Source organism: Brachypodium distachyon, chromosome 2 (genome assembly GCF_000005505.3).
Source record: "Brachypodium distachyon strain Bd21 chromosome 2, Brachypodium_distachyon_v3.0, whole genome shotgun sequence".
NCBI lineage: Eukaryota > Viridiplantae > Streptophyta > Magnoliopsida > Poales > Poaceae > Brachypodium > Brachypodium distachyon.
This window is the reverse complement of record NC_016132.3, coordinates 10563787-10633099: the sequence shown is the minus strand read 5'-3', so window position 1 is coordinate 10633099 and position 69313 is coordinate 10563787. Positions and strand designations below refer to the sequence as shown.

The window sequence follows — 69313 nt, the reverse complement described above, 5'->3', positions numbered from 1 at the left end:
TAGGATGTCACATTTTTGTACTTCAGGTGAAATCGTATCCTCAAAAGGTATGAATTAACTACCTGAAGTATGGCAACTAGCCTGAAGCAAGCTATTTATCCTCCACTTTGATGATTCAGTCATGTGTACACTGCTGCAATATTAGGTTTGGGATGTAGAATAAATAGCTTATACTCCTAATCCGTCTCCGGGAATAGACAAGTTCGCCGAATCTTATTAACTGATCTCAGTGTTGTTGTCTTCTTGTGATTGTTTGGTTCGGTACATCATTGATCGTAGCTTTGGAACACATGTTTGTTATTCCTAGCAACCCACGAGCATTTGACTAGTGTAGATTGAAATTGCATCTTTACTCTTTTCTCCTGCAAATTGAGAAAGGTGGAAAAGAAGAGCCCATGTTCATGTACGGTGCTCCGCTTTTTGATCGACCCTGTAGCTAGCAGTAAAACCAGGTGCGCCCTATAATAAACGGTTATTTGGCTGAGAACCGTGACACTAAGCAACATCATATGTTTTGAATAAACGTTTCGTCTTGAACATACAGTTCCAGCTCGTGACCATCCTATGTTTTGAGAGAGAAGAAATGTGGAGTGTGTGTTAGAGTAACTAGGTGATGCCCCGCACGTTGTTGCAGGAATTTTCAGTTAGTGTGAGTGAAATTTTGAGCAGCACCGAAAATGTATTCATAATTGAAAACATATGATGAAATTATATGATATATTCATTACCTTACAGACATCAAGAAAGTTAAAGCAATATCTAAGTACAATACCAATTGTTTATCGATTAGTCCGGTTCACTTGATAAGGAAGTTGCGACATCATCCATAAAACCCGAAGGAATCTTGGAAAACACTAACATACAATAATCTTATTTTCAACTAAATAACAAAAAAATGATTTATATCTAAAGTAGGGTGTCAAGTGGGATCCCATCAATATCCCACTTCTACTTCAATTTTTCAATTTTAGTTTAAAATTTGAGACAAAATTTTGAACTAGCAAATCCCAAATGAACTATAAGTGGGATTTCAGTGGGACCCCACTTACATCCCTAATCTAAAGTACTTGGTCTATTTTTACGTAAATAGGTGATACCTTGAGTCTTGCTCCGAAACAATGTTACCCAGGAAAAAAGACATTGTTCAATTGATAAGGTCGCATGACGCAAAAATATAAACAAATACATACATGCCGCGAAAGAAAACATGCATGACTTAATGATGTGGCATGGTTTGCATGACAAAATGACGCATACAAAGAGAAAAACTTCTCCAAAAAAGAAGACATGATTTAATTGATGAGGTGTCATGGTTTGACGAAGGGGGCTCGGGAGGTGAAGGAGGGGGCCGGTGACGCCGGGCACAGGAGCAATGCGTGGGCACGGGAGGAGGAGGGGTGGAGGCAGGGGCCGGCGGTGCCGGGCACGCCTCGGGAGGTGGAGGAGGGGGCCGGCAGCGTCGGGCACGGGAGCAAGGAGCGGCCACGGGAGGAGGAGGGGTGTGGAGGCAGGGGAGCATTGCAAACCCCAAATTTTGCACGAAAGCGCCACTTTTCCGTCCTCAAATTGGCCAGCGCGTTGATTTTTGAAAAAAGGTAGGACCAAAACGCAAAATTGTCACGACGGACGAAACCCAACGATGGAAACGCTACTGCTTTTATTATTAGGTACAAATTGAGTAATAAAGGCCGTCTGTTTCGCTAAAAAACTGATAGTGCGCAGGTAAAAAGTTTTGAACCAAGTGTTTTTCTGTTAACGTTAATCCACATGTGGTGGTTTTTCATAATTTACTCTTTTAATTATTTATTTTATGTAGCAACGCGTGGTAGTCTATTATAAAGGTTCACTAGATCGTGACGGCGCGCGTTGCCGCGCCCATCAGCTGCGACAATACAATGATAGAAAGACGATAAATGTCCAAGGATGCCGCATCCATTTTTGGTAATTTTCGGAGACATCAGACATCGTTGTTATATTTGCACAAATTGAAAACTTGTTTTGAGTATGTTTCTTTTAGTTGGTTAGTACCTCAACTTTTAGGCATCAAATTTTCTCTGTGGTCAGTTGTTCTAAAACCCATGAACAGACGACCAGATTTCTCAACCAATAAACCAAAAATTCTAAGTCCACTTGACATTAGACAACCAAATAGCTATACATAATTGTACTAAGAATGTAGTTTTTCGTGCATATATCATTCATCACATTACTGTGAAACTGAATAATTTCTTCACACACTGATAATGAACATTGATTTTCAAAATAAAAAGGTGTCGATCTCATCGTTGGTACATCACTCGCTTTTTACTAATTTATAAACACAAATAGAAAGGGAATAAAGCATCCAGACTATGGAAACATCTAGATAATTGCAATACTTCGGTTATTTAGGAAGGTCTGAAGGAGTACAGTAATTCAAAGCAAGCAAGATAATTCTTGTCTCTTACAAAGCTCATTGTTATACGAACTGAAATGTCATTGTCAGGCCAAAAGCTCATGATATTTGCCATGTGAGCTTGGCTACAAAACAAAGACCGTCTGCCGCTAGTGCTGCACCACCAGATGTTGCACATGAGCCCCCTATAGTTTTCATCTTTCTGTCCTTGCTTGTCAGTAACTTGAACCATGCCCAGACCTAACTGCAAGGCAAACCAATATATATTGCATGCTCTTCCATGTCCCTAACTTCAGATATTGTATCTCCGGTCAAAAAAAATTAACCATGGAAAAAACTAAATCAACAAAAAATAAATATATAGCATAGTCAGCAGGAACAAGGTTTGAAACATTAGAATAGGCTCCAGATACTTGCAATACGGTGGCCAGAGAGAGAGAGAGAAAACTATTAGGAAATGGATTAATGCCAGGATCTTTTACTCTTTAGTCAGTACACTTAGTTAATTATTAGTCAATGATAACAATATCTATTAGGAAATGGATTAATGTTATAGATCGGAGATTATTTATTCAGTACATTTAGTTAATTTATTTGTCAATGATAACAGTATCTAAAATGTGCAAATCAGGAAATGGATTAATGCCATGATCTTTTACTCTTATGTTTGCAAGCATGGTTTCCTAATACCTACATATTCACTATGATCAATGTGGTAGTCGTAAGGCACGGCATGGAGACAGCAGCTTGTGAGCTCATAAGGTACTTCCAATACTCTCAGTGTCAAAACACTTCCTTATAAATTGTGAAAGACAATCGCAAAACGTCACCACATGGATACAACATCTATTTATCATCACATAGTTGTAGTTGATCCAAAATGGACAACCAGCATTGGACTGACAGTCATAATGTTTCTGAAAAAGTGAAAGCATGCTTTTTACATATTCATTTGTAAATACTTGGCCAAAATTTCCAAAACTGCAATACTTGCAAAACCGTCTCATCTATTCCTTCACATGAGTAATTAGAATCTTGTCCCTGTTATATTAGCAGCGAAGAATAGGACTAATTGATGTCATCAAATGTTAGTGTGCAGCCTGTATTATGGATAGTTATGATGATATTTAGTACTTAGTTACTGGTCATTCGTTAGGGGTGTGTAAATATCATTCTCCTCACTCTTTATGACAATTTCCAAATTATTTATGGCTTTGTTATGGTCTCTAAATTGTCTTGAAAAGATGCATTCGGTCATGCATGCTTGTTTATTTTGCATTGTCATGAAAAGTCTGGATGCTGCTTGCTTTTCTTCTTCAAATATTGGGTGATTACTTTGAATTGGTCAAGAAAAACAATTAATAAGAATTATATGCCTTCACTGTATGCTCTTGACAATTTAAACACGGGCTTAGACCAAATATCTTGAAATTTCACACTTTTCACTATTAAAGAGTATTCACCTCTTAATTTACTTACAATATAAATCTTATTTCATGTAATTTTAAAATTATACAAAATATGCCTTATATATTTGTCAAATTCTATCGTTTGTCCAAACTGACGGGCGCGGCAACGCGCGCCATCATGATCTAGTGAGCAAGTAAGACCACAGGCTTCTCACCGTCACCCTCGAGGACGTCTCCATGGTTAAAAGAAAGCCGGGGCAATTTTATCTGACGCGTAATGCGGCCCAAGCACCAAAACAAGGTACATGCCTTTATGAACAACACAAAACAGAAATGGCGATCCGCGCCTACCTCTTCCGGTTGTCGGAACAGTGGACGAAGGGAGTCGGAAGCAACGGTTTCGCTGGGATCATCAAAAGGGAACCGTGGCCTCTCTCGAACGAGTGGATATATAGCGGTGATCAGTCCCCAACGTGGATGTGTTTTTAGTGAGATGGAGTTATCAGACGACACAATTATGTATCGTAAAGCAGGTTAAATAGTATCTATTACTAACTATTAAATTGGAGTTGGTGGTGATGATTGGGCGCCATAGGTCAACTTTGTTAAATTTACTGTCCGTTATTTTCTTTCACTCCCGTCTTATAACCGATGCCACCACGCCTGCATGCCGACCTCGACGGCGCCATGAGCTGCCTACACACAAAAATAAAATAAAATGGTTTGTGGTTTTGTTAACAGGTAGCACACCTGCTAGTTTGTGTAGTATTTCTTGCGAAAGAAAAGACCTATTACTCTTTTTTTTTACGAAAGAAAGAAAGACCTGTTACTCGGCTACGTGGAAATTACAACCGGTCCGCATCCCTATAGTTCTTGGCACTATTTATAAATACAGGTGTTATTTTTATCAGTGAGGGAGCGATACACATTCTGGTAGCAATACATGCTGAAGCTGCATGCAAGAGACTTACCGCCATCCCGGCCTCAGCCTCATCCCATTGCCGTCCAAGTCCCGCGGGGAGCCACCAGCACGCACGAGCCGTGCAGGCTGCGGTCGGAGCGCGCGACAGAGCCGCGGGTCCGCAACCGCCTTCCGCACACGGACGCCGCCGACACGCACGAGCTGGTGGAGGCGACAAGAGCGGCGGCGGGCGTGGGCGAGATCCGGATCGGGCAGGGGGTGAGATTCGTAGGAGAGGAGGAGGCTCTGTTGGTTTTTTTTGGCGGTACGTGTTTTTTCTGCGTTTGAGAACTGTAGGAGCCGGGACTAAAAGACACATGAAGACATCGATGACAGATTTGTAATTTCGGTGAAGTGACGTACCGCCGCGACCGTACCATCACCACCAACTCTAATCTACCCAAATAATAAAAGGAGGAAAGCTTCCTCCGTCGTCGTCCGTCCGTGCTAAAAACCGTCGGGCAAGTACATCCAACCCCGTGGGGTCGAGCCGTGCGGGTCCACTGAAAAAATCTCTCGATCTGGTTCTGCGCCGCCGCCCCCGCTTCGCCTCCACCCTCCCGATCTGCGCCTTCGCCCCCCTCTAGCGCCCCCACCTTCGCCTCCTTCCCTCCCTTTGCTTTGCCAGGCGAGGCCGATGCATCAGGCATCAGAGGAGGGGGCGCGGCATGGATCACGCGTCAGAGGAGGAGGGAACGACGACGAGGTAGCCCGACGGCCGCGAGCCCCATCATCTCGCTGCGGGCACGGATCCAGACGCTGCAGTATGTTGTTGCGCCCTCGAGCGGCGTCCAGCGTGGGGGGTAACTGGGTCCTGGAGGAGTGGGACGGGAAGAGGGCCACGAGGAGGAAGACCGCAGCAGCGATGGCACACCACGCCACTTCTCTCCTTTTTGCAATAGATTACTTTCAAGCAGAATAGCACGAACTGAAACAGGAACTTCATTTTCTGTTGTTGTTTTCTGCGGGGGTTCATTTTCTGTTGTTAATTCACCAATACCGTGTTTTGCTGAAGAGATTTGCACATAGCCTTCGAATAGACTAACTTTTCCTGTTTTATTTAGTGCCAGTTAGTAGTGGTGCTTCTCATATCAGTTCAGTTAACAGTACGTGGAACATGAATTGGTGGCAGACTGCGGGAGTTAACAGAGGACTACAGGAGTAATAAACGAATCTTGATGTGGCTGTGTGATTTTGCTATGTGTTGATCCAATTTTATCAAAGTACTACATGAGTAATCTTCATGCCGTTGTGTGATTTTTGCGATGTGTTGATCAAATTTTCTCAGAGTAATCACCCTGCTGCTGTTGTGTAGATCAAATTTTATCAGACTGGCCCACTGGAGTTGCAGGATGCGTCAACCGAGGAGGGAGAACCCCCCGCTGGCAGCGAGCAGGGTGAGGTGGCACGACCCCCGCGTGAGACCTCTGACGGCGAGCAAAGCAGATGCGGATGCGGACGCTCGAAGGGAGGTGGAGAGGGAGGGGATGCGGGCGCGGAGCTCGGTGGAGACGACGGAGGAAGAAGACCAAGTTTGAGAAATGTGCCGCGTTGACAAGATTAGAATTAGATGGGTTTTTTTTTGTTAAAACAATACCGTATAAGACAGTGCGACAAATATTTCGAGCCGGGGAGTATCATTAATTTCACAAGAATTCCATTTTTAACGCTAGAGATGACGCTGATTCTATGCAATGCCCAATATCAACGAGTGATAAGTCACAAACAATGTAGTCGTTTGTGAATAATGATTTTTTTATCGGTACTCATATGCTTAATTTTGTTGTCCCGTTACAACGCACGAACATTGCACTATTTAATATATTTAGAGACACGTACAAGTCGTCGTACCACGCAACACTCGTTGATTCGCCAAGCTATATCAACATTTGGGCCGGACCGGACACGATCTCCCCAAAGATTCTAGCCGCGAAATCCAGTCCAAAGGTCGACCGCTACGTGCCTGCATATATAACGTTTGCGCCGGCCGCCTCCTACCTACTTGCACGCACGCATATAGCTCTTGCCTAGTCGCGTCACGCTTCAAAGGCCGACGTGCGCATGTTCGGTTCTTTCGTTCCCTCCTTTCTTTTGCTCTAAGCTTAATTTGCTCTTTGCTGACCAGGCTACTATAGCCAAGCAAATGAATTGGACAGCGTTTTGTTGTTTCCCTTCTGCTTCGATCGGAAAACGAAGCAAACAGCACGCGTACGTGGATATGTGTGTTTGTCGTCCGCGGCGGATGATCGAATATTGATCCTTCCTTAGCCTTCACCACCGACTTTTTGCCAGCCCGTGCTTGCTCATTTGTCAGGCACTGAGGCACACCGGCTTTTACGTGACCGAGAAGCGTGGTTACTGTCACTATGTTCCCCTCGTACAGTTTACTCCACGATACCGGAACTAGTAGTAGTACGATCTACCCAGCCGTACACGTGTCCGCTGGCGCGGCGTTGCCGGAGAGTAAAGCTAAAGCTTAAGCGTGCTTGACCGCAGTCCTGGGCCGGTCGCTGTGTGCACATTAGTGGGCTGCATGTATAGGCCTTTCTGGCAGTGCACGGCCTGGCCAGTGGCAAATCGTATAAGAGACAACAACAAAAAAAAGTTGGAAAGTGTGTACCTTGGGCCGTAGCGTACTTGACCGTGGTTTTGGGTCTATATGGGCTAGATAGCAAGGGAGTAGGCCAGGGAGATTGCAAATCTATAGTTCGCCCATGAAAATTCAGTTCTTTTCTCTCGTGCTACTACAGTTTTTGTTTTCAACTAAAGTTGAGAGAAAAATGGGAACCGCAGCAGGCCATCCAATGAGTGGGATGGTTTTCTCGCTGGAATGGCCTGCTGCAGTTTCAAGACTTTTAAAACTTGAGAGAGACATTTAAACATTTTTAAAAGGATATAACTTAAATTAGAGGGGACATCAATGGTGAAAATCTAAAATTTGTAATGGTATATCAAAATTAAGTGGGGCATTGGCCCCCACTGGCTACATGCTGAAACGAGCCCAAAAGGGTGACTCTGCTCGGGCTTTTCATGTGGCGGGTCGAGCTGGAGCCTGGCCGAGCCCAAGCGTGCCGACCTCGAGCTTGAAAGCACGGCTAGTGTGTCCAGGCTGACGGGCCACAAGAGCTATAAGAGTAAAATGCACCAGCAGTCATTGAACTTGTATTGTCCGTTCAATTTAGTTCTCGTACTCTGAAAACGCTCATATAGGTCACCGACAAAAAAATACGGTGCAATACGATCCTATACGACGAAGAGCTATGTATTTCGCTAACGTGGCATATATCTGACATGTGAGACCCACAAACTGACATGAGGTGAACTACAATTTACCCCCTAAATCATTTCCCTCCTTTCATCTTCACCTCTTCACCTTCTCTCACATCCGACCAAACGGAAATTCCCCATCCTCACCTCTCTCCTGGCAACGGCCGTGGCCGCCAGCTGCCGTCTCGGGATGCATTAGGGGGTAAACCGCAATTCACCTCTTGTCAGTTTGTAGGTCTCATATGTCAGATACATGCCACGTCAGCAAAATACGTAGCTCTCCACCGTAGAGGATCGTATTGCACCGTATTTTTTTGTTCGGTGACCTATATGAGCATTTTGAGATTAAACGGGTAACACAGGTTCAATGACTAGCTGTGTATTTCACTCAGAGCTACAATTCCAGTACTGACAGTCATAATGTTTCTGAAAAAGTGAAAGCTTGCTGGCGATATTTCCTTTCCTTTCATTTCCTTTCTTCATGGAGTTACATGCTTGACCTATTCTGCTTGCTTGCTTGTCTGCTGACGCAGCCAAGCCTATAGCTTAGCTTGTGCCAGCTGGGATCACAAAGGCAGATTAACTAATCCAGACGACCAGCATCTCATAACACAAGTCATCAGGTGTTGCATTGCATCATGTGTCATTATAAAATCACAACCTCTGGTCACCGTCCGATTTGATCTCGAGACCGTGATCGGACGGTTGAGTCGATAGAAGAGAAATAATTAAAGGAGGGGGAAACTCTGGATTATTGGCATACAGCTGCATGCTCATGTATATATGCCCAGTTTAGACTGAATCAGCAGGCAAACGACGACAAGTGGTGTGATACAAGGAAACAAGGCGGCTTTCGTTGAACTGTTCTGGCTAGCTAGTGCTGTTTGAGTAAAGATCAAGCCGTTGTGGATATTGAAATGATAGTACTAAGTAAATCGATTAAATATAACTACAGTAATGAAGCAAGAGCAAAGAAGCTACGGGACAATAGCCAGCTCGAGGCACGAAACCTTGGATATGTACAGCCGCTAGACCACTATGCTCTGTCACTTTGTTTTATATTGCTCTGGTTTCTTAAAAGTAGCACTATTATAGTACGTACGTAAATTTGGGAGTGAGTCCGTAGGATCAATCGCTTCGTCGGTACAAGAGTAATAGCCCGTAGAGACACTATTTTTGATTCGTAGAGATATTATTATTGTCTCTACATAACTTTAGACACACTTGGTACAGTGTCACAATACTGCAACTACGGACAGTATCGTTATGTGTGATGAGACACTAATAAAACGCCTATATTGTTTTAGACATTTCATAAAGACACTATACTGTCTCTACGTTCAATACGACATTTCGTAAAAACATTGCATTGTGTCTTTATACTTTTTAGGCATTTTATAAAGACATTATATTGTCTCTACATTCAATGCGACATTTTCTAAAGGCATTACATTGTGTCCCTATACCCATGTGCTAGAAAATATACATCAAAAAAATCATATTGAAACCAATCCTCGAACTCAAGACTTGAAGGAAAAATACACACTCACCTAACCATCTCAACCTAATACCAATTTGTGCTTATTCTCCAAATGATATTGTTATGAGCAGTCTACTACATGTCTCAAACTTGCTAAAAATGTCTCTACACAACATAAAACGTGTCTCAAATAGTGTCTCTAACCATACCATAAGGTCATTCATAAAGTATCCCAAAACCATGTCTCTACAGATTTTTGTGACAATATATTAAATGCCTCAAAAAATGTCTCTACACCATAACGTCTCAATTAGTGTCTCTATATTTAAGACATTTTCTATAGCACCTCATAGATTGCCTTTACATGAAATTCTGCCTCAAAATTATCTCTAGATAGAGACAAAGAGTATATTGCCTCAACAAAAATGTCTCTACAACACATTTGTGTTGTAGTGCGTCTTAACCTAACCCAGGAGGTTAATCGAGTCCTGCTATGTGTACGGCCATTTTTTTTTAATCGACAACGTTACGATACTCTGAATCTAAATCAGCAGGGTCCGAAGGATTCTCAAAAACAAAAAGCAGGGTCTGAAGGAAATTTACTTTGAAAGAAGGCTAAAATTCCTAGCTTTCCACAGAGTCCAACATATAGCAGCAAAACAATTAGCCAGAAGATTTCTAGTTCTAATGGGGAAACCATAAATACATGAGTTCATCTGTTACATAGAGGAAGGAATCTGACTGATATTAAAAGGACATTGCAAAAACACATCATGACTCCACCTTGGCAAAGAACCTTGCATACATTTCAGCGAGGCCATGACACCCTGTATCCCTCGGGAGTAAAAAGCCCAGTTGTCGTTAACCAGATTTTCGTTGGTCGAATCCCTTGCCCACATATTCTCGTACCTAAATATGTGGCCGCCTCTTCCAGATTCCACTGGTTTTTGTCTTGATATGATAATTAATAAGGCATTATGATCAGATTCAGAAGTCTGAATGTGTGTCACCTTTGTAAAAGGTGAAATTGTTCAGCAAATCCTCGTCAGGGACGGAGGTAGGAAAATAATATAGGTAGGACCAGAATAAAAGGATGATTTATTAGGAAGGGTCAAATCATAAAGATATGAAGCTCATACGCTGAAATGGCAAAGATTATAAAAGGATTTAAATAGAAATACGAAATCATAGGGGGGCCCTGGGCCTGGTCCCTGCCTCCACCATTGATCCTCATAACCTTACATTTATGTCACCCTCATGCTTGTTATCCCACGTGTATGGGAGGCCAACATAGCCCTGAATTCACAAAACTCAACTACTCCCTCCGTCTAACAAAAGATGTGTACTTCTTTAACCCTGCCATCCTCCATTCGCCCCTCTCACTAGTCACGACAGCCTTCTCCTTCGTGTGTACGGGATATGACTTGACGTCGTAAAGCAGCACGCCGGTGCCGACGGTCGACGGACACAATGCGCAGTAGCTCCATGACAGTGAGGTCATCCTCCATGGACTCCCGCCTCACGGTCAATAAACTTTTCAAAGATACTTCAACCATGTAGTAATTTACATTTTGCTAAGAACAAAGTCCATTTTTGCCCCCTAAACAAACCATTTGGCTCACTTTTTCCCTTAAACTTTTAGAAAGCTTATTTAACCCCCAAATCTATTGCTTCTCGTTTGGTTTTGCCCCCTAACATAGGATTAGCCCTTACTTGACCGGGATTGCACTGATGTGGTCGAGATTTGCGACATAACCGCAGAACTGCTCCTTCATATCAGGTGGAGAGGGTCATGTATCACGCCCTCTTTTCAGAATAGAACTGCTCCTTCGTATCTGTATCTCGCGAAGGTGGTTTTGGGCTGTCATGCCCTTGGTCTCCTGCAGTCCCAATGCTGAAGATACATATCGGATACAAGGAACAACACTAGGAACTCAGATTTGCCTACAGCAAAACCCATCTGTCAATCAACTACAGCTGCTCCCCTCCAAGGCACATGGTGACCACTGTCATGTGCCCATGCGTGAGAGCCCAAAACCTATGAGTGAGTAAACACCTCCAGTCCCCCATGCCTCCCGTCCCTCTACCGAACCAACGACGCGAGCGAGACTGCAACTTCAGCACATGGCGAATCGAGGAGGACGACGACCGTAATGACGAATCGGCGAATCGATGAGGGCAACGACCGCCAGGGCCCTGTGTACATCCACGCGGGGCGAGACCGCAGCTGCAGCAGCGCGATGCGCCGGCTGATGTAGGTGCGCGCCACGTCAAGATCAGTGAGCCCCGCTAGTCGCAGGGCCTTGATCCTCTCGACGATGAGGAGGAGCTCCACGTCACGGCCGTAGCGGTCCCGCCAACTATCGTCGCTCACCGGCAACGCGGTGGGCACGTAAATGAACTCATCGGGTTCCTCCACGCAAACCCAGCACCAATCCGCGTGCCACTCCTTCTTGATCTTCTTCTCCGTCCGCACGATGAACTCCGACTTCATCTTGTCGCGGGCACGGAACACCACCCCCGATTGCTCGACGCGCAGGTAAAAGTAGTGGCGGAACAACGCCACTGATGGCATCACCCCAACGAACCCCTCGCAGAGTAATTGGAGGACGGCGAGAAGGAAGAGGGAGGTGGGGTGGAGCTGCGCAACCCGGAGCTGATACGCCGCCATGAGTGCGTGGAGGAAGAGGGAGTATGGAGGCACCAGCCCGGCAAGGATGAAGCGGGCGAACATCTGGAAGTCGTTGTCCTGGTGGTCGGCACCGGCGGGGAAGACGAGCATCTCGCCGTACTCGTTGAACCGGGAGGCGACGGCATGCCGGATCTTGTCAAGCCCCTCGCCGTTGTAGCCAGGCCTGAAGAAGGCCTGCGTGGCCCTCAACTCCCGTTTCTTCTGGTCCTTCTCCAAGAGAGGCTTCTTGGAAGCCTTCTCGCCTTTCTCGGCCGCAGAACTCTTGGAGCCTTTCCCTCTCTTGGGGGCTGTGGGCGCCATGGGGAATGTGGGCGGAGATTAGCAGGATTCAGGGGCGCAAGGGAGAATGGAGATGAGGAAGAAGGGCTGGGGGCTAAGTGTTTGCCCCTCAGCACAACGGTGGGGTTTTATAGCACCCCGGCGCTAAGCAATGGTCGCATCCGCACCCTACGGGTGCGCTAGGGATAACTACGCTTAAAGAGGGGGAATGCGGGACGTGACCTTAACCACCCACGATTAAGGGGAGGTTAGGGCGGAAATCTCGCCCCCACCACTCTGCCCGTAACGGCAGAGTCCTTGGAGTAACGCATAAACGGGCACCTGAAGCGGCTCGGGACCCACGCGTCGGTTAATGGTGTAGCCCAGCAACCGACCAAGGATGAGTTCGCCCGGGAGCAGGCATTGTCGGCCCACGCTCGGGGGCTACTGTCGCAGTAGTGGCACCCGGGGTCCCACCACTGCCTAACGCGTGGGTCGTTCCACGTGCTTCCCGCAAGGACAGCGCCCTGAGTAGCACCGCTCGAGCTGCCCGGGAAGTCACCGGCCCAGCGGGACTAGCCGGGTTGCGGGAGTTACCCCGGAAGGCGGCAAGGGAATCTTGGTCAGAATGTCCCCCAGGAAGGTCACTTGCCGGGAGGGTGTTCCCGGGCGCTGGCGCCTACGACAGGGCTGGTGCCCAGCAGGCAGAGCGTCTGCGCCACGTGGCCGCCCCGGCAGGCTACCTGTGCGCGGGACTCGTCAGGGCGAGGAGTGTGGCACAAGCAAGCATTAAATGCTCCAACAGAAGGGTGGTTCCTTGTCAAGTCAGCCCACAGTGAGTGGCTCTCAGTAATCCAAGGCACATACCGCCTTGGGTACAGTGCTTTGGACCGTGCATGCATGCCAGCGCAGCAAGGACAAGCTGCCTAACGTCTAAGCTCGACACTTGTCACCCATACATCAAGGCCCCTGTGGTATCCCCTTGAGTATAAAAGGAGGACCATCACCAACGGTCAAGGGGTTCGGTTCGGTTCTTACTAGTTTTAGCTCAGAAATAGCAAGTAGCACTTAGCAGGAAAGGAGAGAGCGCCCGGGGACTCCCCCGGCAACTTGTAAACCCTAGTTCATTGGTTAATACAAGCTCAGAAGCAGGACGTAGGGTTTTACACCTCAGAGTGGCCCGAACCTGGGTAAAACGGTCTTGTGCATCTTTACGCTTGACATTGGCCTCACCGGCGATCGCCGGAGCGATCCCCAACGTCCACTGCCGAACCAAAAAGGGAGTGCCTCGCATCCCCGGTGTCTAAGCCCCAGGCTACGACAATTTTTTCTAAATTGGATCTCAGATCTGGCTATCACCAAATAAGAATGCATCCTGAGGATATCCATAAAACAGCTTTCAGAACATATTTTGGTCTTTTGAATATCTGGTAATGCCATTTGGTCTCTCTAATGCACCTGGTACCTTTCAAGCTTTGATGAATCAGATTTTTGGTTCCCATCTTAGGAAATTCCTTCTTGTCTTCTTTGATGACATTTTGGTATATTCTCCTGACATGTCTTCTCACCTGGAACATTTAACCATTGTACTCTCTTTACTGCAACAACACAAATTGGCAGCCAAACTGAGTAAATGTGTGTTTGGAGTTTCACAAGTTGAATATTTGGGCCATATCATCAGTGCAGCTGGTATTTCCACAGATCCTGCTAAGATTGCTGCTGTGGCAGACTGGAAAATCCATGTTAATGTGACTCAACTCAGAATCTTTTTGGGTTTGACAGGCTACTACAGGCGTTTCATCAAAGGATATGGTGTCATTTGCAGACCATTGCATGATCTTCTCAAGAAAGGCAAATTTCTGTGGAATCAGGACCATGATGCAGCTTTTCTTCAGTTAAAAACTGCCCTCACAACTGCTCCTGTATTGGCCCTCCCCTGTTTTCAGTTACCCTTCATTCTAGAAACTGATGCTTCTGGCAATGGATTAGGAACTGTTCTGATGGAGCAGGGTAGACCATTAGCTTATTATAGCACTTCTTTGTGTCCTCGAAATGCAGCTCTATCCACTTATGAAAAGGAAGCTCTTGCTATTATTGAATCTCTCAAAAGATGGCGTCATTATCTCTTGGGCAACAAACTTATTATCGGAACTGATCATCAGAGTCTAAAGTATATGACTGACCAGCGTATTACTGAAGGCATCCAACACAAGCTCATGGTCAAACTGTTAGAATTTGATTTCTCTGTGGAGTATAAGAAGGGACAGGAGAATAGAGCAGCTGATGCTCTTTCCAGGCAAACAGTTGAAGTAAATGCTATTACACAAGTTCAGCCATTGTGGATCCAGGACATTTTGCAGAGCTATGTACAGGATGCTCATTGTACTGCTTTACTGGAAAAACTGAATATTCATCCTTTGCCAGACTCACCTTATACTTTATCTGATGGAGTTTTGAGATATAAGGGCAGACTATTAATTGGTAACTCTCCTGCTCTTAGGGAGCAATTATTCTCTTCACTGCATTCTTCAGCTTTAGGAGGACATTCAGGTGTGAGAGCATCTTATCAAAGAATGAAGAGGTTGTTCTACTGGCCTGGAATGAAAAAAGATATTGAACTATGGGTTTCTCACTGCCCAGTTTGTCAAAGATCCAAACATGAGCACTGTCATTATCCAGGATTGCTAGATCCTTTACCAATACCTGATATGGCTTGGGCACATGTGTCCATGGATTTTATTGAGGGTCTTCCCAATTCTCATGGTAAAGAGGTGATCATGGTGGTTGTGGATAGACTAACAAAATATGCTCACTTCATTCCTTTAGCTCATCCATATTCAGTCAAAACTGTGGCCCAAGCATTTGTTGATCATGTCATTAAACTCCATGGAGTTCCTTTGGCCATTGTGTCTGACCGTGACCGTATCTTCACTAGTAATATGTGGAAGGACATTTTCAATACATTGGGAGTGAAATTGAGGTACAGTTCAGCCTATCATCCACAATCTGATGGTCAGACTGAGAGGGTAAATCAGTGTCTTGAGAACTATCTTCGTTGCATGACATTCCAGCATCCAAAAAAGTGGTTAAATTGGTTGTCCTTGGCAGAGTTTTGGTATAACACCACCTACCACACTGCTCTGAAGATTCCTCCCTTTCAGGCCTTATATGGATTCCCTCCTCCTTTGATCAGTGAAGCTGCTATTTCTGGCCCTACTGATTTGGGTGCTACTGAGTTTCTGCAAGCAAAACAGGAGATGATGCAGCAGTTGAAGCAAAACTTAGCTCAGGCATAGGCCAAGATGAAGAAGTATGCTGACAAGAATCGTGTAGAGCGCACACTGGCAGTGGGTGATCTTGTGTATCTCAAAATGCAACCCTGTCATTTGGCAGCTTTTGGGTTTCGTGGTGCTCTTAAACTTCAGACTAAGTACTATGGTCCTTTTGTCATTTTACATCGTGTGGGCAAGGTTGCATATAAGTTACAGCTTCCAGCTGGGGTCAAAATACATCCTGTTTTTCATGTGAGTCAATTGAAGAAGCATTTGGGACCTAGAGCTATACCAAGCCCTGACTTGCCCTTGGTCAATGATGATGGCACCATTAAGCAAGCTCCTGTTCAGGTACTTCAGGTTCATCAAATCCCTCGCGACAATTGTGTTGTGGTTCAGTGGCTTATTAAGTGGCAGAATCTTGATGACCAATCTGCTACTAGGGAAGATGCTGATTTCATCAAGGTGACGTTCCCAGAATTTTTTCGTGTCACGGTGGAACAGTGGGCTCAGCACGGCACCAATTTCGTTCCTTGAGGACAAGTAACGTTTGAGAGGGAGGCATTGTCAGGCTTACTGTCTAGTTCTTCAGTACATTCAGTTAGAAGCTTGGTGTCTACGCGAAGCGGTATGATGATCAACGGCTGAGATCTACTTCGGTAATTACCGTTTACTGTTTACCTTAATGTTCTTACTTCAGCAGTATCTGAACTTGGCCTATATATATGGCGAGCTGTCGCTCTGTAACGTTTTATCCATTTGCTGAATGTTATTCTCAAAATGATATACAATATACATAAATCCGGTCGAGATGAGTTCTGATCGAGATCTAGAGTACAAACAACTATCGTGTTCTTCCTTCGATCTGTCAATTCCTCTCTTTGATAGTAAGCGGGGCCTGACAAGAGGAGGAGGAGGGGGCGGGGCGATCGAGCTCCTCTCCAGAATGGCGAGGACAAGCCGTGGAGAAGAAAGGGGACGTTGCCTGAGTTTGTGCCTAAAAATATGCCTTGGAGGCTGCCTGGTTGCCTGGCCTAAGAATTGGCTAAAAAGCATGGGACCCACAACTTAATACAAAATGCTCTCTCTGGAATCCAGTCACAGGGTGTTACCCAAACTACCCGGCACCAATCTCCAGGAAACGGATGGACAGGATGATAGTTGACACAAAGCTATGCCGGGAAAGAGTTCTTTGCTTTTTTTTTTACAATGATTCATGACACTCAAACTTTTATTCCCTGGCTAGCAATATTATTTGCAATGACATGTAAATATAGGACCTTCGATCATGGCAAAACTCTCGCATATAACATTATTATCATGTGCATGCAACACCGTCACAAGTAGCATATGATCCATCATTAGACTTGAAAATTATGTTCCAAAAGGATGTACCTACCTATTAAAATTATTACTACAATCACCGGGTCCACCGTAATAGAGATGCATGCCGCCTTCATCTTGACCATAATTGTCAATTGCGTAACAACGTGGTCTGGTACTCCTAGCAAATGTGCTGTCGGTATCTGGTGTATAATACTTATTATTCCCACGTACAATTTTAATATTGCTCACATAAGCTGCTTTCCCGAACTCCTCCCAAGCAAAATGCCCGCTACCCATTTCAGGGAAGTTTGATTGAACCGTTGGACCATAGACTTGTCCACCTCAAGCTGCTTCGGTAACTTTATCCTTCAAGTGAGTAAAAATTGAACTTGGCCAATATCCAACTGGGGTTCCACCCAACAAGAACCACCAATTTTTAGTATTTGGGTCCTACAAAAAGATTGTGTGATAAAGATTAAACATATTAATACAGATACTATCGAGTGCACAAACATCTATCACATATATCTATGTTGATTGTTTATGGTATGAGTCACAAGCTTTTAAAATATATGTGATATTGAATATTATGACATCACAAATTTGTAGGAGCTACTATTCTTACATAATTTTATATCCATTGATATGTTGATATGGACCAAGCAAAACTTTGTAACATTAAGATTATACGATCAATGCAGGTTTGGAAAAAGGTTATGGCATAACTATTTGTCAAATGATTAGGCAAACAAATTGTAAGCCTAGGAACAATACCTTAAATAAAAGAACGTCTATGAAATGTTGAGGACCATTATAAACAGAAACTGGTTGTATTTTTGACCCAAGACCAATTCTTGAATTAACATGCACAAAACCAGGACACCGATGGTCATAGCATAGAGCATCGCGGGTGTTGTCCCTCTGCGAGAAGAAAATATGTTAACGGATGATGTAAGTTCATATCAAAGAGATATTTTGTAAAAAAAATTGAATATGAAATAGTTGTTACCCAATTAATGTGAAGTCTGGCAAAATTATCACCACTAAAGGCCGGCCATACCTGCAAAGGTTGTTTTTAAAATGACCGATGTGCAAATTCAGAAAACAGCTCAAGCTAAATTGTATTAACAATACAAGTGCGATATGTCTATGGTTAGCTAAACATGCCAATGCTAAGATTGGCCCTGAATACTTTAATTAGTATCCCTGGAAAGCAGCTGTGAGAGGTCAAATATAAGTTATTTTATCGCACAATTCTGGATGCATGTAACATGTTTTAATGCACATGACTATTTATTGCCTAATTGCATCAGCGATGTACAGATGTATCTACACTTACAACAGAACCAGCGCCAACAGATTCCATACGACTGGCATTCTCTTTGTTTAACATCAAGACCCAAGATGCACTTAAATCTTCGGTCTTTTCTTTCACTTTTGGCTCATAAACATTTATCGAAACACGAGAGCCATATATATCATCTACTGTTTTGATGACCGCCAGCTACAAAAAATATATTATTTGTTATGAAATGATTGAGAACAAAAATATATAAAAATGGAACTATGTGAAGTATATGCAGAAACCATATATATCATGCTAGGAGCTATATGGGGGACCGATAGTATAAGCAATATGAACCTAATTAAAGTCTACGAGGACTTTAACCCTATTAATTAAGTAATATATGTTTTTTTTTTTGCAGATTTTCATCAGCAAGTGCGTCTGTATTTAACTTTATTAGTTAAGTATCATTCAATGTAACATTTTAAATATTAAAATCAATTGAAGCAAATAACACTCCCTTTTTTCAAACAAATTCAGATAACTTACATAGATTTCTGGAATAACGGGATATCAAGTTAGTCGTGTAACTCTTTTTTTAATTAATTGTAATTTTTCTTCCAAGCTACTCTCTCAGTTCCATAATTCTTGTCAAAATATTATATGTATCTAGATGCTTTTTAGGAATAGATACATCCTTTTTTGGCAAATTTGAGACAAGAATTATGGAAGGAGGTAGTAGTTTTAAGCTGAATTTTCCAATTAATTAGTAAGTGAAGTATCTATTCTTTTAAGAAAGTTTAGCATATTATTATAAATGACAACACCATTGGAATAGTATGCATTAATTGAATTGAACATCCAACACTATTAGTTCACGAGTGTGTAATGGATTCAATCTCAAATCTCTATTGTACTAGATTTCTGGAAATTGTATAAGTAAAAAAAACAGACCTACAAAGCAGAAACATACCTCTCCACTAGGACCATCCATCGTGTGGAAACCTTCAAAAATTTTGATGTCACCTTTTCTGTCTTGTAATATGGGTGCTGTTCCTCTTGGGCATGAAATGGTAGGAACTTGTGCCAATGACTTGGTAGTTACAGATGAAGACCGGTTTTGAAGCTCATACGAAAAAGTGCTAGGTTTCATCTGTTTCAACAGGTAAACCACGTTGACTCTATATTTTTGAGAAACTATCGTAGAATTATACATACTCCATCCGATACATAATAAGTGTCGCTGATTTCTTACTAAATAAGTGTCGCTGATTTATTACTAAGCTGTACTAAATCAGTGATGCTTATTATGGATCGGAGGGAATAGTTTGGGGGCAAGAGGAAGTTGCATCCCGCTGCTTTTGCCTGTTCGGGATTTTTTTTAATTAGAAAACAAAAGTGAGGGGATGGATGCAGCCCACTTTTTGACCCGTGCGGGCTTTCGTGACAGGTCATGCACGGCCAGGCCCGTGTACCGGACCGAGCCATCTTTTTCAGGGCCGTGCCCAAGCCGGCCCACGTGCCTATAATGGAAAAAAAATACCCGGCCCACCACGTGACTCGTGCCTCACCCGGCCTGAAAAATCCTTGCCGAGACATGATTCAGGGCCTGCCCAAGGCCACCATTAACTTCCCACATCCCTGTGAATCTGTGATGGGGAGTGCGACCATCTCGTCGATGCTGCAGCGAACATCGTTCTCCTCGGTTAAGAACTGAGACAGAACCGAATTTTTTCGGAGGACCAAAACCTAGGTTAGTTGTTCTTTAGAAACCAACCGATCATCTTTGTGAACCAAAAGAATCGAACTGAACAGTTTGGTCTAACGGAACGCGCAGGCCGATGTTTGGCTCTATAGTTGACAGTACATCCTGTGATAGTAAGGCAACTCACCCCTTCTTGCCATAACATTATTGTATTGTCAATCGTTCCAAATCTTTACTCCTATGTGCTTAATTAGCGTCCATGAGGGTACTACCATCCATGAAATTAACCATTGGAATTTTTTGGTGACATGATGTACTTTATACATAAACAAAAATACGCTGACAAGAAACCGACCTGAACTTTGTGGCTCTTCAGCGATGGATGACTAAGAGTCGGTTGTTTGTGTATATCGATACACTCGAAGATATCACCATCTTCAGTCTATTGTAAAGATCACGATACATCTTAGAACCCTAGAACAATGTTATATCAAAGAAATGGTAGAGAAAGTAATGCTTTTTATGGGTACCAGAACGGTCTTGACTGCATCCTGATGAGTAGATGTTCCATCTCCCAAAGCGAAAACAATATATGATAGAACAATAATCAGTGTAGTTGCTGTGTGTTCTAACATATCGTAGAAAATAATGAATTGTCAAGCTATTTTTCTTTGTTCATCCTCCAGCGACCCTTATTTATAATGGGCTGGGAAGTGGGAAGGGTTAATATGGCAAGCCTTTAAAAGCTAAATTACATGACGTACCATATTTAATAGACAGCTTAATTAAGAAGATTCTGTTAAATCTTTGCAATGAATATCGTGAACTGGAGACAGCCTCATTGACGATCTGACGAATGCTTCATGACTAAGGAATGATACAATTCGTTGTCAAAAAAAAGGAATGATACAATTCTGGAATCCCAGTTTCGGCTGGGCATTTTTTTTTGCTACAGCCCATTCTTGTCAATTGCTCACACTTACTACTCCGATCGCTTGGGGCAGGATTTGGCCTGACTATGCCGCTCGCAGTGGAATACATGGTGCGGGAGGCCACGTACCATCGTGCAAAATTGACTAAAATCACAGTCCAAAAGACCTATTTGATGGAATCCCGTCGGCTACTCGAACTAGATGCCATGGGAAGAGAGATCGGTAGAGAAGACGATGCATATGGGGAGAGAGACCGAGACCCCCACGTGCTGGGCGCCTGGGCCTCACTGCCCTCAGTGCATATACATAATTTTATATGACTAATACATTTTGAATACAGGCCATCACCAATCTCAAGGCCCAGACATGTGGTGCAGAACGAAAGTGCAAATTAGGCATTTCCCTAGTAGATACTGGCTATGGTATGTACATCACAAAAGCAGCATTGCATCGTTGACCTCGCAAGCAAGAGAAGACCAATCTCATCAATTCTTCCTTCTCCTGGAAGACCTGGTTGGCTGAGAAGCTACTGCGGATGATGATGCCTCCTGGGCAACCTCAGCCTTGGCACGCCTCGAACTTCTCCTAGGCATCGCGGATGACAGGCCTGCGCGTTCAGCTTCTTCAACCAGCTCAGCTTTGACTCCTTTGCGTCTCTTCCTTGAAGAACGAACAGCTGATGTGGGGCTGATGGGGCCTCCTGGCCTTCCTCAGGTTCATTTGTATCCTCATCGTCATCGTCTTCGTCTTCCTGCCGAGGCCATTCTGTAGAACAACCAGGACAAGCTCTCGAAGCCTGTATGTGCAAATAAATTAGCAAACCGTGACTCTGAGTCTGACGTCAACACGAGGAGCAGTGGAGCTGGATTTAGGAAACTACCTTGCGTTGTGAAAATTTCTTCTTAAGACAATAGCTATGGATTCTTACATTGCACCCCTCGTTAGGACAAGTTGATGCCTGTTGTGAATGCAAATAATACAGATATTAGAGCACAACAACATTTGCAGAGATTCTAGAAGACAAGTTTGCAAAGATTCTAAAAAGACGTCTGTAGAGTATATGGTGCGGAGTAAATAACAAGAACAAGCAAATGCCCTCTCAGAGTGAAGTTACCTTTATACCAGCTTCATTGCAAACCTCGCATGATGGGATATCATTACTGCGAAACCAGCTTCGAAGATCAAGAAATGATCTAATGCCAAGACCAATGTTGCCCGGGGATGTATATGACAGCCAACGATCTTGTATCAGGTCATCAAGAGTCTTTTCCTTTTGGTTGAACGAGAAGTTTGTAATTGAAGAGGGAAGGCGAGATTGACTGTCTTGTGTACTGTCTGCAATTATGACCTGAGTAGAACACTCAATAATTCATGATGTCCACATTGCCATGAAGGTTCAGCTATGGAAATCAGTAGGTACGATGCACGACATGCCACAGAAAATACAAAAACATGCATGTACAAAATGTGAAAATACTTTCATGACAACATCACATAGACTACTATGACTTCAAACATGGTTATGAAGTGAAAGAAAAGGGGATACAATTTTTAGCAGAATCTTTAATTTCACCTATGGAGGAGAATGAAAAATCATGACCAAAATGAAAGCTAGCTTAGGTTCCAGTGAATGGCATCATGAGCTATAAATCATTACTGAAGGTACAGTGCTGCATCCTCAAACACAAGGTTCTGAAAAAGAAAAAGGGTTCTGTTGACAAATGCATTCCATCCTGTGGTCAAGGCTGTGATAGATGGAAACATACCTATTAGATTAGAAACTTACCTTCCTCTGCTAGCTCAAATCTGATTATAACATAAGAAGTATCATGCAATGCAGAACTGGACAGCCAAGCAAGAAGAAAGGTTCCAGATCAGATATTTCGAGTACCTTCAAAGTAAATTTCTTAATATTGTCTCGTCACACCCTGAACTGCTTGTGTCCACTATCATTTCTTTTCTCAGGCTTCCCCATGCTTTTTGTTATTTTTGTAGTATTAGATCATGATGCTACATGGAGAAGATTCAGTTTGTAGAAACAACATAAGATCTTTAACAAATAAAACCAATCTGCAAAACTAGGAACTTACAAACAAATTCAACAGCAGTAAGAAACTTCTTTGGGGTCCTGTAGAATTCTCCAAGGGCACGGGGAGACCGTTGTGTAGGGAACGGGCAGGGAAGCGGTTGGAGACATGGTCGTGCTCCACCTGCCCCGACGCAATGGTCAGCGGTGGTTGTAGAAGCCCACGACCAGGATGCAAGGTGGTACCCTAGGTCGCCGCCGGTGACATCATCTTCCATGAATTCAGCACATCAAGGTTGATGCAGGCCCTTCTTCTCTGGCGGCGAAAGAAGCCACCGCGGATTGGGATGGGCACCCGTGAAGCGACGTCGCGAATTGAAGGGAAGATATCAGAGGGACGTTAGGGGGAAATGGAGGCGGAGGCGGAGGCGGAGGCCGGAGGGGGAGATGAGGCGGCACGGCGGGCGTTGGGGAAGCCCAGAGAGGGGCAGCGATGAGGGGAAGGTGAGAAGGCAGCCTGGGACTGGGATAGTAGGCGGCGCAGTGGTGCACATGGGAGAGGGTCGGAGCGAGGCCGGGAGATTTTTTTTCCTTTTCTTGCTTCCTCTGCTTGGAGTTGTGGACGGAGACATGGACAACTCGGTTGGTCGGCCCAGCTTGGTCCAGGCGGCCCGATCGGCCCCATTAACGTAAAGCCTTCGATTTTTCTTCGGGAGCAGCAGCTCCATAGGACAAAAGCCCAAATGGGAGGCCAGATTTCGTCTAGACGGTAGATCCGACGGCCGAAAATGTAGGTGGCCTGAGAGGGCTGGGATTGTGCCCAATTTTACTGTCGTAAATTATGAGTACAAAACATCTCAGAAATAATAAACATTCAGAAAATCTATTTTCCAGCCGGCTGGAAAACTTCCTTACGCACTGACGCATTCCACGATGTTCGATGAGCGAACGGACAGCCATCTTCTTCGTATTCTTTCTGATGCATACGAACACTCGGAGGATGCTCGCAGCTGATTTTTCCTCTCCCCAGTCCCTACCGCCACCATCCCCCACGTCTTCTCTCTGAGCTTGAGGCTGCCGCCGCCGCTCGCGAGCCGCGCGCCTTGCAAGCTGCTTGCTGCAGATCACGCCACCTTGCACTCGTCGACGACGCCAGCGATGATGGGCTGGATGAGGCCGTGGCTCTTCCTCATGTGGCACTCACCGTCGCTCAGCCACCACACCAGTCACGGTTAGGACATGAAGAAGAGGTCGAAGAGGCAGAAGCAGCCCACCAACGCGAGCACCTTGTCCAACTCGCGGAGGTACTCCTCCTGCCGCGCGAACTTGCCCTAGAACTAGCTAGCTGCTGCTCCTGCTTGCTGTGTTTTGCCGCTGCTGCTGTGCCCCTGTGCCGCTCGCTAGCTGTTGCTTGCTTGTTGTGTTGCCTGCTTGTTGTGTGCTGCCGGCTGCCGCTGCGGCTAGCTGCTATTAGGCCAAATGTTCTGTGGTGAGCCTAAATTCGTTTTAATGATGTGCTACTAGAGGAAGATGAAGAGGGGTTCAGAAGGTGTTTTAAGCACTTGAGGTGTTCGATGAAATGGTGCCTCAGATTTAATCTTGTAGTTGCACTAAGTGGTTGATCCATTGCATCTCCTCTTCATTGTCTTACTCATCAACCATGCACTTCTAGTACGTATCTGTGACGAATTCAATGAGGTGTGTGTTGTTTGATGCATTCACTACTCTACTTTGAGAACGAATAGTTATAGTTACTGCCATGACACTGATGTAGTTACCTTGTAGTTTAGGTTATAGTTATTACCAGGACAATGGTGTAGTTATCCAGGTATCCAAGTCACACTGACCACCACCATGGCATTGATGGAATTACCCACATGTTCGGGCTATAGTTACCAACTGTCATCTTAGTACTCGTAGCAGTACGGACACATTTACTCAACCTCCATCTTAAAGTTATCACCATGGGACCAGTGTATTTACCGGCCTATCCCTGTTAAAGTTGCTCAATGGGTTGTCAATGTTTGAGTTCACCATGGTACCGATATAATCACCCGGCTGTTAATGTTAAAGTTATCATCATGGCACCAACATCAATATCCTGTTGTTCATATTAAAGTTATCATCATGGTACCGATGTAGTTATCCAGCCAGTGTTAAAGTTATCGTCATGACATTGGTGTAGTTATCTAGGTGTTCATGTTAAAGTAATCATGGCACCAACATAGTTACCCGGCTGTTCGTGTTCAAGTTATCATCATGTATCGATGTAATTATCCAGGTGTTCATGTTAAAGTTAACATGTCATTAACATAGTCATTCGGTTATTCATGTTAAAGTTATCATCATGGCACCGATGTAGTTATCTAGTTGTTCATGTTAGAGTTATCATCATGGCGGTGCTGGAGTTATCCAGGTGTTCATGTTAAAGTTATCATCATGACACCAATGTAGTTACCTAAATCTTCATATAAAATTTATCATCATGGCACCGACCTAGTTACCCGGTTGTGTAAAAGTCACTCACCGTCACAATATGGATATAGATAAAATCTAGTTAAGACGATGTAGTACCCCGACATAGCATTCGCCCAAACACACAAAAATTATCTAGTGTTGCAGTTGATGCTAGCTACTTGTGAATACTCTAACCCGGTAACTCACATCTTACCGCTCGGTAAACTTTTTAGCTCGTAAAAGGAGTTCCCAATATATATCCAAGTGAGTGGTAGGTTTGTAGTTGGTAACTATTTCTTGAACAGTACGGTAACTCATGTATCAGTGGTCTGATAACTTACAAGCTTAAGCAAACATCGTCAAAACATAACCAATTGAGATCTAATAAGGTCTAGTTTTGAGTTGATAACTACTTGTGGATAGTATAATAACTCGTACTGTTACTGACTGGTGACTTTTAAATTTGAAAAATATCTCGGAAACTTCCAAAGTGAGATTAGTTCCCGAACCGATAACTCTGTTGTGAATAGTCTTGTAACTTACATAGCATTGGTGCTCGGAAAAAGTAACCAAAACATGTCTAGCTAGAAGCAGCGTCTAAACAATTGTGAATGGCCCGATAATTCACATAGTATTGGTTGGTAACTTTTAAGATTGGAAAAGTAGCTAAAACACGTCCAGATATATCTAGCATTGAACCAATCATGAAAAGGCTGATAACTCATCCATCGCTGGTTGGTAACTTTGGAGCACCAAAAACAACATTAAAACACTATAATATAGATTGAAAGCTGGTAACTAATCATCAATAGGTCTGGTAACTCACATGACTATGGTTGGTAACTTTGAGCTTAACCAAAAATTCGCCGAAACATATCCAACCAGGATCTCGTTTTGGAGCCCTCACTTAGACGAAATCAACTGTGAAAACGGATTATTGATCGGGTACACGATTTGAGCTACACAACTTTTTAAATTTTCTAGAACATTTTAAATGCACATGTGCTGATGCTCCATCACCCCTCTGTTCAATTTGCATGCACGCGTTCGCTCCAAGCGGGTGGGGGAAAAACAGGAGGTGCGGCTCGGGCTCACGGAACGGATCAGATGGAAGATGGCGGGAAGCGCACTTTGGTTATGATAACTGCCATACGGCTGGCACATAGTCCACTCCACATAAAAATTACGTCGGGATCCTTGTACGACAACTACGGCGCCTGAACAAGCTGGTATATAACCTTGTCTCGTGTTTGTATGGTCGTGGTAAATATCTACGTGAGCAGAACAAATGCCCAGAAGCACTTAGAATGAGATGTATCCTTGTAAAATTATAGAATTAACTGCAAACGTGTAAAAATAAAAAATATTTGAGGTACAAAACAAATTACTCCAACACCCGTTTATGTAATTTGATTCCCAGAAAACATTTACGCAATTTGTTTTGTGCAAACTATTTTGTTATTTTTGTTCACAGAGTGCAAATAACAAACATTTTTTCAAGGAAATTGTATACATATCGAGGCGACTTAATTAGAGTCGAAGATTTTTTTTCTTCTGAATGGTAACTTCATTAGGATCGAAAATGTTGTACTCCCCGACGTGGATTACACTTTAGTTATTACGTAGATCCCAAATCCCAAATGAACTATAAGTGGGATTTCAGTGGGATCCCACTTACATCCCTAATCTAAAGTACCGGGTCTATTTTTACGTAAATAGGTGATACCTTGAGTCTTGTTGCGAAACAATGTTACCCAGGAAAAAAGACACGGTTGAATTGACAAGGTCGCATGGTTGTCGCATGGTTTTAATTGATAAATTGACGCAAAAATATAAACGAATACATACATGCCACGAAAGAAACACATGCATGACTTAATGATGTGGCATGGTTTGCATCACAAAATGACGCATACAAAGAGAAAAACTTTTCCAAAAAAGAAGACATGATTTAATTGATGAGGTGTCATGGTTTGAATTTATAAAGTAATGAAAAATGTACATAAGTATATATGTGCATTTCATAAAGATATGCATTATTTGATCGGGTTACATACTTTGCATGGCATCACGGTGTGCCTAATGAAACGACGTGTTTGCAAGTTGAAAGAAATAGTTAGTGTGGGTCTTTCTCTTTAGATATAAAAGATACAAGATACATTGATAAGAGTAACATGTACCGGTATATCCTACTTGTTTTTTCTCTCGAAAGTGTATCCTATTTGGTGGCCCATATCTCAAGATGACACATGTATGTCCAAATATTCAAATCAAGGAAATAAAATCGTGCGTGGAACACACGTGATCGCGCCACTGTCGCGGCTGGAGAGCCTTGATGCTAAGCTAGGGCGGTTGCCGTGATACGGGCCGCAAACCTCGTTCCAGCAAATCGCGGACGAACATGACACTACATAAATCTTTTTCCGTCTAAATTTCCTACTTCCTCCGTCCAACAAAAGATGTCTCAAGTTTGTCAAAATTTGAATGCATCTATACATTAAGTCATGTCTAGAGTATAAATCTCGGCGCAATCACGGTTCTATGCAATGCAATCACGTCTGACGAGCACTGGCACGATTTGATTTTGCACGTGATCCGAAAGTTTGATTCAAATCGGACTATATTTAAAAATTAGGTGATCAAAATGAGTGTTTGGAGAATATGAGAACTAAATTGAACAATCAATCGACAAACTGACGATGGAAAAATGGGAGAACCGAAAACCCCCATGGTCGTCGATCCAAAGGAGTTGACCGTTTGACTCACATTGCACAAAGGAACGAGAACGACTTCCTCTTGCCTCTTCGCTTGTTGATGCAGCAGAAGCTTGGGTCCCGCCGACGCAGGCTACTCGGTTACTGCGGTCCGACCTAACCAGGGAAGCGACGCGACGCTACCTGTTGGCTGTTGCTCCTTCGATCCAGGACGGCCTGGCCGGCGGCGATGGCCCGTTCGCCTCCTGTGACGGCAGCGATGTGCCCGGAGTGCCTGGAGCGGCGCGTCCGATCCGACCTTGCGGGCTCCGGACTCTCCTTCGTCCACGTCATCTCCGACTCTCCGCTCCCCTTCGCCTCCTCCGCCGTCGTCCAGGTCCGCCCCCCACTCTTGCGTGTCCTAATCTCTCGGACTTCTCATTGATATGGTCACTGAAGTTCGCGTCCAGTTCAAGCTGCTTGCTCCTTCCGACGCAGATTTTAGCTAGCTTCAATTGTCTCTGCGCGCTTCATTTAACCTTTTCTGCGCATTTTAGTTTATTTGTGAGAAACCTGCTAAAGTTTGGTCCATGTAAGCTTGTGGAAGAGCTAGTTATTGTACTTTGGCATAATTTATGTTTTTAATTCACTGCAGATAGCTTCTGATGGAGCCGAGGAACGTAATTGGAGGTAAGACTAGTTTCTTTTTTTTTTCTCCTTACTCGTATTTTTTTCATTTGAATTGGATACAGTTGTATTATAAGATAAAAATGTAGATCGATTAACTTGTTATAACAGAACTTTATACTCCGTACTTAATTGGTCAGGGAGGATATTGAACATTTTCCATATATTTTCAAGTAATGTTATTTTTTCTGCAAACTTGTAATCACTCCAATACATGGAATAACTAGTCAAATGAACTGTAGTGGTTTAATTTTGATCTAGATCAAAGCTTCTGTGAACATTTTTCTTTTAGTTTGGATTTTTCATAGGAGCAGATGTTCAGTTTGGATTTATCATAGGAGCAGATGTTTAGTTTGAACTAGCTCTAGTTCAAAGCCGTGCCAACCTTTATGGAACGGAGGGAGTACTTGGACTATAACAATACACTACATAACCAAGTTTTGACAGTGTTGACTGTTGACAAGCACTATAATTCTTCAAAAAAGACTCATAAGAAATCACATTCAACGGAAAGCAGCTGTGAAACCTGCCAATTTAATCATATATGCAATGCTGTATTTTAATCATACATGTACTGCTAGTAAACACTTGTAAAACAAAACAGTATCTAAAGAAAATTAACCACTGGTACCTCTGTGCAGTTCGTGTTTATTAGAGGTAGTGCATTCAACGCTCACTGACATTTGTTTTCCTCTTTTTTCGTAACTAAATTTAGTTCCCTTTTGCTTGTACTTTACTCTTTTTTATTTTACTAAAATGTGACGCTGTATATCTTGCAGCCAGAAGACCTATGATTTTGTATTAGTGGCATTAAATGGTGGTAAGACGTTCGTGGATACTAAAAAATGGTAAAATTTATTATCAAGTATTATCTTCTCCAAAAGGCTTTCATATCCAAGATATAATATTCTCCATATTATCCTTCGCCGCAGTGAGAAAACTCCCTTGGAGCAACCGATCATATATACTGATGATAACCGATGTGAAGTGCAAACAGATTCCTCTTCTGGTATCGAATATACCGAAGATTTTCAAAATTCTTATAGCTCCAATAATCAGCTACTAATCGTAAACACAGTTACCAAGTTAATTCCTGTTTACTATTCCGGCAGAATCTCCATTTCAGAAATTAGAGAGCTTATCGCAAGTTATATGAATTTGAAAGTTGAAGAGAATGTGATTAGTTCACTAAATCTGCTGTGTGAAAACAAAATCAGTGGATCAGCTGGTTTAGATTTTCTCAATTTTGTTGGATTTTCAGCATTCGATGATTTACATCCCTCTGGATGTGTGAGGCACCCCAACATTTTACCTGTGTTAGGTGTTGTAGAATCATCTGATTGTTGCTACATGTTGCATCCAAAGGCTCCATACACTTTGGAAAACATCATGCACTACAGTCCAAAGGCATTGTGCTCAGATTGGCACATTAGATTTCTCATGTACCAGATAATATCTGCCTTGGCATATCTTCATGATTCTGGAGTTCATCATGGCAATCTAAAACCATCAACCATCTTGATGTCAGATTCTCTATGGCCTTACCTGAGCATAAGTGATATCTATCATGTTAGACAGAACTGGGGTTTTGAAAGGCCTAAAGGTTCAACACCTAGTTCATGCTGTGTTGCGGAGGATTGTTCTTCAAGACCTATTCATACTAGTTTTGATCTGCTGTCATCCTTAGATTGGTCGTCTCACTTTAAACGATGGTGGGCAGGCGAGTTGAGCAATTATGAGTACCTTCTTGTCTTGAATAAGTTAGCTGGCAGAAGATGGGGTGATCCAGCTTTTCACCCAGTGATGCCTTGGGTAATAGATTTCACAGTGAGGCCTGACGAGAATTCTGATATTGGTTGGAGAGACCTCACCAAAAGTAAATGGCGGTTGGCAAAAGGTGATGAACAATTGGATTTTACTTACTCATCATCCGAGGTTCCACATCATGTTTCTGATGAGTGTCTGTCAGAGCTAGCAGTTTGCAGTTACAAAGCAAGAAGGCTCTCAAAGACCATCTTGAGGTCAGCTGTCCGCTCTGTCTATGAGCCCAATGAATACCCATCTAGTATGCAAAGGCTTTATCAATGGACTCCAGATGAATGCATCCCAGACTTTTATAGCGATCCTCGGATTTTTGTCTCTCTTCATTCTGAAATGAGTGATTTGGCTTTGCCTTCCTGGGTGACATCTTCAGAGGAATTCATTTGTCTTCACAGGGATGCTTTAGAGAGTGATCGAGTCTCACAACAACTGCATCATTGGATTGACATAACCTTTGGCTATAAACTTGATGGGGAGGCATCTGTTGAAGCCAAGAATGTCATGTTGCCTCCTAGTGATCCATCAAGGCCAAAATCAATTGGGCGTCGTCAACTTTTTACGACGCCACATCCTAAGAGACACATTAGCACACCTCACCCATCCTACCACAATAAAGTGGAATCTTGTGCAAGATGCCAAGCAAAAGGAAGTAACTCAACTACTGATGTAGCATCAAATGGCTTTATTCCTCCAGATATGCTTTCACAAGTGGACTATTTGGAAGAGTTTGAACAAGCAACAATATTTATGGAGCTTGAACATCATTTGGACCCAAAATACAATTACACTGACACTTCTTCTTGTTATTGCTCGTCAGTCAAATATCCCAAGAGCCACATTTCAGACCAGGAGATGTTGCAATCTGATACTGTATTATCAGTGGTGCCTGATTTTGATTTTGGTTCCTATCTTGAATGCTTTGAGTGTGACAATAGTTCTCCTATGGGTTATCAAGAGCTGTTGCCCTGGAAGCAAAAGTCATGTTCAGTTATTGAGCATCATGCAAATGATATATTTTCTATTGGGTGCATGTTAGCAGAAATCTATCTTCGCAGACCACTCTTTGATGCTTCTTTGCTAGCTGCATATAGAGAAACTGGCATGCTCCCAGGTGCACTTAATGAATTGCCTGTTCATGTTGGTGTGCTTGTTGAGTCATGCATCCAAAGAGAATGGAAAAGGTAACTGTAATAATTATATCTGCTGTTTATATTTATAATTTAATATCCCACCACGTTGGTGATGTTTTTTCCTTAAATTTACAAGAAGATGCCGTTGAACTTTTCTCAATTTTGTGATCTTTTGCAGGAGGCCATCATCAAAGCACCTTTTGGATTCACCATATTTCCCTCCATCAGTTCAAGCTGCATACATGTTTCTTGCTCCACTTCAACTTCTGTGTACATCTGGAGATCGCCTGAAGTATGTTGCTAAGCTTGCAAGTGAAGGGACACTTAAAGCTATGGGAGAATTTTCTGCTGAAATGTGCGCACCTTACTGCCTGCCTTTTGTTTCATCATCTTTGTCAGATGTTGACACAGAGTCTGGCTTGTGTTTGCTTAAAGAGTTTTTAAAGTGCTTGAGTGTCCAAGCAACGAAGCAACTTATTCTGCACATCATTCAGAAGATCTTACAGGCCGGTTAAGACACATCAGTGGGAAAATTATTCACTCGTAGTTTTCTTTCATTTGGTCTTTGGAATATGGATCTTCGTTCTGATGAGTCATTACTGCTGGTTGTTGCTACAGGCACCGGAGTACTCACATCTGAAGGTTTCTCTCCTTCAAGATTCTTTTGTTCGGGAGTTATGGAAAAAATTGGGAAAACAAACTTATATTGAGAATGTGCATCCTTTGGTCATAGCAAACTTATGCAATTCGCCTAACAAGATCATTGCCTCTGCTGCGTCCATTGTTTTAATTGGTTCAAGTGAGGAACTAGGAATACCAATAACTATTCATCAGGCAAGTCTTTCTTTTTTTGGGTGTACTGCTCTGGTACCATCCGTACTGATTAATGTCTCCACTTTATGCAGACAATTTTGCCACTAATCCACTATTTCGGCAAAGGTTTATGTGCAGATGGAATTGAAACTCTGGTCAGGATAGGTATGTCTCCTTGTTGTGAAAATGTTTGTTCTTTTGCCAGTGCTTTACCTTATTCATCATAGGTGGACTTCTTGGAGAAAGTTTTACTGTCAAGCAAATTCTCCCGCTGCTTAGGAATGTTATACTTTCGTGTATTGATTCCTCCAAGGTGATCAAGCCAGAGCCACAGCATAGTTGGAACTCTTTTGCTCTGATCGATGGCTTATCTGCTTTGGAAGGCCTTGTATCAGTTCTTCCAGTTAAGGCAGTTCTCAAGGAGCTTCTTCAGGTATTTTGGTGGAAAACACAAAGTTTGGTGAATGCTGAATATAAAATAATCAATGGTGAAAATGGATAGATTTTGAGTTCTGTTGGAACTATTCTAAACTGGAATCTATACTTTCAAAAGTGAGCACTGATCAAATTGACATCTCACTCTACTTTAAGACTAGTTTAATGATTACCAGATACAGATCATCATATCTTAACTAGGACTGCGTCCATTTGATAGCTTTGCTAATTTTTTCGGGTTTGACATACAAGTTTACAACTGAATATGCAAACACATTACAAAATTTGATTGTATTTGCGCAAGATTTCTCACTATCGATATATTTGAATTTGGATATGCAAATGCATCAGGTTGTTACTTTTAACTTTAGATGCTTAAATCATGTATCATCTTATTGAATTCTGTTAACCTGACCAGGAAATCCTTACTTCCAAATTTGTCATATATGTCAAATGGACCGTATCCTTGTCAGCTGTCACCTTTAACTGTGTAATCACTACTACCTTGGCCACATTTACAGGACCAAGTATGTCTTCATATAAAGGTTCTTATGCTGATTCATTTGGATCTTCGTGTGATTCAGGCAAAAACTCTTCGCTGTCATAGTGACATTATTTTTCTCTTACTAGTTCTCTCGTCCAATAACACACCTTCAATTTATCTTTCTACTAATTTAGGTGGCAGCTACTGCACTTGTTGACCTCTGTCTACGAATTGGACCAGATAATACTGCCATATATGTTTTGCCACATCTAAAAGAGCTTTTTGCTGAATTGGCCTTTTATCACGAGTCTTCTGCTGTCAGCCTTCCTTCGGAAGGGTTAAAAATCTCGAAAGGAAACAAAAGTGAGCCAATTAAAATGGAATCTAGAATTGATCTCATGTAAGTAGAAGCATGTATATTTTACTGTGTTTTCAACCTTTGATTTAAGTTGCATGCTTCATTACATTTACTTGACGAAGTTAACCATTGTAGGTTTTTGCTATATCCTTTCTTGGCATCATATGTTGGAATAGAAAAGCTCCGGGAATGCTGCTCTACATGGTTTCTACTGGAGCAATCTCTTCAAAGGTTGTATAATTGGAAGGTACATAATCTGTTTAGGCTCCTATGGATGTTGAGATTTGTGTTTTCCTTTTTATTTGACAATCCGTGCTTTCTTTCAGTTGGAGCCTTTCAGTGAATGGTCTAAAACTGCTGAAAACATGAAAGATCCAAGGTCTCAGTCTGGCAACTGCATCCCATCTGAAGTTTTTCCAACAGAACTTCTTTTTAATGGGGCAGGGTTGTCTGTATCTCAATCTGAAATCACTAAAACTGGTTGGAATGTGGCAGTTTCCAGGCAAGGATCTAGGCTTGAGCATGGAACATCTAGTGACAATTTGTGTTCCTCAACTTCTGGAAATCAACCGTGGTTTTGGTTCCCTAGTCCTGACAGTAGTTGGGGGACACCAGATTTTCTTGGACGTAGTAGTGGTCTGAAGGATGAATTTCAATGGAAGATCAAAGCTTCAGTCCTTTACTCAGCCCGTGCACACCCTGGGGCTCTGCGGTCATTAGCAGTCCATGATGATGAGTGCACAGTTTTTACTGGGGGTGTTGGACCTGGTTTTACAGGAAGTATACAGCGGTGGCAGTTGCCAAACATGAACTGCACGTCTGGATATTATGGGCATGAAGAGGTCAGTTGTTTTGTTCCCTTCATCTTTTGTTCTTCTTGATACTATTGTTGGATGGGTCTTATTTCTGACCAAATGTAGCCTGTGCACATCTTGTACTGATATTGAGCTTATTGTCTGAATTGTGGTGTTCTGGCTGTTTACTGGTAATGTCTGTTCTGTTGAATCCTTAGATCATTACGTGTTAATACACCACTGACTACTTAGAGGCTCAGTGGACAGCCGATCTGAATGGGCACTAGTGGTAGTATATACGCTACTCCAATATGACTGATTTTTGAGTGGGGGCCTGGGGTTCTACTCAACCTTTTTGGGGTAAATAATATTTAAATAGTGTTCAGATTTTGCAAGTGGAGGAATAGAGCGAGGTAGTCAAATTTAAAAGAAGCATTTGAATTTCTTGCCTTCTTTTTTAAGTATTCATAGCAACTCTTTTCTTTTAATTCCTATGCCATGAAAACTTTTTTCTAGATGAGGTAATCTTCTAAAAGTTTTTGGAATGATACCAAAGCATTGTCTGTCCAAGTGAGAATATTTTGGATGTTACATCATTATTATATGCTTCAACTCATTGACGCAAAATATGCAATCTTTCTATTTTTATTCCATCCCCTAGATGCAGTATGCTTTTATGTTGAAACGGTTCATTTTCTATTTATTTTTTATGCACGCAGGTTGTCAACTCCATCTGCATCTTGTCAACCACCGGAAAAGTAGCTTCTTGTGATGGCACGATTCATGTTTGGAATGGGCAGACAGGAAAGCTCATAGCAGCTCATACCGAGTCATCAACAAGCTTTCCGCTGCAAACTGCATCTGTGGAACAGGCAAACATGCTTAATCAGGATGCACTCTCAGGTGGAATATTGTCAAATGCATTTCGTGGCAGTTTGTATACGACTATGCATTACATGTCATCTGAAGATAAACTTGTCGCTGGTATGGGAAATGGATCGATCAGGTATCACACTTTTGTCATCTATTTGATTTTGATTTGGTCATCTGATCATGTTTTTAAACATATTCTACTGGGGTAAATGCATACGTTGTTAGGACCACTAGGTTACACATGGTAGCGATTTTTTTACTATTGTATCGGCACATCTATAACAGAATACCGAGAAATTTACTCTTTTTTTAGAACTTCTGGGAAATTTACTTAAGGCCTTGCTTGGTAGACTAGTTTTAGACCCAAAACCAGTGTGAAATACAGGGCTGGAAAAAAATGGGGTCGGAGCGGTGAAAGCCCATTTGGATGGGTGGTATTGCCGTATTGGGCTTGTCAAGATCCAATGTATTGTCAATTACAACCGTAAATAAAAATGAAATCTGGTGGGCAGTTCCATATTTGTTCCGGGAAAGGTCGGCCTCCTCTTGAATTGCTCGTGAGCAAGGCCAGCCAAGGGACGGCGAGCTGCCCTTCGGAGAGAGAGAAGCCACCGCCCCTTGTTTCCTCATGGACAGCCGCAAATTCTCCTTGTTGCTGAGCCCCTCCTCCTCTCTGAGCCCCCTGTCCCGCTCGCATCTCCTCCTCCAGCTCCTCATGGACAGGACTCCCCACGAGTCGCTTGCATTCCGAGATGATGGAACATGAACATCAGCTTGGTGCATCCTCGGTTGGACCAGAGAATAGTTGTGGCTTCCCGCAGCATAGCAGTAGCGGGCTAGAGGCGAGTAGATCAGGCGTCGGTGGCGACTCAAATTTGAACGATCTGATCGGCGCTGTGGGGAGGTGCTGCCCGAGCATATGCCCACAAGGCCGGTTAGGTTGGCGAGAGTGCCTGGAGAGCCATAGCGGTCACCTGCCCCAGGTCACAGATAGCTGCTCTTCCAATTATTTTCTTTATTTCCTGCAATTTATCTCCATCTATCCAGTTCCTACACCAAAACCAATACTGTATTCAAGTTTTCGTTGTTGGGATCTGAAAACTGGGTTGTGGCAGTCAGATGATGATTAGTTCTTGATCAATTGGTTCAGAGCGTGATAGCAGTATTGAAATTCAAATACTGATTTTTCAAAAAAATAAATAGTGAGGAAACTGTAGTAGGATGGAGTATCCAAACATGAGTTTACGGCCTGAAAAAATTCAGGTGTATTGCAGTGTTCTATGGCGGGACAGTGAAATACAGGTGTAAGCTCTTTTACAGAGGTGTAGATTTAGAGCTTCCAAATGGGGCCTAAGCATTATTTTTAGTGTTGTAGAATTACTAATACAAAGCTGAGAACATACTTTTTTTTTGTTGCTGCAACTTGCTGTTATTTGACTATATTTCTACCCCACAACCAATAATTTGTCTACCAATAGTTGAATTGTACACTGATTGAGTTCAATCATGCAGATTTATTGACATTTCTCAGGACCGGAAGCTGCATTTATGGAAGAGTGATTCGGCTGAAATCTCTTTCTCATCACTTGTATCAGCTATTTGCTCATGTGGCTCGGACAAGCCGAGGACTGGAAGGCTAGTGGATTCATCATCCTGGATAGCAGCAGGTCTAAGCTCAGGGTATTGTCGATTACTCGATGAGCGTAGTGGAAAGATCATTGCTGTTTGGCGAGCACACGATGGCCACATTACGAAGGTATGTCAATGCCCATACTAGTCTGCTATCAAATCTAAGGGCAAAACCACGAGACAAGTGGTATTCTGCTATCCAATTGATCCATGTTCTATTTGCTCGTACAGTTAGCATCACCAGAGGATCACTTGATTGTATCAAGCTCCCTTGACAAGACTCTTCGAATTTGGGACCTAAGAAGGTATTGTTCTGTTAAATGCAAGGATTTGTTGATTTTATTACCTATTTATGTATGACATGTTCTTTATTCCCTTATCATATAAGTGCAATATAATATATTGAATGAGATAAGAGATGTACAATATTTTCTTATACTATAATGTATTCCAGAATTGTTTTTGGTGTATAATGACTATCTTGGTTGGACCATAGCGAGGCTGAATAAGATCATATCATTGCACTGAATTCACAATTTCACAGATGAAGCAGTGTGCTCCTCACCTTTTGACCACAATACATGTTATTCCATAGGAGATATTTCCAGTATGAACTTTCATAATTTCTTAAAGTTATTGTTTTGTGCGGAAATTTGACAGGAAACTAGAAACCCAGTCCAACATTTTCAGAAGTCACTCAGATGGCATCTTTGACTTTTCTGTTTGGGGCCAAGACTTGGTATCGGTTTCGCGAAACAAAATTTCACTTACTTCCCTTTTTAGACCAACAAGTGAGGTATTACTTTCTCCTCTTCACCATGTGCACCACCATGTGATATTGAATACTTTGCTATTTAGGACAGTAGTTCAGCCTCTTTTGGAATTTTACATATGATATGAATTGTAAGTCCACCCGGTTCCTGTTGAAGTAACTGCTGGTACATTTTCAAAAATATTATATGCAGATTGGACATCAGCAGCTTGTATTACAGAACTTGTATTCAACTGACAGGGGAGTAAAATCCAAAAACATGTCAGTTCTTTCGACTATTTCTGTGCTTCCTTTGTCAAGATTGTTTGTAGTTGGAACAGAAGATGGTTTTCTCAAAATATGCCACTAGGTGCTTCCAGTTGCAGTGGTAATCATCTCTCCTTTGTATGGACTTAAATATGTTAGTGGTGGCATGCATATAGTTTTTGCTTACCTCATTTCCAGTCACTACGGGTTACAGAATACATAATATAGGCAATGCACTGTTGTAAATTTCATGGCTGAGTAAAAGTTTTATGTTTTCTTGCCCGTTTTGGGCACACTATAGCTAGGAACTGAATAAAATAAATTGCAATGCTAATGTGTGTTGATTGTTACCAATTTTTTGGCCCATATCCAAATTTTTGATGACAAAACCTGATCAACGGTAGGAAAATTTGTCAAGATATGGCATACATTGTTGTGCAGCAGTGCAGGAGTATAGATCACTCTTCGGATATTTGTTTTCTTGCTACTGCTACGCTGCCGAGGCTTAGAACTGCAGTTATCTCCCAAGTTTGGAGCCAATGGCATAGTTACCTCTTGAATTGAAATCTATTCTGAAACCTGTCCTTTATTGGACAAGTGTTGCAGTTTTGCTTGTCGATTTCCTATTGGCTTGTTCTGGCACAAAGCTGAGGACGCCTTGAATTCTGATATTTGCTGCAGACCTACCTGACATGGATCATGGTAGCTTAAATGTGGGTTGTTGGGTAGTTATAGATGAAAAGTAAACTGGAGCTTGCTTTCTGTTACTTCCCTGATATGAATGCTCTCGTACTACAGTCTGAGACCTCATCTCTTCATATTTACAGCCCTCGATTTGTGCACCCAAGCCAATATCCACCCGGTATCCGATTACAGTCCAAACCCTGCATAAAGTTATTTTAAGTAGGTCAAGTCTTAGCTTTATGATCTTCATTTAAGATAGAATTGCACTAACAGGGTAAGGCATGTAACGGTCCCACGGAGATCTAGGGTTTTAGTCAAAGTCTTTGAAGCCAGGGTATAGCATGTACGGTTCCATGGAGATCTATGGTTTGACCGTAGTCAAAGTCTTTGGAGCCAACCGCATAGCTACATTCACTGGTCTGTGGATCGTGCTGCAAATAATCACGAGGCCCACCTTTCAGTTTCAGACATAGCTACAGACCAGCTGGTATGCAGCCCTGAGACCACTAGCATCTACAATGCACTACACTACTGCTTATAAAGGAGGGGACTTGGCATAGTTCTTGGCAAAGCCAATCTAATTCCGAAGTCGGCAAGCAAAAGCAGCTGCAAACTATGGAGAGAGTTAGCAGTGTCCGTGTGACCCTTGTTCTTGTCATCCTCCTCACCACCACCCTTGCTTGCCAAGGTGCAAGGGACATCCCAGCAGCTGAGCCCAAGCCCTACAGGCCACAAAATGTCTTCGGGTTCGGTGGCTTCTACCCTGGCCCGTCAGTCAACTGGGTCTTTCCGGGCCCAAACGGCGTCACCCCGCAGGTTGGTTTCGGTGGAATGCCAGGTTCTAGCTCCTTCCCTGGCATCGGTGGCTCGCCGTTGGTGCCTGGCGGCAGTGGCGTGGTTGGCATTCATGGTCCCGCCAACCCCTGATTGCACAGTTTAAGGATGTGCTTGTTAGAGCCACGCCGGTGCATGTTACCGTGGTAGTAGCGTAAGCTTCTGGTTTGCTCTAGTTGTAGTATTGTGTTATGTGCTGTTTGTTGTTTACTAGTAATGTGTGTGTACTTATCTGTTTAAGAGACTTTTTCTTGGCTATCTTGTGTATTTTCCTTGCTGCCTTGGGTTCAAAGTCCCATTCCTCTTTAAAGCAAAGAAATTTCTATCGTCGATATGGAGAGACCTGGGTCCTGTCGTGTGTTTGTGTGCGTATTCTTTAAGAATTCCTGTCGTTCTTCACTTCTCAGCGCTATATCAGTTTATTATCATGTCAAAATAGCTTTCCATATCTTAGTTCCTGTTTATTTTATGTGTATTTGTTGTTCTTAATTATGGGAGGATGAGTATTTAGAGATGATTGAACTACTGGCATTATACGTTAGTTATGAAACACTTGGTAACCATGAGTATTCGTGGTTATGCTCAGTGTTAGGTCCCAGCTGGGTAGGGATGGCAATCAGGTAAGACACTACCAAACCCATGCCTGAACCTGGCCTAGGACTGTGTTCATGAGCAGAAATGGGTGTTGACGCCTGTACCCGTTAGGTACCCATGTATAGACAGGCTCAAACATTTCAACTGGGCCTTTTGGGGGCCTGATTGCTATTGGCCCATGATACTGATTTTCTTTGAATGTGGATCTGTGATGTCATCAGGGCCTCAACATAAGTGGGCCTTTTGCGACAGATTAGTTTTCAATAATACTTCTTTTAAAGATATAACTCCAAAATATTTCTTGAAATGTAATTCAATTGCTATTGGTCCAATAGAGGGGCATATCTGTTAATTGTGCCCAAAATAAAGCTGAAAACAGGTGGATGAAAGTCATTGTTAGATTAACATTAGTTCTCAAAGATTCTGGAATGAACATGTGTCTGGAAAACTGGAGATAGTCATGGAGCTGCAAAGATAAAGAAGAAAAAGAGGTCGTAAACAACTAGGATCAGTCATAGCATAAAATTCAGCATTAGGTGCACATGCTTGTGATGAGATTCTCCAAGAGCTATGATCATGGTAGCGTTATCTGGAATTTTCATTCTCTACTTATGCCACATGCCTAACTGACAGCAATGATCCCAAGATACAAGATATTTCCATGGACCTGCAATCTTATTTGCATTGAGGTTGGCTTGAATCAATCACTTTGGAGAAGGTAGACGGTAGTCACGATTGGCAATGTCTGTTGGTTAAAACTTAAAATAATGATCCAAAGGCCAAGCATTCTAGAAAACAGAGTTGAAGAGCAAACAATATCTAGAGATGTTTGTTTGACCAGTGTTTTTCAATTAGTTCTTGTTAGAAGCACCAACCTTTCATATGGATGCTGCTTGAAACGAAAGTAGAATGCTGGCTTAAATTAAATACTATCTGTTTTCCTGGGCCTAGAATCACATTAATTTAAGAAAGTTAAGTGGTGTTGGTACATTCTATCGAAGTTGAGCCATGTTTAAACCATTAATCACATCATTCAAGTACGGACTACAATATCGTGTTGTCTGGAAGTAGCTCTCCAACTGTCCAACAACCCATTCATTGCTTCAATATGGATGATGTTACTACACTGAACACAACAGCCCATTGTCATCTTGCTTAAATTCACAATGCATTATTTCGATGCGCAACATTTTGCTGAAAATTTGTTTCTGTATTGATACAACAAAGCACTTAGTCATACACGAGGCAAAACAGAAAACAGGACAATCTTTTGTTTTCCTTCAGTTTTTGTATGCTTGTTTTCTTTTATTCTTGTCAAAGCAACAACCTAAAAGTTCGATTTACTGCATTACTTGAGACCACAGTCCACAGCACCCACTAGCTTGTTGCTATTTCAGTGAATTCACCAGAGTTGATACCAGAATTAAACTCAAGACCAGTGCTCCCTTTGTTTATGACCCTGCAGTTGAGCCTAATCTCTCCTTGTGTTCCTGTTAGCACCTCAATGTTCCCCATCTTAACCATGGACTTGACAAACTTGCTCTTCCATCTATTTTCGTTCTTCACAAACTCGTCCACTGATGCTTTCAGAGTTGAGTTTGTGAGTAATGCTTGGTCTGACGTAAATAGGCCTAGGTTGTTTATCAGACTCACATAATACTTATTGTCAAGCACCGCGGGGGTGATGATATCCATATCCATCGTTGTGTTTGGGAAGAACTGGCTGCTGTTGGCAGGGCATATGTTCTTGAGCAGGAAAGCATAGGCAGAGCTCATTGTAGGATCAACCTGGTAGCAGAGATAATCATTTAGGGGAAGAAAGGCTAGATGCATACCATATGCTCCAAAAGAAAATGTCTGAAAACTGCTGTAGATTTGAACACGTTATACCTGACTGGTGTTGCTGAAGCCATATAGCCTGTTCGTGAAGGACGAGCAGCGCGAGACACCTATCGTGTGGGCACCGGAGAGGACGACCATGTCCTCAGCTGTGAGATTCTTCAAGGTGAAGTTGCCTACCAGCTCAGATGCCGTTGAGAGCGGCGAGGGGAGGTTGTTCAGGGCATTCTGGTCACTGGATATCCTGCCATCACGGCGACCAGCAGGCACCTTGTAAGTAACATTACCTGCTAGTGCTATGCTGTCTCGGGCGGCAAAGGCAAGGATGTCAGCGCATGAGACTATCTTGGGGCATTTGGCCTCAATGGCCTTCTTTGCAGCATCAATAACCTCAAACCCGCGGAGACTGGGGTTGTTGGGGATTGCGTCCTTCTCAGCAGTGTTGTTTGCAGTTGAGTCGATCAGGACTGAGCCGTCGCAACCCTGTGGCATATAATAATGGTGTTTGATAAGATTGGGTCACCTCACAAATATTGGTGAGCATGAACTTTACGTTGCATTAGAATTAATCATAGACATGATATGCTGGTTCCTCTTTTGCTTTTTGTTAACATGCGTGTTCTTTCATGGTATTTTGAGCTAAATGCAAGTTCGTTATACAAATTGGAACTTTCAGGAGAATTTATGCTGTTAACCAAATTTGACCTGTGTACTGAGAGTGAGCTATGAGTGATCTTTATGTTGTGTATACAGAGTAATCATCATCAGGGGGAATAAAATTATGCTAACTGACTGTATGCTGCTTCTTGTTCAGATCTATCTGACTTCGATGGATTTAGCTAAAAGTAGATGTTTGTGACACTGTACTTTAGTAAGGGTCTATCTATCCACACCCATATTCCTAGGAGGCTAGGACTAACAGTAACTCAATACCTTCGAGATGCGACTTGGGTGCTTTGGTGTCGGCACAGACTAGTCACTGATACAAAATTAGTACTCCCTCCGTTTCATAATTCTTGTCGAAATATTACATCTATATAGATGCTTTTTAGGAATTGATACATCCATATTTGGGCAAATTTGAGACAAGAATTATGGAACGGAGGGAGTACATGGTATTCAGCTTGCACTTGCAGCTAACTGAGAGGAATACTTATATTGATCACTGTCTGCTACTCCCTCCGATCCATAATAAGTGCCGGGGACGTTGTACTAAACCCCCGATACTTATTATGGATCGGAGGGAGTATTTACTTATGTTGATTAAGGATGGTATTATATTTCCTGCTACGAGAAAGATGTTTAGAATTTAGATACCGTATTTGCCATATCTTCAGCAGAAACAATACCTTCCTTTAATTATCGCTCAGTTTATCATTCTGCTTAAGGGGTGCAAATAAGGAATCCTATAGGTGTAAGTTGATTGCTACGATGGACTTACAGCTCAGGCTTTCCTTTATGTCAACAGTGCAGGTATAAGAGAAAGGAAAAAAAATGCAGTGTACATACTTTCACAAAGCAGTCGTGGAAATGCAATCGGATGAGGCCAGCAGCGACACCACCGTTATTCTTGAAGGAAGCAGCCACTGCCTGCTGCACCAGGGTCTCCGCGGATGGGCAGGTCTTGCTGTAGAACCCGACCTTCAGGCCAGCTCCGACAGCAGCAATCGGGAAGAGGGCAAGGACGGCAACTGCCAAGGTGGCGAGCAGGGAGTTCATGGCGAGGGAGCTCATTTCAGTTGCTAGCCTGTGTCTCTTGTTGGTCTAGTTCTCTCATGGGATTATATAGCATATTGGAGTGGTTTTGCAGTAGAAATGGGGGGCAAGTTTGTCAAAACAGGTGTAAAAGCTCATGCTCCACAAGTGGTTGCCATTTGCTTGCTTTTTCTTCTTTATGACCATTTGAACTGCTCCCTGACATGAACCGGTCAGGCCCATGTGTGATCAAAGCTTCCCCGTAACCAAGGCAGGAAATGTATAGTTTTGAACATGTTGATGACAGGATCTTTGCAGCTTCAGCTTGGTAGTATTTGTTGTATCTCAGCAGGTCATGCCGACAGATTATATATTTTCAAAGGGTGGTAGGTGGCACCGATTGGACAAAAATCATGCATATGCTGTTCCCTTGGATTCTTGACCAGGTTTTTCCAGAAACGGAGACGAGGGGTAGTCAAACTTGAGGGAACAATGATCCTGTTGTTAGGATGATGATCTCCTCCCAAGTGGGCCCAACGGCCCACCGGGCCCTTAGATCTACAGCGCCCTGATCGGGGGCGCCCAACCCAATATGGTTGGCGGGCCCTTGTTACACTGCGCTATATAAAGAGGTGGGGGCCGGCGGCACGTAACACGAGGTTGGTGGCAGTGCCGCACACCTCACCAAAAACACTCCCGATCTAGGTCGGCGCAGCAGTAACGAGAAGCCTCGCTAGCAGCTCGGCCGTTCGCCGTCGATCTCCCTCACCGTCGCTCTCGTCCTGTCGCCCCGATGTCTACCTTGTCGGCCTCGTCATCGCAAGGAGAAGGTACCTATCGTTCTCCTCTTCCTCTCTCTCTCTCTGTCCCGACCCCATATTCAAGAACATCGATTCATAGAAAATAGGATACTCGAACGGATTTACGCCTAGTTGATCCGAAAGAATTTAACAATGGTATCAGAGCGTACTAGGGTTGTAGATCCACTTGGGTAGAAAAGAGAAAGAAAAAGAAAGCAAGAAAAGGAAAACCCTAATCCTAAAAGAGAAAACAAACAGACTTACTCGAGGCCGCCGCCGGTCACTGTCATCGGTCGCCGCCGGGACAGTGGCACCGCCACCGGCCGCTTGACGGCGACGCGTGCACGCGCATGCCGGCAAGAGGCCGGGGAGGGCGCCGGCCGAGGAGGCGACAGTACCGTCGGGTGCGCCGGAAAAAGGGAAGGAGGAAGTGGGGGGAGAGGAGAAGCCGCCGGCGCGGCTCGCCGTTGCCGGCGGGTGGCTCGCTCCGGTCGGATCCTCTAAAGAAATACAACATGCATGCGAGCAATGCCACACATGCTCCTATAGTCAAGGGCAACAATTTCAGAAAATTTCAATGTCCCAAAAGTCAATATGAGATCGATCAAATGAAAACAGTTTCATATGCTTCGGCTGTTGGAAGCCTACAATATGCACAAGTGTGCACTCGCCCTGACTTAGCTTTTATCACTGGGGTACTCGGTAGATATCAAGAAAATCCAGGCATAGAACACTGGAAAATGGTTAAAAAAGCATTGCGTTATGTGCAAGGCACAAAAGACATCATGATAACATATAAAAGATCTGATTCCCTAAAGATAATTAACAGGGTATTCAGATGCAGACTTTGCGGGAGATAAAAATGATATAAAATCCACGTCAGGATATGTATTCACTCTCGCAGGCGGGGCTATTTTGTGAAGAAGCTCCGAACAATCAATAGTTGCATCATCCACGATGTATGCAGAATTTATAGCATGTTATGAGGCCACGGGGCAGGCGATATGGTTAAAGAAATTTATACCCGACTTGAAAGTAGTGGATTGTATCGACAAACCACTAAAGATGTACTGCGATAATCAGCCCGCAGTATTTTATACTCACAACAACAAGTCGAGTAATGCTACAAAACTAATAGAGATAAAGTATTATGTTGTGAAAGATAAAATCCAAAATCATACTACAAGTCTCGAGCGTATAAAGACAAAGGATATGCTTGCCGAGTCTCTTTCTAGTACAACTAATACCGATAGTTCCACTGTTTATTCTCGATCTTCACCATTGAACACACAGAGGTGCCATGAAATGATTACATGCGACTGCAAACATCCTTTGGTCTTTGGGATGGATACAAGTTTCGTTCCAAAAAAGGTTAATGTTGCAATTTGATCTTTCTTTCTTTTTCTCATTGTGTTGTCATTATAGATCAGCGATGTTGATTCGTCTGACAGAGCACGCCGCAGGGCACGTTACATGCATTGACTGAACCAATTGCATGTAGCAGAGCATCTACCACTTTGCTTTACGTAGATGCTATCACATCCCTTTTTCACTTTTCATAAATATATTTTCCATGTACTTTGGCTTTGGATTATACTACTGTACCATCTTTATTTTTTATTTTATTCTTTACAGCAACTGTACCGTCTTTATTTGTGTGCAAAGAGGAGCCATGCACCATGCATGCATGTGTGTTGTGCGGAAAAAAGGCAAAAGAGACATCTAAGTTCCAGACGGAATGTTCGTTGCTTAACCATCTGTCTCACCTCATCTATGACTGAGCCCTGGTTCTTGGAACTTGTCATCTTTGGAACAATCAGACGTTCAAATGATTCGATGCCATCACTTTGCTTTCACTCCTCGTTACATTTGCAGAAAAAAAAACCCTATGTTTTATCACTTTGCTTTGGAACAATCAGACGTTCAAATGATGGGTGTGTCTTTTTTTTAAAAATAACATGTAACTTTATTCAAACAAGAGAACCATTACAGGTACAATGTGTTGGATCATAAATTTTAGAAACTCTAAGGTAACTTCTATAATTAAGAATTACAATAAAATTTCTTAAAAACATTTTCTCCGTGATTTCATACTTTGCAACATGAAATTCTGCTGAGACTTCAACATAAAGACAGCAATCAGACTGTAGCAGCAACATCATTACTAGTATCACTGCACGAACTTGACTATCTTCAAAGGTTTCGAAAAGCCCCTTGAGTCGCTCATCCAAAAAGATGAGAAGCCATGATCTCCTAAACGTGCAGATCGTCGAACCGCAAGATATTCATCAGAACGACAAAGAAGTATTCTAAAATTACAAAACATAAAACCAACAAAAACATTATGACACACTAACAAAAACTCAACAGATCCGTGCTGCGAGTACACAAACCCAAGATCCACAAGATCGGGTATACTAAATCCACGGGGATTAAAAAATTCTGGCTCCGCAGCAACGCCCGTTGAGGCACCACCACAACAGAGGAAGAGACCGAAGTACCTTTATTCGTGACGACATCGCACCCTCCATCATGGCGTTGCCGATCAGAACCAACCAATCGATATAAGCAAAAACTTCTGGATAATCTTAAAAAAACTGAGGTTTCTTCCACCTCGCAGCGCCAAGGCGGCGGCCGGAGGCGAGGGGAACCAAAAATCTCCGGTGACAGCGGCTACGACAGTGCTCCTGAAAACCTAAATGATGGGTGTGTCTACGTACGTACTTATACTCCAATAAGTATATGAAATAACCATGAGAGTGTCCACGTACTTGTACTCTGGAAGAGGCAAACGTTGCCTGGTCATGCCGACACGTCCTAAAATTAACTCATCACCGGACCACCACAGATGGAAAAACTTAGAATCCTTATCTAGGTCACTGTACGTACTATCCAGCGAGCATTAACGCATGGTGTACACATACAGCTGGAGTGGCCTCCTGCTATTGGTGAAAGCAAAGGTGACTTATAGGGGATCCCAAGTCCCAACGTTAACTGGGGGGATCAATATATGTTGCCGTATTATGTATGGCCCGGCCATGTCGACGGGACGGGGAGAAAAGTACGACCTCAATTAGTTCGTTCAAATATGGAGTGGAAGTGTACGTACTTATGTTGGATGGTTGGGTCGGTGTCGATATGATCTCATATCACTGCTTAAAAAAACGGTTTTCAGTAACGGTCAAAAAAACATATCAGTAACGAGCGAGCCGTCCGTCACTAACTTCCTGTCACTGATGTGTTTAGCATTAGTGACGGACGGCCTGCCCGTTAGTGATGTATAACACATCAGTGACGGGCAACAAAACATGAACGACACTGATGTTGTTTTTGAAAAAATAAAAATAAAACATAGAAATAGCCCTCCCGGCCCTCATGTTCCCTGATCGCAAATCATATATCGAATCCCTAATCCTCACGCCGGCGGCCGGATATCGTTCCAATCAATTAAAAAAACAGGTCACATGCCTGATTCGCCAAATCACAAATCAAACAAATTAATCAAATGTTACCAACAAATCAAACTAATCGCAACCAGTGCTCTTCCACGCGTCGCCGCCGGTGCTCCAGGCCGTCCGTGCTACTGCTCCTCCACATGCGGGGGTGAACGACGGCGCCGAAGCCGATGCCGACGGGGGAAAGGACTTGCAGTAGAGTGAGAGAAAGGGACCTTATGAGAGAGAGAGAGATCCGAGAGGAGATAGAGGGAGAGAAAGGGGCCTCATGAGAGAGAGAGATCCGAGAGAAGAGATAGAGGGAAAGACGAACCGTGATGTGAGAAGGGAGGGCTCGGGCGGCTCGACGGGGCGCATGCAGCAGGCGGCCGTCAGCGGTTGAGGCCGGATCCAGCCGGTGCTGGGCCGAGGGACGCCTGATCCGACCGCTGGGCGCTGGCGGCTGGAGGCGGGGCATGGATCCGGCGGCGCCGGTGAAGGCCTCCAAGCACCGCCGCTCCATGGTCCTTCAGGGCCGTTGCTGCAGGAGCTCGAGGGTGGGGGACGGCGCGGGAGGAGAGGAGAGGCCGGATCTGGTGGCCTCCGGGTCGGATCCACAACGGGGAGGTGGAGATCGAGTGGGGGAGGCGCTCGGGCCTCGGGGAGGGGAGGCGCTCGGTGGAAGAGCAGAAGAGAGGGAGAGGAGAAAAAGGGCTCGGTGGAGGGAGAATGGCAGGAAAAGAGAAAGGGAGAGGGTGGCGGCTGGGAGCTGGAGAAATGAGGTGGGGGTTAGGTTAGTTGCTTTTTATAGCAATGTGGTGGGTTGGGCACTTGGGCAGTTGGGCCTCAATATGGATTGGCCCAGAGCAGCATCAGTGGCGGCCTGGCCAAAAAACCGCTACTGGTGGACTAAATATGATTCTTTTGCATTTTGAAAAATAAAATAAAATTAAGACAAACATTTGTAAACATCTTTCACAATATTGTTCTACTTTGTTTGGAAATTAGATAGGTATTATTTGAAACCATATTAAGTATACTTGCTTCACAAAATACCCCATTTTTGCATTTGGAAAATGAAAAATCATTTTTTATAACCAAAAAATTGTAAACCTCTTTGGAAATATTGTTTGTCGTGAAAAGAATCACATTTGTGCAAAAAAATGGGTATATTATCATGAACTATATCATAGAAATGGACAAAACTTTGGTCATTTGTCTTAAAAACCTAAAGTTCAACTATGGGAAATAACAAGATCGTACTACATAGGTCATTTTTGAAATGTTACCATTTGATATTGTTTTTCCATTATGTTAATCAAGAAAAAATAAGACTTTAGAAAAAAGAATCACATTTTTTTGATTTTTCATGAATTAGTTATGATTTTTTCAATCTTCAAATGTCTCTAGATTTCAGGCCCGCCACTGATGTGTGTTTTTGTGAATTTTGTTATTTTTCACGTCGAACCATCAGTGACAGGCCTCCCGCGCCCGTTACTGATGACCCCTTATCAGTGACGGGCTCTGTGGGCCCGTTACTGATGATCCCTTACCAGTGACGGGCGTTGCGGGCCCGTTACTGATGAGTGGTCATCAGTGACGGATGCAAAAGGTCCCTCACTGATGACTCGTCACATTTATACTGTTTTGTAGTAGCGTATGTGACTCGGACGACAGTGTGTTAACGTTTGTATTCGTGACATGGAGATCTTAATTAGTTTGTTTATTCCGGTGCGCGCTAAATGGAGTAGTTGATTGTAATTCTATACACCGGGGCTACCTAAGCAGCATTGAATTAAAGCTTTAACCTGGCAATTCGGGGACCTAACAAGTCTTAAATCATTCCATGAACCGTCCAATATTTCCACGAGATCTCGTGGATGGTGAGTCATGACGTGCACGGGCGGCACTAGCCATGCATATCAACGCTAGCTAGCCGCTGGACGATACATTTGTTCCGGTTTCAAATTAATCAAAATATTAACCTACTGTCTTTGTCCCTCAAAACAATTAAACAAAATAGGATAAGCTAGCCAATTTAAAACTAATATTTCCGTTATCAATCATGCACGCGCGCGGTCGATTCGAGCAGAACGGATTCCTTCACATATGCTCCGGCATATGCGGTTCAGACAGTTCCTGCCAAGTTAAGTTAGACCGACCGGACCATTTATGGCAATTGCAGAAAACCGACGAACGTGGCAATAATGGATCACCACTGTACTGCCGTACGAGTACTAGTACCGGTGATGTGCTGCGATCCAAATGCACGCACCGGTTAGAGATAGATCGTTTCCGTCCATGAACCGTGCATATACAATCAACAGTTTAACTCTTATTCACGCAATGATTTTTTTTTCCAACCAGAGTTCACGAAATAATCAGAAACATTTTATTCACGCAAATCAAGCTAGTAGTGTACGTTCCCTTGTGAATGTGCGGCCTCTGCCTTTCACGCACCCGTGGAGAACATAAGCGCGCCTCACGCACGTTCCGTGTACATACTTTATTATTTTTTTTTTTTTAGTAAACACAGTACAAACGCAAGCAGTCACACTCACGTACTCTTTATGCATCAGCTGGTGGCAACCTCACCGTCGTTGTCCGGGAGGGGCATCTCGATCACCCCGGCGGAGGAAGACGAGGCCGGGTTGACGAGGCTGCAGTTGAGCCGCACCTCGCCCTGCGCCCCGGTCTTGGGCTCGATGTTGCCCATCTTGATCATGGCCGCAAAGAACTTCTGCTTCCACAGCGTCTCGTCGGCGATGAACTGGTTGACAAAGGCATTGAGCGTGCCGTTGCGGACGAGCTGGTCATCAGAGAAGTGGAGGCCCAGGTTGAGCGGGAGCAGCCTGTAGTAGTTGTTGTCCAGCACGACGGGCGTGCTGAGGTCGATCTCCGTGGTGACCAGCGTGAACTGGCCACTGGTGGGCGGGCACAGCGCCTCCAGCAGCGCCTGGTACGCCGGGCTGACGGTGCCGCTCGCCAGCCTCTCGCGGTTCTTGAACAGGAACGCGTCGCAGTGGGAGCGGCCCAGCGTGTGGGACCCCGAGAGCACCACCATGTCCTCGGCGGTCAGGTTCTTTCTGGCGAAGCCCGTGATGAGGGAGTCGGCCGTCGAGTTGGGGCCCGGGAGGTTGTTTATGGCGTCGTCCTGTGTCGAGATGTTCCCGTCGCGGCGGCCGGAGGGGACCTGGTAGAACGAGTTGGTGCCCGTGAGGTTGACGCTGTCACGAGCCGCGAAGGCCAGGATGTCGGCGCAGGAGACCGTGCGCGGGCAGCTCTGCTCCACCAGGGCCTTGGCGGCGGCGATGACGTCGAAGCCGCGGAGGCTCGGGTTGTTGGGCGGGGAGTCCTTCTCCGTCGTGCCGCCGCCCGGGTTGATGGTCAGAAGCACCGAGGCATCGCAGCCCTGGATGTACATAAATCAAGTAGCGTCTCAATTCACCGCGTACACATGCAGATCGGCACACCATGATAAGATTACGGTTTTCCTATATCTAAATTGTCTAATTTTTAGTTAGACATAAGTTGATTTCTCATCGTGGATATGATTTGTGATTTAACGTTCGAAACAAACGATAAAAAGAAAAGTAAAATGAGATCTAAATATTAATGCAACGGCTCTAATCCGTCAACTTAGATTTAAGCAGGCAACTTGGATATAGCCATAAATATATGTCCTTTAATCGCTCGACCCATACGTACGTCTCGTTATTATATTAACCTAGCTACCTAATGTGGCCCGGTCGTTCAAAAACTATTAATTTCTTCTTCAAATTAGCCGCCCTATCAACTACCCTGGAAGGTGCTGGATGGACATGGACAAATTAAATTGGACATTTCTTTACTGCGTACGTCATGACAACATGGTAGGTGTATCATGGTCGACTAGTCGTTGCATACAACGTCGGCTGCGACACTAATACTCACGTCGGTAGTCGCATGTCGTAGACATGTAGTAGCAGTACTTATACTTCAGTTAGCACCTATACGCCTATACCTGCTCTTCAAACAAGTACTACTATAAACATTTGACTGTTGTTTGTCTAACTCATTGAGAAGTCTACATAAAGCAGCGAACTGCCTAACTAACAAGGTAACACGTCATGTGTGATGGGAAGCTAGCTATAGCCTGATTTGATAGGTGGTCCAAACAAGAGTGTGTTGAATAGTGGCTTTTTTTACTGTAACGAGTACACCGGCTGGCCACATCCTCGGTCGATCACCAATCCCCATCGTTTTAAGCTTGTTGGTCAATTCAAAATCGTTATCCTTCCAAAAAAAAAAAACTGATGTTTTTATCTTCTTAGTTAAATTATCTATAAATACATATTTCCCCTATCATGTGGAAATATTTAATTGTGTATTACCTTCACGTGTCTGTAGTTATATTTGATTTTTTCTTCAAAATGTAACATTTCTACTTGTGGGATTAATTTTTGTTACTGTAAGCTGGTCATAAGAGTTCACCTTTTCAGTTTTCAAAAGCGCCAAGCATGTATTCTTGAACAAGTATAATATCGGTGCTGAAGATCCATATTAATTATTGGACTCTTTTTAACGAGGGATTCGGCTTGGTTAGTTAGATTAACCCAGCTATTTGTAACTAAATTACTTGACGAAGTTAATCGCGAGAACACATGCATTTAAAGCTATGCCTTGGAAACTTTTTAATAACCGTATGGATTTGACACTCATAATTAAAATGTTTTGCTGCATGACAAAAGTTTTTGTGTCTGTTTGACTTTAAAGGACAAATAACCTGTAAATATGCTAGTACTAAAACAAGCAAAACTATGTGGGCTAGAAGCTGCTTTAATTAATTAGCCTGCGCGCGCTTACCCTGACGAAGCAGTCATGGAAGTGGAGGCGGATGAGTCCGGCGGCGATGCCGGAGTTGTTAGCGAAGGCCGCCGTGACGGCCTGCCGGACGAGCGCCTCGGCGTTGGGGCAGGTGGTGTTGTAGAACCCCACCTGCAGCTGCGCGCGGCTCGGCGCCGGCATCTGCAGGCACAGCACGGCCGGCAGCAGCAGCATCGCTAGGCCAGCCAGCTGCCTGCTGCGGCTCGCCATGGTCGCACGCTCGATCGAGGTAGCTAGCTAGCTTTCAGCTGGTGTACTTGTGATTAAGTTGTCTTATCGTCAAACTGCACAACAATGAATGAGTGCTTAACTTGGCTGGCCTTACCGGTGGTATTTATAGGGAGGTCAGCGAGGTTTCTCTGTTGATTAGTTTGTTTGACAAGTCGTACATCGGCCCATCCCCCTTGTGCTAGCCACGGTAGCAGATGGAGACGAGGAATAGTACTTGGGGCCGGTGAGGTTGCCCGGCTTCCTTGAAGACGCCGACGCGCGGTAACGTGGAAGTGGACTGGTTCCATGGTAGCACGTGTAAGTATATTTTGCTGCCTCGTGAGTCCCGACTGAGCCGGGCAGGAAATTTGGTAAAGTCAAGCTGCGGAACAGTGTACGTAGGACCGATTCGCAAGTTTATGGGAAACTGAATATATGCTCAGTCAGGTAGATTGATCATGTGCACCGATTCGATGTGGAGCTGCGCGGAGGGCGACGTGGGATTCACACGGGACAGCTGGAGGGAGGAGACAAGTCGTGTGGCGACCATACGAACTGCTGACTTTGCACAGAGAACCCTAAACATGGCAGCTTGCGCGAGCACGAGCATTTTGCTCGGCTTTCTATTTTTATTTTTTTATTTTTTTTGCAAAGGTAGGTCGCCTATCACGTTTATTTAAACGGAACGCAAACAAAGCACATCCACAATTAGAATAAGAACTAGAGAAAGACAAACACAAATTAACGATTGCCTTTAATTAGTGGCATCCAGATTTTGAAAGTTATAATATGCTTTTGTCATTTTGAACTGAGGAAATTGCGTGAGGGTTCCAAAAACTTGGCAGCGATGTTCAGTTTCATCCATCCGCAAATTTGAAAAGCGGCCCCTTAAACTTGGCGCATCGGCTCATTTTAGTCCAAAATGACAATTTTGGGCCAAATTAAGCTACGCTGTCATCTGTCGTGGCTCAGGGGGTTCTTTTCGCAACGTTGCGGCCATTTTTCTGTTCTTTCGTTGAACCCTCTGTAACTTTTTGGCCTATAACCCGCGGTCCATGTAGTGCTACAAAGAACCGACGATGACTTGAAAGACGCATTGGTCGGCGGCTTCGGCGACCACTGGAACGGCGGCGACGCCTTCACTAGTGGCACGGGCGGCGCTTGCTTCGGAGAGAGAGGGGGGGGGGGATTTGGAAATTTCTGAGGTTAGGGTTGGTGATTTAACCTGGACCGCGGCCGAACCCCGTTTTTTCCGGGGGGCTCCACGCAAGATCCCAGATGCCTACGTGGCTTAATTTGGCCCGAAATTCTCGTTTTGGACTAAAGTGAGCCAATGTGCCATGTTTAAGGGGCTGCTTTTCAAATTCGCAAGTTTATGGATGAAAATGAATAGTACCGGTGCCAAGTTTATGGATCCTTCATGCAATTTTCTCTTTTAAACTTGAAACCACACGCTTAGCCATGGACATAAAACCTTTATAGCCATGGACATAACAAGTGTGAAAATCCTTAGTCACACGTGCCCGCAAAAAAAAAACTTTAGCCACACACTATAGGCAAGAAGGCTAGATGGGAATAAAAATGAAACAATTGGTTCATAATAAAATATACTCCCTTCGTCTCATATTAAGTGCCGGAATATTACATACGTCCATATTTAGACAAATTTTAGTCACTTAATATGTGCCGGAGGGAGTAACACTAAATTATGGCAAATTTCTCATTTTCCTAGATTTCACCTTTTCTTATAATTCATTTAGTTAATTAATTCTAAAATACAAAACTAAGAGATAACTCATTGTATAACATATTTGGTTGTCTTTCTAAATAAAAGACAGTTTTATCAACCATTGTACATTCCCTTTTCCTCAGAAACCATTGTACATGCTCTTATGATTTTTATTCATTCATCTCTTATTCACGTCAGATTTTATCCTATGTGGCATTGTAAGAAACGGCTGACATCATTCCATTATACATGCTCTAAGATAGACAGTCTTACATACCATTGTGCATGCCACGTTCTGACGATTCCTGCTAAATTAAGACAGACCGGCCGGACCATTTATGGCAATTATATTGCAGAAAACCGACGAACGTGGCAATAATGGATCACCACTGATCGATGCTGGGATCCATTATCCATATGCACGCACCGGTCGGAGATAGATCGTTTCCATGTAGGAATCATGCATATACGATCAGCAGTTATAAAAAAATCAAGCAATAATATTTTTGCAACCACAATTCACGCAATAATTAGAAAACGTTTATTCACGCAAATCAAGCTGGTGTGCACACTTACGAGGCCTCTGCCTCTCATAAGCGCGCCTCACGCACGCCCGTACTTACATACGTGTACATACTACTCCGTCCATCCCATATTAAATAACTTTCTATTATATGTAGCTAGATTTTTTTTAAGCATAGATACGTCCATATTTAGATAAATTTGAGTCACTTAATATGACACAGATGGAGTAATTATTACCCGGCACTCTGCACGTATACATCATCAGCTGGTGGCGACCTCATCGTGGTCTTCCGGGACCAGGGGCATCTCGATCACCACGGCGGAGGAGGATGAGGAGGCCGCGTTGACGATGCTGCAGTTGAGGCGCACCTGACCCTGCGTCCCGGTCTTGGGCTCGATGTTGCCCATCTTGATCATGGCCGCAAAGAACTTCTGCTTCCACAGCGTCTGGTTAGCGATGAACTGGTTGACGAACACGTTGAGCGTGCCGTTGCGGATGAGCTGGTCGTCTGAGAAGTGGAGGCCCAGGTTCAACGGCAGCAGCCTGTAGTAGTTGTTGTCCAGCACCACCGGCGTGCTGAGATCGATCTCCGTGGTGACCGGCGTGAACTGTCCCGTGTTGCGCGGGCACAGAGCCTCCAGCAGCGCCTGGAACGCCGGGCTGATGGTCCCGCTCGCCAGCCTCTCCCGGTTCTTGAACAGGAAGGAGGCGCAGTGGGAGCGGCCCAGCGTGTGGGACCCCGACAGGACCACCATCTCCTCCGCGTTCAGGGTCTTGGCCGCGAAGCCCTTGATGAGGTCGTCCGCCGTCGAGTTGGGGCCCGGGAGGTTGTTTAGAGCGTCGGTCGCTCTCGAGACGATCCCGTCGCGGCGGCCGGAGGGGACCTGGTAGAACGAGTTGGTGCCCGTGAGGTTGACGCTGTCCCGGGCCGCGAAGGCGAGGATGTCGGCGCAGGAGACCGTGCGCGGGCAGCTCTGCTCCACGAGGGCCTTGGCGGCGTCGATGACGTTGAAGCCGCGGAGGCTCGGGTTGTTGGGCGCCGAGTCCCGCTCCGTCGTCCCGCCGCCCGGGTTGATGGACAGCAGCACCGACGCGTCGCACCCCTATACAGTGTCAAGTAGAGTCAAACACACGAGCATTATTAGGATAAGATCAAGTTAAATAATAAACGTCTTTGATTGAAGTATTATTATGCGTGTGCATCATTATTAATAAACGTCTTTGATTGAAGTATTATTATGCGTGTGCATCATTATTATATACAGATATGTCCAAATCACAACCAATTAAATCGTTCTTAACCTGACATGTTTATACAAATCCATATCACTTGTTTCCGAACGTACTAGTTTCTCCTGACAAATTAACCGGCCTACCAAGCCACCGAAAGATGCTGGACAGACACAGACAAATCAAATTGGACATTTCTTCACTACGTACGCCACGACATGCATGGTACGTAGGTAGCTCCATATACGTCGTCCGCTATACTAATGCATCTATGCCGTGTTTGTTACTCCTCATGTTACTTCAAGTAGCACGCTCTTCAAACAAGTACATGTACAAATGGCTGTGGTTTGTCTAAACTCATCGAGGAGTCTACATAAAGCAGTGATCGAGCTGCCTAGCTAACAAGGTGACACGTGACGTATGATAGCCTCATAGGTGGTCCAAAATCTATCGCTCGACCAGATCAGTCCCCACCGCCTTGTTGGTCAATCCAAAATCGTTATCTTCGAAGTTTTTTATTATTGACGTTGTCATCTTCCAAATTAATTATCTATAAATACACGTTTCCCCTGTCATGTGGAAATATTACATAAGAAATTCAAAAGGTAATACTTGTGTGATTTATGCTACTATGTAAACTGGTCGTAAAAAGTTTGGTTTTTCAGTATCCAAATCGCGTGCCATGCATTTATTTTCCTTGAGCAAAGATAATACCCATCCGATCCATTTTAATAGTCAAAATATTACATGCATTTAGACTAGACGCTTAATTTTTAGGATAGATACATCCATATTTGGACAAATTTGAAACAATTAATATGGATATCGTTTTTTTTTTCACATCGATGCTGAAGCCTGTTTGCGCAAAAAAAAAAGGATGCTGAAGCCTGAAGATCCATATTATTAGACTCTTTTGCATGTTAGGATTCAGCTTTGTTAGTTTAAGTTAGCCATAATCTCTTGACGAAACTTTTTTTTTTTTGTAAAAGCACTTGACGAAACTACTCGTGCATAAAAGGACTTGACCACACGTGCTTGGAAGCTGGAAAAAAAGCTATGCCTCGGAAACTTTTAGTAACCATACGGATGTTGATTGGTGACGAAAAGTGCATTTCCCCGCGCATCCCTACGGATAAACTCGCTTACATTGACGAAGCAGTCATGGAAGTGGAGGCGGATGAGCCCGGCGGCGATGCCGGAATTGTTGGCGAAGGCCGCCGTGACGGCCCGCCTGACGAGCGCCTCGGCGTTGGGGCAGGTGGTGTTGTAGAACCCCACACGCAGCTGCGCGTGGCTCGCCGCCGGCAGCAGCAGGCACAGCACGGCCGTGAGCAGCACCGCCAGACTGGCCAGGCTGCTGTTGCTGCTGGCCATGGTTAGTTCGAGCTAGCTAGCAGCTGGTATATGTGATTGTCTTATCGTGAACATGTGTAGTGCTTAAATTGGCTGGCTTTACCGGCAGTATTTATAGGGAGGCTGGCCAGAGGTTTGTCTGTTGATAAGTTAGTTTGACAAGTCGTACGCTACAAGTCTACATCCGCTTGTGTGCTGGCCACAGTAGAAGACGGAGACGGAGGAGCAGTAGTAGGGGTGAGGTGGCCGGCTTTCTTGAATACGCCGACGCGCGGTAACGTGGAAATGGACTGGTTCCACGGGAGCACGCACGTACCTGTGCGTCGTGACTCGTGAGTCCCCGCTGAGGCAGGCAGGAAATGTGCCAATGTGGTAAAGTCAAGCTGCGGAACTGTGTAGGAAGTATAGCAGCTAGGGACACGATCGGATCGGATCGGATCGATTGATCGATCGTGTCGTGTGCACCGGCTCGATGTGGAGTTGCGCGGAGGGCGACGTGGGATTCACACGGGCCGGACACGGACAGGGAGAAGGTGTCTCTGCTTCTCTGGCCTGCCTCACAAGTCGTGTGGCCACCGTACGAACCGTCGACTTTGCGTTCACCTAACCTCATCTTCGCAGTTTTTTCGCGTATGGAGGGGCGCCGGCTAAATTTTTGTCTGAGGTTCAGCTGGCTTCTAGCCCGACACACACACATCCCTCCCCAAACGGTTCCCCTGTACCAAATTTTGCAAATTAAAATGAGCATATTATTTAATAAGTTTTGAATCACAATTCAATCAAAACAAATAAGAAGAACTAGACATTTTCTCTGAGCATCCATAAATGTTCGATCAGATCATCTCGAAGTTGCTGATGAATACAAGCGTCTCGAATTTCCTAGCGCCAGACGAGGAAAGCAGCAAAGGCAGCCGGCACATGGTGATAAACATCGGCTAGAGGACCCATCCGTTTGTACGGGTCAGTGTCATACACCAGACATTCCCGGTCGCTCTTAATGATCTTGTTGTGGATGATCACACAAGCAGCCATGACTTTCCACATCTGATCTTTGGACCAAGTGAGAGCAGTGTACCGGACAATGGAAAATCGAGCCTGCAAGACAAGAAATATCCGCTCAACATCCTTCTACAAACTTCATGTTGTGTCGCAAACCAAGATCTTGCTACTCTTGGGGGTGCGTTTGTGAAGAAATTGACCATGTTGGATAGATGTCATCTGCCAGGTAGTATCACTTGGTGTACATACGCCATTGATCTCACAGTTTACCAGACGAGCAGTGCCTTCAACAAGCTTGGCGAACAGATTCGAGCATTGCAGCACATTGATGTCATTGTATGATCCTGTCAAACTGAAGAAAGCATGCCTCCATAAATCCTGATCGGCCACTGCCTCAAGCACAACACTACATGATCCTTTGTGACCTTTATACATGTCTTGGTGTGCAAATGGACATTTTTTCATGACCAATGCATACAGTCGATGCTCCTAAGCATACCTGGGAATCCTCTTTCTGCGTTATGTGCCAAGATCCGAATTGTGTCTTTTGGAGTGGGTGTTCTCAAGTAGATATCTCTAAACACCGCCATAACTTCGTTACGGTAACTGTACATGCAATCGATGGCCATGGACTCGGCCATGCGGAGGTAGTCATCCTGTGTATCGGCATGAATTCCATAAGCAAGCAACCGGAGAGATACCATGTATTTCTGAGTTGTTGAGAAACCAAGTGTGCCGACGGCGTCTCTCTTCAATTTGAAGTAATCGTCGTACTCCTTGAGGTACTCGGCAATCTTCAAGGAAAGCTTCGGAGACATCCTGAAATTGCGCCGAAATACCAATTTAACCTACCATTTTTCCTTAGAAAACAAAGCTACATCTATATTAAGATATCATATCTCTCTTTCATCATTATATAGGGTACCTCGTCTGGTTTTTGCTTAAGTGTTAGGCTTTAGATCCAGTACACCATGGATGGTCCAAGATCTAAGATGGTGCTTCATCCGACAACGACCAGCAATATTTATCGGAACATAGTAGAACTAAAAACACAACAGGATATTAGAGGTTCCCCACGTTGATCTCTAAAATGAAATTGACATTAGAGGTTCCACTCCGCTTTGGTATTTTACACACCCCAAGTTCTGACTCGCTAGCAGCGTATGTCACTCGAGGGTGGCGCGTCGAGTCACCTTTGACGGGACTCGGACAAGGCTTGTCAGTGGTGACACCATAACAATTGACGGGTCCTATTTGGTGCCCCTCGGAGATGAATACTCGTTAGACTGTGCCACCCGGATAATCATCACTCATGGATCCTCTAGAGGCCCGTGAGTGATCACTCATCAAGGCGGCCTATGGGCAGCACCACCAACGGATCCACCAAGGCCATCCATGATGAGCTGTCAAATATGAGGGGTTTTGTAGGAGTGACACAGAAAATTTCCCCTTAATTTCAATTTCAAAGGAAAAAACATTGGAATTTTATGACCCGCTTGCACCTCCATTTTGAATTCTTTTGCATAAAAGACGAGACATCGGTATTTAATGGCATGATGAGGATGCAACTTGAAATTTTCTTGCGGTTTGACTTTAATATGAGCATTTGTATTGGGATTCCTGTGTTTCCCCTCTTCTGGCGAATCAAACACCAAAGTGTGTAGAATTCTTTTGTTTCTCTGTTCTCTGTTTCACAGGCATTGTTATCACATTTATGTGTTTTTCCTATTCCTATGTTTTGCGACATCCGGCGAATCGAAGAGGCCCTAGAACTATAATTTGTTACAACATATTAAAGACAGCCAGAGATCCATAAAATGGAAATATAAAAGAAAGAAGGCCCGAGCTGTATACCAGATGATTTTATTCACCGGTATGGATAATATAGGCACACCACCATGAACATAAAATCTCAAACAAAACCACACAGTTTTACATGCACACATGGCCCGTACATCCTAAAACATGCAACACAAACGATGATCAATCTTAAGTTAACATTGGAAGCAGTGCATACATCACATCAGCTCGTCACGATCTCATCAACGGAGGAGGCGGATCCCGAGTAATAGTGCGCCATCTCCATCCCAGTGATCTTGTTGACGACACTGCAGTTCAGGCGGATCTCCCCCTGGGTCCCCGTGAGGACCTCGATGTTCCCCATCTTGATCATGCCCTTCCAGAACTTCTCATTCCAGAGTGCTTCACTGTCCGCGAAGGTGTTCACGGAGGCGTTGAGCGCGGCGTTGGTCCGCAACTGGTTGTCGGAGAAGAAGAGGCCCAGGTTGAGCGGCAGCAGCTTGTAGTAGTTGTTGTCAAGCACTGTCGGTGTGCTCGGGTCGATCACTGTCGTCGTCGAATTGTTCGGGGTTGAAGGGCACAAGGACCGCAATAGCTTGGCGTACCCCGAGCTCAGCCCCTCATCCACCTGCACGTACATCAACAATGGGATGTGATGAACCAGTGCTCATATATATATATGAATGAGAAATGAGCAAATGAGAGTGCGCACAATGGGATTGGTGTTGTTCCAGATGCGGGAGAGGAAGGAGGAGCAGAAGGAACGGCCGATGGTGTGTGCGCCTACGAGGGTGACCATCTCCTCTGCAGTGAGGGTCTTTTTGGCGAAGAGGTGGATGAGCTGCTGCAAGGTGAAGGTGGGCAGGGGAAGATTTTCGTCGGCGTCCTTCATGAGGGAGATGTTGCCATCACGGCGACCGGAGGGGACCTGGTACACGATTTGGCCGGTCAGGTTGATGCTGTCGCGGGCCGCAAAGGCTATGATGTCGGCGCAGGAGACCGTGAGTGGACAACTCTTCTCGACAGCGGCCTTGGCAGCGTCGATCACCTCAAAGCCCCGCAGGCTCGGCTTGTTCGGCATAGCGTCTCGCTCTGCCATTCCGTTCGCAGACACCAACAACACTGAGGCGTCACAACCCTGAACAGTTAAGCAGAGGACAAGCCATATAAATAACTGTTTTAGGGGATATAAATAACTTTTAAACAAACATTCATTAGCTGCGCTAATGTTGCGATGATGTGTTTGATTAAGCAATGAGGCATCAACAACCCTGGATTGAAGCTCAAATTATGTGTCTGATTCCCAATCCAATTTCAGACATGAATGGTGTCAATAGTTAACAAGCTGGATCAAATCGTCAACCATGACAATTTTGGCTGTGCATATCTTTATGGTTGCCCCGTGCAGTTTTTTCTTCCTCTTCCGAGATAGACCATGGCGAGCAGCTAGTATTCGGTAACTGGCGGTCACGGATTCTTCCATTCCCTCCAGAGCAATTAACCTACCAGATGAAAAATCTGGATTGCTGGGTTTCGAATCCTGATCCTCCTCGCAGAACTGAAGGCTACATGTATACTTAACACTAAATTTCATTTTGCTTTGTTAAAGACTAGGATACCTATTCAATTTGTTTAACAAATTTTAACATTTGAATTCGAAATTCATTTCAACTCTTTTGATCGGGCCGTAAAATTCCGAGATTCGCAGTGATAAGTATAAACAAAAAAAAACTTTGGTCCGCACCCACACGGCCGGTAGTGTAATCCTACGGTGGTCTCTGGCGAGAGACCGGCAACGACGAGACATAGGCACGGCCGCACAGGGCATGCCGATGTGCTGCATGAGGGGACGGTTGCGAACGTGATATGTTATCCGGAACCAGGGAGTATAGAAGAATATATGTCGGCCTCAATTACCCGGACGAAGCAGTCATGGAAATGGAGGCGGATGAGTCCAGCGGCGATGCCGTTGTTCTTGGCAAACGCCGCCGCGACGGCCTGCCGGACAAGCGTCTCGGCGTCGGGGCAGGTCTTCTCGTAGAACCCGACCTGGAGCTGCGCGCGGCTCACCGTCGGCAGCTGCAGGCACAGCACGGCCGTCAGCAGCAGCGGCGCTACGCCAGCCAGCCGGCTGCTGCTGCTCGCCATGGTCGATCGACGCACGTTCGAGCTAGCTAGCTGCTGGGAATAAGCTCACTCACCACTCACCTGCAGGACGGACCGGCTCGGGTGTGTACTTATGGGTAGGCCAGAGGTTTGTCTGTTGATCATGTGCGGAGACTTGCGAAGGGAAATTAACCTACGATTCACACGGGCGTTGAAGGGCCGGTTCGTCTCGTGCCCAATCCGCCAGTCGTGACTCGCCAGGCGACCATCCGAACTGCCAACTACCTTTCTGCCGATGCAACGTCAGAGAGAAAACCTATATATACACATACGTAATTGCCTAATTGGTGCGGCTCTCAATCTGGTGTTGAACGTCGGACGCAAATTTGGCGAATGCATCCGTAAGGGTTTTACAGGAAATTAACTTGAAGGATTGAAATCCTTAGTACTAGCAAGAGTACCTTTTTTTTCTGGGTGATATGTTTGATCTGTGGAATTTATTTGTGATAATGATTGCTCAAGCTTCGCCGGTGAAGTCTCCACCTCGATCGACACAATTAGAGCATCTCTAGCAGATACACAGCAACAGAGATCCGACCTCGCAGTTTTCGGTTGAGCTGAACTAGGAAATTCAGTTCCGAACAGCTTCTTGCAGAACATATATATACCGAACTCAGATCTGAACAGTGTAAACAAAAGCTTCACGCTACTAGTTCATCATTCATCTACCGCCAAGTTCATCATCGTCACATCAAGTTCAAACTACACAAAATATACTAGTTAGTAGGACTAGGAGCAGATTACACAAAAACAAAATTTGCTCCTTCTCGGCTGCGTCCTTCTCCTTGTCGCCGCCGTCTCCTCGCTGCAGCCTACTCATCATCCGCGCCTTCCCCTTCGCCATTGCCGCCGAATCGGCTATAGCGGCGAGGTACTTGGGGTCGGCGTCCTCCTTCTCCTGTCGGCGGCAGTTGTCGTCGTCGACCGTGAGGAGTGAATCCGCGACGGCCTGAGCGTACGCGGGTCCTCCTCGCCATCGATTGACATCCACTGAGTCCTCCTCCTCCTCCTCCTCACTCCCTGAACCTAGGGTTCTATACCTACTTACCTAGCGGCGACAGCTGGAACTCTAGACCTAGCCGTGGCTGCATGGGAGCAGGGAAGAAGACGATGGAGACCGAAATGAGGCGGTGTCGTGTGTGGGCCGGCCGTGGCGGCCTGTGCGGGAAGGGGATGATGTTCCCGGACTATTCTATATACTCCTCTACCCTGACCAATCAGTGCACATGTATTGTTTCCTTGATTACATTTGTATATGCTTAAAAAAGAGATTACATCAGTATACTAAGACATGGACCATTGGATTTTCACGAATGGACAACTAAAATTAGACTTCAGCTAGTTTCTTCTGAGTTGGGATAAAACCGAACAATCTATTTTTGGTTAACTTTTTTTTGAAGTTCAAAATCTGAATGAAAAACTTAAACTCTGTTAGTTTACTTATGACCTAAAAATAAACAAAAACTAAGTAAACTGATTGGGTTCCTGAAAAGGCCATACGTGAAATAGTAATTAGAACATTTCTTAAAAATCTTTACTACTTAATTTGCAGTTTGGTACGTACGTACGTTGGTCCGTCCGACCGACCGTCCCTCTTAGATACCTGAGACTCTACATGCTCTTCTTGAAGAAGCCTTATGAAATATTCCTACAGTTCGGTGGATACGACCAGAGTTATATTCTCATAGAGAAGTCCAAGGCAAGGGTACATATACATAATCGTGAGCCTTATTGCTGATCATCTTAGCGCAGATTGAGAATAGGAAACATCTTAAGTAAGTAAATCCTGTGCTGCTATGCAGCTTCAAGCCCGCCTTCACGGTTGTCCGTGACAAAAGTAAGAGATGCTTCCTTCTTCTCATCGGGGGGGGGGGGGGGGGGGGCAACCAGTGTCAAGGATCGCGTGACGGCGGCGACAACTGCAGAGGTTCCGTTCCATCATGCAGTTTTCCATGAAGTTCGTGGATCGTGTGTAGTGTCTGGGCATGCACATTGTGGAATGGTTGCAGCAGCTTGCTGGATTGCGGACTAGGCTATTCCCAGCCTCAGTAGAGCAGTTTAAGCAATTTCCAGACTACAATAAGGTACTTAACCAAATCTTGCTTTGAACCTGATGTGTGTTCCTTTTCTTGTAATATAATACGTATGAGCCTAAGAGGGACAAATTAGTAGTTTAGTACACTGTACACAAAAATACATGGTATTAATTTTGTCTTAAGACAAATGTGTATTTTTATATCTCATCCCTGCAATACTTGATGTTAGTTTACAGTGATTCTCATTACTCCAGTTAACGAAGAATAAAAAGGGAGCTGCCACCTAGGTCGTTTTATCATCCCAGACCATACCACCATTGGGATTATAAAAGAATGACCTATTACTTTGTATGTGAGCTTTGCTGCTTTCTGTTACAGATTTTGATTGTTAGTAATGTTGAAGAGCTCTAGCTGTGCTGGTTACATGGGCTTATTGCAGTTAGAAAAGAATACTTAAGAGGATAATTTACTTCAAAACCCGACTAACACATTTACAGCAGGGCGAGCATCCATTTTTTCCAGATGATTGGTCTTCCTAATTCTTGGCCATTTCTATCAGTGCACACATCTTTAGATGTCTTAATTTTACAAAGAAAATTCTGAATTACCATTCAAGTATTTCAAATGCTTCGTGTATTAACAGCAGCAACAACAACAACAAATATTTTTTCCTTCCGCACTCATATTTCCCTATTTTTATTGTAGCAAGTGAAGGTCATAATTGAAGCGACCGCCCCTTACACATTCTACCTCAGAACAATTTCTTAGGTCTAGGTTCATACAACTTACTCTTATGTCGCCAGAGCCCATATAGCATTGTGGTTGTACTGGAAGCTACTAAATAAGAAACTAGTCCAGTCTCGGTTACCCCAGGTGGCATTCCACATTTGCAACGTAGGTGCTCCCCGAACCACGGGAGAGACGTCCATGGACAATCCCTTTCCGAATCCACGGGAAGTCGACTCAGAGGGAATCATAGAAATGGACCTGACGCCGCTAATCCTCAAAATCCTCAAAGCCGCCCACCCAGGATGGTTCATTGAATTAATTGTTTTGCCTTACTCTAATAAAACATTTCATTTCTCCATAGGCGTAACAATATCATAATGTAGTAATTTCCCCCACGATACTATCATAGCCTAGCATTCAACTACAATCGATGGCAATTTGGCAGCAAGGTGATGGCAAGGGTAAACTATACTACCTGAGATTTATAACTAGCATAGAGGTACAAGTAATATTCCTAATGCATCTAATAAAACAACTGGTGCATAGTAAAAATATTTGGAATATGATCAAAGTAAACTTGCCTTGTCCAAGGTTGTGGTAGTTCTCGCACTCTTCGCAACAACAAGGTTTACAATCCACACAATCTAAAATAAAAGAAAGCACACACACAATAAACATGCCATTCAATACAAAAACATGCTATGATGCATATGACATGATGATGCACACTTAGGATTACTTTTAAATGTAACTTGTTTAGTTTCTGTTTTGAAAGGCTTCTCAAAAGATTTGGACAGATTAATACAATAATAAGGAGGTAACTACTATGCATGAAACAAGGATGGGCTTTAATTAAAAGCTTATATGATTTTTGTAAAGCATGGAGCAAGATTAAATTTGTGTGGCCATATCATTTACAAAATAATTTCCCCTCTGGTCCCAGTGGATAGAGAGCATACTCAAATAATTTTTTAGCAAGCTAACATGCTCAAAACTAGTTTGAAATCATTCATTTGAATAATAAACCATAATTAAGCATTCTGTAATTTTCTTCTGGTAAATTTGTTCAAAATCAAAATTAAACTATACCAAAATATTCTACAAGTTGCGAGGATTCCCGAAAGGTATAGAATTTCAAATTTGGTCAAACGGTTTGAAAGATATGAAGGTTTGAAGTTACAGGGGCTTTTCTGCAAAGTTCACACTTAATTCGGCCGAGAAAAAAGATTTAAAAATTACTTGACACGTGGCACGATCCTATAGGGCGGTACCGGTTCACTTAAGTGAACTAATCTCAGCCTTAGGATGGGGATCGGACGGACGGGACGCGATTTGGCTCACCTCCGGCTAGGGTTCCCTTCTCCGGCGAGCTCGGCGACGGCGGGGGCGTTCCGGCGGTCCTTGGCTTCGGGGAAAAAGGGGAAACGGTGCGGCTTGGCTTGGGGATGGTTTTGGCGGCGATGGTCTCCCTCGGCGTGGACGGAGGTGAGCACTTGGTGCCCGGGAAGGGCGGCGGCGGCTTCAGGCTCCGGCGAACTTCGGGCGAGATGGCGAACTCGAGCTTCGGTGCTGCAAAATAAAAACTATCCGCGTCAAAAGTTGAGCATTGAGAAGGGGAAGAAGGGGAAACAAGCGGCGGTGGCTCGGACATCTTGGTTCGCCGGCGACAAGCTCGAAACGGCGGCGGCAGATGCAAGATGTGACGGTAAAATTCGGACAACTCGGTGGCGGTTCAGGCTAGAGAGGAGAGGGCAAAAGAAGAGGAAAACGGGGGCTTCGATGTGACGCGCTCGGTTTCGGATTTGGGGTCGTGGGCGCGAAGGAATCGGAGTGGAGGCGCGGGCGCGTGCTCGCGGGCGTCGTGGCCTGTTTCTTCGGCTTGGCAGTTGGAGAAGAAGACGGCGGGGCCCATATAGCACCGACAGAGCGGCCCGGGCGCGCGACTCGGCTGGGCCGGCTCGGTCTGGCTCGGTCGCGCGGCCGGTTAACAGGCCGGTTCGGCCCATTTGGCCGGGCCGGCCTCGGTTTTCTTTTTTTTCTTCTTTTTTTCCTTTTTCTTTTTCCATTTTCTGTTTTTGAACACCGAAATTGATTCAAAGCTGCAAATCACTCCAAATAAATTGCAAAAAAATTTGTAAAATCATATTTTCATATGATCTAACTTTTGGGACAAGAATTCTCTCTAAGTAAAATATTTAAAAATACTTTTGCCTATAAATTAGCCTTTAAGGCCTTTTAGACTATCAAAATAACTTGTTTTTCTAAACAATTTCAAAAGCCAAATTATGGGATAACCTTATATATGCATTAAATCCCTTTTTATGCCAAAACCCTCATGGGTTAAAATGAAATTATTCAAAAGCAAGTACGAAGCCAAAATTCAAACAAGGGCACTTTTGTAAAAGGGTTTTCTGGGTTAAACTTTGGGGTTTTAAATGTGATTAAATGCAAGGGTGGCATGATGCCTATGAAATGCAATGCATATGGAGAGTTTTGAAAATTTGGGATGTTACAGAGCTAACCTCCTTACGATGAATCTCGTCCTCGAGATTCCTGCTGGTTAGCAAAAAGGTGTGGGTGGTCTTCTCGAATATCATCCTCGCGTTCCCACGTAGCTTCCTCTTTGGTGTGATGATTCCACTGAACCTTGCAGAATTTGATGGTCTTGGAACGGGCATATCTTTCAGCTCTTTCCAAGATTTTGATTGGTTTCTCTTCATAAGTGAGGTCGCTTTGAATCTCAACTTCATCAAGTGGAATTGTATCCCTCAGTGGCGTATCGGCCATTTCCGGATGACATTTCTTCAATTGCGACACGTGGAACACATCGTGGACGCTTGTCAACACTTCAGGTAATTCCAACTTGTAGGCTACCTCTCCTTGGCGTGCTAAAACCTTGTAGGGTCCAATAAAACGATGTACTAGAAGTGCGCGCTAATCAAAGAACACTTGCAAGCGCATTTTTACCCAGGTTCGGGCCACCCGAAGGTGTAAAACCCTACGTCCTGCTTGTCTGAGCTGGTATTGATTGCAAATCAAGTGTTTACACCCTGATGGGGGAAGGTCCCCGGGCTCTCTTTCTCTCTTCCCTTGCGTACGCTACCTGCTACCCAGAGCTAACCAAACTTGCGAACATGGAGCCTTTGACCGGAACTGGAACCTACCGGAACCCCAACTGAGCAGGACTTGAACCCTTTGACCGCTGGCGAGGGTCCTCCTTTTATACTCAAGGGGATGGCACAGGTGCCACGGTGCATGGGCTACAAATGTCGAGCGGAGAGGCATACAGCTCTCCCTCGGTGAGCTGGTGGCGCACATGGACGCCACCTCCTCCGCTAGGGCCCTAAAACCCTAGAGTAGGATTGGATAGCCACTGTTCACTTGACTTGGACGGGTAACGTTCCTCCTGTCGGCTCATTTAATGAGCCGTGCGCCTTACTTCTTGCCTCGGTGGGGCCACGCACCCCACGCCCGCCACGCGCCCGCGTGGCGCTGTTGATCTTGCCACTGGGCCCCACGCTTGAGGCGGGGGCATGCGCCCGGGAACCCCCTGTCCCTGCAAGTCGCTCCCCGGGAAGCGCCCGGGCCC

At 44.2% G+C, this 69313-nt stretch overlaps 9 protein-coding genes across 13 annotated transcripts; 2 read left to right on the top strand and 7 right to left on the bottom strand.

The window, feature by feature from the left end:
- Window positions 1-17020: 17020 nt before the first annotated feature.
- On the bottom strand, window positions 17021-20691 carry LOC112271048. The gene is made up of 7 exons (XM_024459952.1): window positions 20581-20691; window positions 20406-20492; window positions 19319-19498; window positions 18400-18564; window positions 18070-18120; window positions 17835-17981; window positions 17021-17510 (listed from the first exon to the last, which is right to left on the bottom strand). Exons 1-7 carry the CDS (start codon window positions 20683-20685, stop codon window positions 17403-17405), a joined length of 843 nt encoding a protein of 280 aa, XP_024315720.1. The 5' UTR covers window positions 20686-20691; the 3' UTR covers window positions 17021-17402.
- A 558-nt stretch (window positions 20692-21249) lies between these two features.
- On the bottom strand, window positions 21250-22957 carry LOC112270699 (non-structural maintenance of chromosomes element 1 homolog). The gene is given in 5 exon segments (XM_024458729.1): window positions 21250-21659; window positions 21662-21778; window positions 21863-21940; window positions 22097-22342; window positions 22910-22957. Coding segments are annotated over 5 exon segments (681 nt in total). The 3' UTR covers window positions 21250-21467.
- A 5348-nt stretch (window positions 22958-28305) lies between these two features.
- Window positions 28306-44169, top strand: LOC100837771 (protein GFS12). Of its 5 annotated transcripts, none has more exons than XM_014899186.2 (18): window positions 28306-28555; window positions 28814-28848; window positions 29625-29693; window positions 29778-31847; window positions 31975-32302; window positions 32415-32630; window positions 32702-32774; window positions 32837-33042; window positions 33566-33628; window positions 33723-33928; window positions 34022-34133; window positions 34213-34728; window positions 35400-35686; window positions 37066-37309; window positions 37414-37487; window positions 37843-37978; window positions 38148-38321; window positions 43625-44169. In XM_014899186.2, exons 1-17 carry the CDS (start codon window positions 28409-28411, stop codon window positions 38301-38303), a joined length of 4938 nt encoding a protein of 1645 aa, XP_014754672.1. In that variant the 5' UTR covers window positions 28306-28408; the 3' UTR covers window positions 38304-38321; window positions 43625-44169. The 5 variants fall into 5 exon arrangements, with proteins under 5 accessions (XP_014754672.1, XP_010230850.1, XP_024313947.1 ...); XM_010232548.3 differs by having other exon boundaries at window positions 43620-44169; XM_024458179.1 differs by lacking the exon at window positions 33566-33628 and having other exon boundaries at window positions 43620-44169.
- On the top strand, window positions 38312-40117 carry LOC112270540 (collagen alpha-1(X) chain-like). Its single transcript, XM_024458183.1, has one exon. It carries the CDS (start codon window positions 39500-39502, stop codon window positions 39809-39811), a length of 312 nt encoding a protein of 103 aa, XP_024313951.1. The 5' UTR covers window positions 38312-39499; the 3' UTR covers window positions 39812-40117.
- LOC100837468 (peroxidase 5) lies at window positions 41456-43916 on the bottom strand. The gene is made up of 3 exons (XM_003565675.4): window positions 43661-43916; window positions 42203-42634; window positions 41456-42100 (listed from the first exon to the last, which is right to left on the bottom strand). Exons 1-3 carry the CDS (start codon window positions 43883-43885, stop codon window positions 41690-41692), a joined length of 1068 nt encoding a protein of 355 aa, XP_003565723.1. The 5' UTR covers window positions 43886-43916; the 3' UTR covers window positions 41456-41689.
- Window positions 44170-50449: 6280 nt separating the features above from the next.
- Window positions 50450-53320, bottom strand: LOC100821101 (peroxidase 1). Its single transcript, XM_003567589.4, has 2 exons — window positions 52926-53320; window positions 50450-51492 (listed from the first exon to the last, which is right to left on the bottom strand). Exons 1-2 carry the CDS (start codon window positions 53154-53156, stop codon window positions 50656-50658), a joined length of 1068 nt encoding a protein of 355 aa, XP_003567637.1. The 5' UTR covers window positions 53157-53320; the 3' UTR covers window positions 50450-50655.
- A 2083-nt stretch (window positions 53321-55403) lies between these two features.
- Window positions 55404-58093, bottom strand: LOC100846912 (peroxidase 1). Its single transcript, XM_003567588.4, has 2 exons — window positions 57788-58093; window positions 55404-56514 (listed from the first exon to the last, which is right to left on the bottom strand). Exons 1-2 carry the CDS (start codon window positions 58013-58015, stop codon window positions 55672-55674), a joined length of 1071 nt encoding a protein of 356 aa, XP_003567636.1. The 5' UTR covers window positions 58016-58093; the 3' UTR covers window positions 55404-55671.
- Window positions 58094-58873: 780 nt separating this feature from the next.
- LOC104583072 lies at window positions 58874-59811 on the bottom strand. Its single transcript, XM_010234776.1, has 3 exons — window positions 59493-59811; window positions 59243-59337; window positions 58874-59089 (listed from the first exon to the last, which is right to left on the bottom strand). Exons 1-3 carry the CDS (start codon window positions 59809-59811, stop codon window positions 58874-58876), a joined length of 630 nt encoding a protein of 209 aa, XP_010233078.1.
- A 1008-nt stretch (window positions 59812-60819) lies between these two features.
- LOC100846602 (peroxidase 1) lies at window positions 60820-63172 on the bottom strand. The gene is made up of 3 exons (XM_003567587.4): window positions 62711-63172; window positions 61506-61931; window positions 60820-61421 (listed from the first exon to the last, which is right to left on the bottom strand). Exons 1-3 carry the CDS (start codon window positions 62939-62941, stop codon window positions 61017-61019), a joined length of 1062 nt encoding a protein of 353 aa, XP_003567635.1. The 5' UTR covers window positions 62942-63172; the 3' UTR covers window positions 60820-61016.
- Window positions 63173-69313: the final 6141 nt, after the last annotated feature.

Excerpts from the sequence above, each read along its gene's own strand:
- LOC112271048 (XM_024459952.1), bottom strand. The coding sequence starts at position 20,685 with ATGTTAGAACACACAGCAACTACACTGATTATTGTTCTATCATATATT. Across the intron at positions 20,493-20,580 it reads ATGCAGTCAAGACCGTTCTG|ACTGAAGATGGTGATATCTT; the intron begins GTACCCATAAAA and ends TCTTTACAATAG. Across the intron at positions 18,565-19,318 it reads TGGATGGTCCTAGTGGAGAG|CTGGCGGTCATCAAAACAGT; the intron begins GTATGTTTCTGC and ends TATTTTTTGTAG.
- LOC100821101 (XM_003567589.4), bottom strand. The coding sequence starts at position 53,156 with ATGGCGAGCCGCAGCAGGCAGCTGGCTGGCCTAGCGATGCTGCTGCTG. Across the intron at positions 51,493-52,925 it reads TCCATGACTGCTTCGTCAGG|GGCTGCGATGCCTCGGTGCT; the intron begins GTAAGCGCGCGC and ends ATGTACATCCAG.
- LOC100837468 (XM_003565675.4), bottom strand. The coding sequence starts at position 43,885 with ATGAGCTCCCTCGCCATGAACTCCCTGCTCGCCACCTTGGCAGTTGCC. Across the intron at positions 42,635-43,660 it reads TCCACGACTGCTTTGTGAAA|GGTTGCGACGGCTCAGTCCT; the intron begins GTATGTACACTG and ends TATATGCCACAG. Across the intron at positions 42,101-42,202 it reads GCTTCAGCAACACCAGTCAG|GTTGATCCTACAATGAGCTC; the intron begins GTATAACGTGTT and ends CTCTGCTACCAG.
- LOC100846602 (XM_003567587.4), bottom strand. The coding sequence starts at position 62,941 with ATGGCGAGCAGCAGCAGCCGGCTGGCTGGCGTAGCGCCGCTGCTGCTG. Across the intron at positions 61,932-62,710 it reads TCCATGACTGCTTCGTCCGG|GGTTGTGACGCCTCAGTGTT; the intron begins GTAATTGAGGCC and ends TTAACTGTTCAG. Across the intron at positions 61,422-61,505 it reads GGAACAACACCAATCCCATT|GTGGATGAGGGGCTGAGCTC; the intron begins GTGCGCACTCTC and ends ATGTACGTGCAG.
- LOC100846912 (XM_003567588.4), bottom strand. The coding sequence starts at position 58,015 with ATGGCCAGCAGCAACAGCAGCCTGGCCAGTCTGGCGGTGCTGCTCACG. Across the intron at positions 56,515-57,787 it reads TCCATGACTGCTTCGTCAAT|GGGTGCGACGCGTCGGTGCT; the intron begins GTAAGCGAGTTT and ends GACACTGTATAG.
- LOC104583072 (XM_010234776.1), bottom strand. The coding sequence starts at position 59,811 with ATGTCTCCGAAGCTTTCCTTGAAGATTGCCGAGTACCTCAAGGAGTAC. Across the intron at positions 59,338-59,492 it reads CGCAGAAAGAGGATTCCCAG|GATCATACAATGACATCAAT; the intron begins GTATGCTTAGGA and ends TCAGTTTGACAG. Across the intron at positions 59,090-59,242 it reads TAAACTGTGAGATCAATGGC|GCTCGATTTTCCATTGTCCG; the intron begins GTATGTACACCA and ends CTTGTCTTGCAG.
- LOC100837771 (XM_014899186.2), top strand. The coding sequence starts at position 28,409 with ATGGCCCGTTCGCCTCCTGTGACGGCAGCGATGTGCCCGGAGTGCCTG. Across the intron at positions 33,043-33,565 it reads TTCTCAAGGAGCTTCTTCAG|GACCAAGTATGTCTTCATAT; the intron begins GTATTTTGGTGG and ends CCACATTTACAG. Across the intron at positions 37,979-38,147 it reads TTTTTAGACCAACAAGTGAG|ATTGGACATCAGCAGCTTGT; the intron begins GTATTACTTTCT and ends TATTATATGCAG.
- LOC112270540 (XM_024458183.1), top strand. The coding sequence starts at position 39,500 with ATGGAGAGAGTTAGCAGTGTCCGTGTGACCCTTGTTCTTGTCATCCTC.